This window comes from Cheilinus undulatus, linkage group 4 (genome assembly GCF_018320785.1).
Source record: "Cheilinus undulatus linkage group 4, ASM1832078v1, whole genome shotgun sequence".
NCBI classification, from domain to species: Eukaryota; Metazoa; Chordata; class Actinopteri; order Labriformes; family Labridae; genus Cheilinus; species Cheilinus undulatus.
The window spans coordinates 56,337,697-56,404,420 of NC_054868.1; the positions used below are offsets into that span (position 1 = coordinate 56,337,697).

At 39.8% G+C, this 66,724-nt stretch overlaps 1 protein-coding gene across 1 annotated transcript; it reads right to left on the bottom strand.

Moving 5' to 3' along the window:
- Nucleotides 1-9,365: 9,365 nt before the first annotated feature.
- LOC121508588 (aspartate aminotransferase, cytoplasmic-like) lies at nt 9,366-31,447 on the bottom strand. The gene is made up of 9 exons (XM_041785538.1): nt 31,212-31,447; nt 20,669-20,850; nt 18,789-18,912; nt 17,813-17,925; nt 15,917-16,021; nt 14,102-14,252; nt 13,799-13,964; nt 13,024-13,166; nt 9,366-10,470 (listed from the first exon to the last, which is right to left on the bottom strand). The coding sequence occupies exons 1-9, from the start codon at nt 31,318-31,320 to the stop codon at nt 10,331-10,333; spliced, it is 1,233 nt and encodes a 410-aa protein (XP_041641472.1). The 5' UTR covers nt 31,321-31,447; the 3' UTR covers nt 9,366-10,330.
- Between the last annotated feature and the right edge of the window lie 35,277 nt (nt 31,448-66,724).

Sequence of the window (66,724 nt, forward strand, 5' to 3'; positions counted from 1 at the left end):
GTTATCCTGGGTCGTTACTCAAGACTGGATCATTATAATGACTGTTGATGAGGTCAGCATTGAGTGTCCACTGTTATGAGAAAGTCAGAATGTTAACCAGTCATTAACCAGCAGTTTCTCTGATACCAGTGCAGATAAACCAGCAGTTAGTTTCTCATTCATTACCTGGAAACTAGGGGGTAGTTACTCATAAGTTCCCTGATTAACTAACAGTTAATTACTCATTAGTTCCCTGATTAACCAACAGTTAATTACTCATTATTTCCCTGATTAACTAACAGTTAATTACTCATTATTTCCCTGATTAACTAACAGTTAATTTCTCATTATTTCCCTGATTAACCAACAGTTAATTACTCATTAGTTCCCTGATTAACCAACAGTTAATTACTCATTATTTCCCTGATTAACTAACAGTTAATTACTCATTATTTCCCTGATTAACTAACAGTTAATTACTCATTAGTTCCCTGATTAACTAACAGTTAATTTCTCATTATTTCCCTGATTAACTAACAGTTAATTACTCATTATTTCCCTGATTAACTAACAGTTAATTACTCATTATTTCCCTGATTAACTAACAGTTAATTACTCATTAGTTCCCTGATTAACTAACAGTTAATTTCTCATTATTTCCCTGATTAACTAACAGTTAATTACTCATTATTTCCCTGATTAACTAACAGTTAATTACTCATTATTTCCCTGATTAACTAACAGTTAATTTCTCATTAGTTCCCTGATTAACTAACAGTTAATTACTCATTATTTCCCTGATTAACTAACAGTTAATTACTCATTATTTCCCTGATTAACTAACAGTTAATTACTCATTAGTTCCCTGATTAACTAACAGTTAATTTCTCATTATTTCCCTGATTAACTAACAGTTAATTACTCATTAGTTCCCTGATTAACTAACAGTTAATTACTCATTATTTCCCTGATTAACTAACAGTTAATTACTCATTATTTCCCTGATTAACTAACAGTTAATTACTCATTAGTTCCCTGATTAACTAACAGTTAATTTCTCATTATTTCCCTGATTAACTAACAGTTAATTACTCATTAGTTCCCTGATTAACTAACAGTTAATTTCTCATTATTTCCCTGATTAACTAACAGTTAATTACTCATTATTTCCCTGATTAACTAACAGTTAATTACTCATTATTTCCCTGATTAACTAACAGTTAATTACTCATTAGTTCCCTGATTAACTAACAGTTAATTACTCATTATTTCCCTGATTAACTAACAGTTAATTACTCATTATTTCCCTGATTAACTAACAGTTAATTACTCATACTCCACCCTGGTGTTCTAGTTGGTAACCTTCTGAGACTTATCCTTTTTGGTTCCTCCCACTAATTCTGGATCTGAGCTGATCAGACTAAAAGCTCAGACTGGTTTCTGAACAGGAAGTAGTTTTGGCCAAACATAAAGTCTAAAAATGTCCTAAAGGTTTGGTTTCTGCAGAAAATACAGCACTGGATAAAAGCTCTGACTCTCCAAAATCCACACAAAATTCACTAAAATTCCAAAGAAATTACCTGAAACTTCTGTGGAGCTTCTCATGAATATTTTTAAGTAAATCACAGAATCTATTTTAATATTGCCAAAATGTTTCAGTGACAAAAGAAAAAATCTCAAAGATTTTCATGCACACTACTGAAAAAACTGAAGCAAATTCCTCAAAAATTTAAGAGCAAGTTTGCCCTAAAATTATACAAAATTCAGGAACAAAATTACTACTTTATTCACAAAAATGTCTAGTTAATGAAAATCCACCAAACATCTTCCCCATAAATCAATAAATTTCCTTGAAAATTCCTTAAGATCAAAATGACATCCCCCAGGCATTAATTGATTACAACAGAATTTCCCCCAGAATACAAATACATTTTCTAAATTTCCATGAAAATACTTCAAATTTTCAAAGCAAACCTCCCCAGGAATGATTTGAAAAATTCTTAAATTCACATGAAAAGGCCCCAAAATGTCTCTGAACCTCTGTGGAATATACAAACAAAGAGTTCATGAAAAATCTTGAAAATTTCCAGCAAATTTCCACGTGCATGCAGGTTCTTAGGAGGTTAAAAATCATTTCTAACGGGTTAACCAGCCGTTAGTTCCTCGTTCTCTCTGAGGTCCAATAGAAACGACTGATTTGTTGTCTAATAATTCTGCCATTTCTGTGTGCCTTATTGTAAAGTATTTCCACTGAAGTTTTACTTTAAATGACATTAAGAGAAGTCCACAGTAGACCACACTGATCAGGACCTTGGTCCCACAGATCTATCAGTCTTTAAGTGTTTGGAGGTTTTGATGCTGCTGCATCTTCGTCAGCTGATTCCTTCCTGTTTCTGAACATTCAGTTCTGTTTGTGACCCTGAACCTGCAGTTTGATGTTCTGTCTGCATGCTGTGTAGAGGCGGGGATGGATGGGCGTGGCACCGTCCGGCTACGTTTGCAGGATCAGATTTGTGCCACTGCAGCAGAGGAGGAGGAGGAGGAAGGGGAGAGGGGGAGGAAGGGGAGGAGGAGGAAGGGGAGAGGGGGAGGAGGGGGAGGAGGAGGGGGAGGAAGGGGGGATGCAGGGATGGATGAGGGGGAGCTGCAGAGAGAGGTGTTAGGTTTCATGGATGCTAATGTGACGTGTTTCCTGGTTCAGTTAGGTTTCTCTCTGAAATAACCAGGAGAATCTCTACCAGGCTTTTATTTTGGCGGGTCACATTCATTATTGAAGAGCAGTGTTTGCTTCATGAGAGGTCTTAAAGGCCTCAGCGTGTGTTTGCAGATGGAAAAGTTCCTTTGCAGACACTCAGATGTGATTAAAGAAACATGACAATCACATGTAGAGCTCATAAATCCTGGTAATAAATACGCCCATTAGCAGCCTGTCCCAGCTGGATTGGCTTTTTGAACACCCACATCGACCCGCTGCAGGCTGGGCAGAGGGAGGGCTGCTGTTGGACTCAGCTCATTGGCTAATGTAAAGAGAGGAGGAAGAGGGGAAGCTTCCCTCCTGGGTGCAATATATCATTCCTGCTGAGTCACTTTGCTGCATTGGAGCGTCGACCGCAGCCAATCAGGATCATCCGTTAAGGTCAAAGACGGACAGGACCGGATCCTGCTGCAGGATGTTGTTCATGACGCTGACGGTTTGATAGACGTGTTTTCCTGCTGCTCATTTTCTTGATCTCTGGTTGTTTTTCACTGTGTAAGGAGTTTGAACTGTTTTCAGCTGAAGGACCTGTGATAAAGGGATGCTCATGGATTTAGGGGAGAGAATATAAAAACGTGATGTAAAATGTGAGTCAGAAAGAAGCTGTGTGATTGTATTTTGCATCAAAATACACAGAAATATAAAGTTCCACAATGTAATGAATACCAACAGTCTCTGTTCTTCATTTTACAGCAACTGAGTTTTATTTTTAGATCATCAAATTATTTTTAATCTCAGACAAATAGAACCTGAGAAAATAAAAAAGTCTGTTTTTAAAGGATGATTTCATTTACCTACCTGGCCCTGTGTGAAAAGTATTTGCCTCCCTTTTTAAATCACAAATTAACTGATTAACTGCATTTTTTTCTTTTTTTTTTTTTTTTGTAAAGCTGAGTTCAGTTTGATGTCCACACCCAGACCTGATCACTGACAGACCTGCTGGATCCAGAAACCCTCAAATAGAGACTGTCTGACTAAGTGAAGGAGGCTAAAACATCTCCATCACATCATGGAGCCATCTAAAGAACTTCAAGATTCACAGTGAGAGCCATCATCCACAAACGGGGAAAACTGTGAAGAATGGTGAACCTTCCCAGGAGTGGCCTGCCGACCAAAATGACTCCAAGAGAACATGGACGACTCATCCAGGAGGCTCCAGAAGAACCCAGAACAACATCTAGAGACCTGCAGACCTCACTGACTCAGTTAAGGTCAGAGGTCATGATTCAACAATCAGAAAGAGACTGGACAACAACGGCATCATGGGAGAGTTCCAAGGCCAAAACCACTGCAAAAAATACAATGGCTCGTCTCGCATTTGACTTAAAACATCCTGATGGTCCCAAAGACTTCTGGGAAATATTCTGAGGACTGACCAGACAGAAGTTCTGGAAGGTGTGCGTCCTGTTCCACTGGAGTAAATCTAATCCAGCATTTCATCAGGAGAACATCAGACCAACAGTCAGATGTGGTGGTGGTAGTGTGATGGTCTGGACCAGGACCTGGACCACTGATGATGGAACCATGAATTCTGAAGGAGAATGTGTGGCCATCAGTTCATGACTGGGGTTCTGGAGCAGGACCATGATCCCAAACACACCAGCAAGTCCACCTCTGAATGGACTAAAGACTAAATGAAGGTTCTGGAGTGGTCTAGTCAAAGTCTGGACTTAGATCTGACTGAGATGCTGACCTTAAACAGGCTGGAAAACTCTCCAACGAGGCTGAATGAAAACTATTCTGCAGAGAAGAACGGGACAACATTCCTCCACAGGGATCTTCATGAATGCTTGTTTGCAGTTGTTGCCTTGAAGGATGGAACAAGCAGGTGTTAGGTTTAGGGGGCAATGACATCTTCACATAGGCCCAGGTAGGGTTGGAGGGCTTTTGTCACCTTAGCTCACTGAGTGCCAGCCCTTTAATAAAATGGAAAGTGGCTTGTGCCAGCGTTCTTGGCCATTTGAGTCATCTTTCAAGACCCACAGAATATTTTGTACTATGACTCTGAAAACACCAAATAGCTCAGATGAAAGAAGAAACTCTCTATTTTTATCATGGAAAAAAACGCTTGTTTGCAGCTTGTTCCATTCTTGATTTATCTGAAGGTGAATAGAGGCTAGTTTCACCAAAAAGACCACGTTTTTCTAGAAAGCTGAGAAAAATGCATTTTTGTGAAAGAGAGTCTGTCAAGCAGAACAGTGATTTGAATGTTATAATTTTGCCTTTAATGACATAAAGACATCTGAAAATTGTATTACAAATGTAATTTATTGTCAAATAAATAACAATGCTTCCAGTCACTGTCATTCACACTCTGGAACTGGACGGCCTCCACAGGACCCCCCGATACGCCCACATCCTCTCCTGCTTGTGTGTCCCCTGGCACTGCCTGTAAATGATAGAAGTAATATAATAGCTATATAATATGTTTTATTTACAGTTCTTAACAAATGTATTAGACCACCCTAACCCTAACCACAGTCAGGTTTCTGCCACAGCTGCCCTAAATTAACAGCATTGGTAATTACCAAAATCATTTCTTATGTTTCTGCAATGGTTAATACACCAATATGTAGAAGCTCTTTAACCCTAATGATATTTTTAATGCTAAAATAGAATTATTATTGTTATCCATGAATTTACTGATTTACAAAAAAAAACTGAAAAAAATAGTAAAGCACATTAATATTTATGATTAATGTGTCAGATTATAGTTATTTACTGTCATTCCTGAACAGAAAAATGAGTTTTAGTGGTTGAATGTTATGCTTGATTCATTTCTGACTTCTCAGAGAAGCCCAGTGAGCCGGCTCACATTTGGGTGAATTCAGTTTGAAATCCCTCATTCCTGTTCAAAATGGTTAAACATGGAGAGCTGACTGAAAATGAAAGAGTCCGCATTAAAGCCCTTCATGATGCTGGATGGTCTCTGAGACAGATATGACAGGTGGTCTAATACATTTGTTTAGCACCGTGTGTGTATATATAATCTATAATATAGAATTTTTTTGTTCTTCCCTCTTTTTCTGCCAACAGACGGTGTTGTAGAGCTGCATGGGGCTAGCTCTTCTCTCCAGTCTGCTTCTGAAATCACAGGATCATGAGTGATGGTTTCGATAAATGTGTCTGAATAATCAGTGGGTTCCTAACGTTGACTTACCTCCATCGCTCTGGGACAGAGAACAAGATCTGCTCCTCAGCCACTCCTCAGAGTCTGGGTCGGAAAAGTCCGTCTCTGAAGTGTCGTCGCTGTGTGCATCAAGCGGCTGCCTTATTTCTCAGACGCACGGGGGGAGACCTCGCGGCATTCTTTAGCCTCTTGGCCGGCTGAGGTAGATGAGTGAAAGTGCTGATCCCTGGATTCGCTGTTGTTTAGTGTTGGTTTCAGTGAGTGAGCGATTTCTCAGGCAAAAGTTTAAAGTTTCCTTCAGCGTCTATTTTAGAACTTCTAGCTTAGATTACCTCCATCCTGGCGTCTCCAATTCATGCTTTGATCTACCTTCTCTCCCATGTTTCAACTACGTGTCCCAGAAGCCCCAAAATTAATCACAGGTAGTGTGAGAGCGCCCCCTTGTGCCAGCCGCCGAAAAAACACTTTGACGTATATATACGTCAATGGTACTCAATGAGTTAATAAATGAAATCATCATTTCAAAACAGCCACTTTTATTTTTCCAGGTAATCTGTGTTTAATATTGAAGTTTGTTTGAGGATTTGAAACACGGAAGTGTGACAAATATGTCAAATACACACGAGGACAAAATAGTTGGTACCCCTCTGTTAATGAAAGAAAAATCCACAACGGTCACAGAAATAACTTGAATCTGACAAAATGATAATAAATAAAAAATCAATGAAAATTAACCAATGAAAATCAGACATTGCTTCTGAACTGTGGTTCAACAGAATTATTTTAAAAAACAAACTCATGAAACAGGTCTGGACAAAAAAGATGGTACCCCTAGAAAAGATGTAAAATAATGTGACCACAGGGACATGTTCAACCAAGGTGTGTCCTCTAATTAGCATCACAGGTGTCTACTAACTTGTAATCAGTCAGTCGGCCTATTTAAAGGGTGACAAGTAGTCACTGAGCTGTTTGGTGACATGGTGTGTACCACACTAAACATGGACCAGAGGAAGCCAAGGAGAGAGTTGTCTCAGAAGATTAGAAAGAAAATGATAGACAAGCATGTTAAAGGTAAAGGCTATAAGACCATCTCCAAGCAGCTTGATGTTCCCAGAAAAGAAGACTGTCCCTACTGTGAAACATGGAGGAGGCTCTGTTATGTTCTGGGGCTGCTTTGCTGCATCTGGCACAGGGTGTCTTGAATCTGTGCAGGGTACAATGAAATCTCAAGACTATCAAGGTATTCTAGAGAGAAATGTGCAGCCCAGTGTCAGAAAGCTTGGTCTCAGTCACAGGTCATGGGTCTTGTAACAGGATAATGACCCAAAACACACAGCTAAAAACAGCCAAGAATGGCTAAGAGCAAAACACTGGACTATTCTGAAGTGGCCTTCTATGAGCCCTGATCTAAATCCTACTGAACATCTGTGGAAGGAGCTGAAACATGGCGTCTGGAGAAGGCACCCTTCAAACCTGAGACAACTGGAGCAGTTTGCTCATGAGGAGTGGGCCAAAATACCTGCTGAGAGGAGCAGAAGTCTCACTGAGAGTTACAGAAACCGTTTGATTGCAGTGATTGCCTCAAAAGGTTGTGCAACAAGATATTAAGTTAAGGGTACCATCATTTTTGTCCAGGCCTGTTTCATGAGTTTGCTTTTTAAAATAATTCTGTTGAACCACAGTTCAAAAGCAATGTCTGATTTTCATTGGTTAATTTTCATTAAATTTTTATTTATTATCACTTTTGTCAGATTCAAGTTATTTCTGTGACCATTGTGGGTTTTTCTTTCATTAACAGAGGGGTACCAACAATTTTGTCCACGTGTGTATGAGAAATCAGGAAGAGGAAAGCACTTTTTCACAGTGGCGTATGGTGCTGTCTGTTATCGCAGAGCTCAAAAGTTCCCGCCACTATCTCTATGACCATAAACTAAAGAAGTGATGAGGCATGAGTGAGACTGTCCATCGAGTTGGGCCTCCTGCCTGTGACTGTAGGTGCTCCTGAGGTCGTATGGAGCATTTTCTGATCAGTATGAATGGCCTGCCATCAGGTGACTCTGCTTTGTTCCCTCCACCTTCCCACCCATTCTCAAGTGTGACTGCAGCCGTCATGTCAAATAACGGATACTTTTGGTAACACTTTATTTTTGTGGCCCTACCAAGTCGTTCTATAGTAGAAGGGTAATTATCTAGTAATTTCTCAACAATAAGCTGGTAATTACCTAGTAGAAAGCTGGCATTTTAGCAAGAAATAGCTCAGAAATACAGTAATATTAAACAAGTATTCACGTACTAGCACGTATTACGCATCAAGTAAATTTTTGTAATATTGTGGCAAATTTCTAGTTATTAGGTGGTATTTTACCCTAAAAACTAATTGAAAATTATTCAGGAAGGACTCACTTTAAAGGACAAAAATAAAGAAATTACCTGGGAATTATCAAAATAGAAAATAATCATCTTATTTTTAAGAAATGACTTAGTAAAACTTCACCTAATTACCAAAGAATTTCCACAATTTTATGAAGAATTGTTCAGTAATTAATACATTACTACTAGGTAGGTAGTTGCTTCATGTAACTGTTAGAACTAGGTAATTAGACCCGTTTATTGAGAAATTACTAGATTATTACACTATAATTTGACAGGGTAAGGCTCACTACAATAAAGTGCCACCAAACTTTTTTAAAGATACATTTATGGGCTTTTTATGCCTTTACTGATGGGGGGGGCACTTTTCCACTTTCTGCCTTTTCAGCCCATTTTTCCACTCTTGTCCTATTTTTGGCCCTTTTTTTAAACTGTTTTTGCCTCTTTTATCCTGCTTTTGCTATTTGCCCATTTTCCCCCTTTGTTGCCACTTCTTGCCCATTTAATCTGCCTTTTGCCATTGAATGCCACATCTTTTCCCCATTTTTCCACTCTTGCTGCTTTTTTCCCATTTTAGTCACTTTTCACTTATTTTATACGTTGTCACCGCTTTTTTTTTTTTAACCATTTTTTCCACTTCTTACTCATTTCTGTCCACATTTTATTTTTTTACCAGTTTTTCCATTTGTGTGCCTAGTTTGTCCCTTTTCATCCATGTTTTGCCACTTTGCTGCTTTTTGAACATTTTTCCCACTTTAACTTATTTTCACTGCCACTTCTACCCATTTTTGCCACTTTTCACTACTTCAGTCGTGGCTCTTTCAAAGGTAATTTTCAATAATCTGGCTCTTTGGTTAAGCACGGTTGAGTATCGCTGATTTAGACCCTCCCTCTTTCTCAGCTAAACTTACAGACTCCTTCTCTACCCGCACCAATCTCTGCCTCATAGTTCATCACCGTCTGATCTTCCAAGTTCAGAAACAGAGCTGCTGTTCAAGCTAAAAAAAACATCATACCCCATGTATAAATGTTTATGAATTTTTTGAGCCTGACCTTCATGAATGACGATTCTCTGATAACTCTCTGTCATGAACGAGGGTTTAGGTTGAAGAAACACTCAGACAGCGAGGATTTGTTACCTGGTGTTTATAATTTATTTCAGTATATGAACACACATACTGCTGTGTGCACTTACACAAACACCACAGAATGGTCACGTGACAAAGGGGCGTCAGAGCCCTGAGGTCTGATCGCAGCGGCTCGATACGACACACAGAGGCGTTCTGTAACACAATAAGGGCACTGCAGGGTGGAGACAAAATAAAAGCGGAGATAAAGGAAAGAAAAGGAGGTGATTTTGTTCTCAATGGCACAGTCAATCGCTACGATCGTCAACGTTTAGCTGTACGGGTCTGACAAGGCAAGACCTACAACATCAGGCACACGCATGACTTTCAAATGTTTGCCTGGTCACATGACGTTAACCGTTGATCTCAGAATGCCCTTCTTTAACTTTAACTATACACATCTGTGCCAATTCTTGATTATATTTATACAGTCTTACTGTGAATAAAAAGAAATCTAGACTAGGCTGGGGTGGTTTGCTGTGGGCTGAGAGTTTAAGGAGTTGTGTGCTTCTGAAGGAAATTAAAGGACCTTTTACAGTGATTACATCTATTTACATCACCAGCATTTGTTCAATAATACAGATAACTGCATCTTTAAATGGATAAGGAAGCACTATAATTTGGTTTTACCAGCCAGAGCTGACCTTTAGTGACCACAGATGATTGGTGCAGCACATGAACAGTCAACCTTTGAAAGCATGGAGTTGAATCAAAGACGCTTTGAGCTCTGCTGACGGTGAGATCTGGCTGTGTGTGCGTTCAAGTGTCTCCCTAAAATCATTGCACCTCCCAGAAAGTTTTAACCTTCATGTGAGAAACAGAAAAACCCTCCTATTGGTTAAACTGCTGCAGTTTAACCAATCAGAGGGCAGGATAAGCAGAAGAGGAAGGGTGTACGAGGGCACACACACATGACGGTGCTTCCTGTGGCGTGCAGGAGGCAGCAAGTGGGCGGAGAGTAGGAGCCCCCTACTGGACTGTGGTGACGGCCTCGTGGATGGACTGAGCGACGTAGTCGATGTTCTTGGAGGTCAGGCCGCACATGTTGATGCGACCGCTGGCCATCAGGTAGACGTGCTTCTCTTTGATCATGAACTCCACCTGCTTGGCTGGATGAGACAAAATAAAAGAGACGGTCAGGCCGAGGGAGGAGAGTCGCTGCTTTATGCATCATCTAAAGCAGAGGTTTCAACCTTTTCAGCCCGCAACCCCCAAATAGAGGTGCCGGGGACCCCCACTGAACCCGAAGGTGGCTGAACACTCTTATCAAAGCAACAGATAGCTGTTTTAATATTCATATGTGTAGCAGTATGTAGCTATTTGAAAAATGTAAATACTTTTTCTCAAAAACAGAATTAAAATGGGTTGAAATGGCAAAAAAAGGGTGAGGAAAAAAGGGTGATATGGGATTTTAAAAGTAGCAGAAACGGGTTAGAAATGGCAAGAAACAAATACAAGAGGCAAAATCTAAACAAATAATGGCAAATGGGTTAAAAGTTGAGAACCAGTGATCTAAAGCTGAAGAACTGGCAGTAAATAAAGATTCTAGTTATTGTTTGAGCATCTACAGTTTGGAGTTTGCATGTTACTCTGGCTGCAGTGTTGATAAAGGTCCACAGGATAATGATGATGATGATGATGAAGACATGAACTACAACACATCAGTGGACAGAGTCAGACTTTCTTTATGGGATATTTAAGAGAGCACACTGCCACCTGCTGTAGCACAGACTACAGGGTAGTGAACTGTATGAAACCTGCTGTAGCACAGACTACAGGGTAGTGAACTGTATGAAACCTGCTGTAGCACAGACTACAGGGTAGTGAACTGTATGAAACCTGCTGTAGCACAGACTACAGGGTAGTGAACTGTATTGAACCTGCTGTAGCACAGACTACAGGGTAGTGAACTGTATGAAACCTGCTGTAGCACAGACTACAGGGTAGTGAACTGTATGAAACCTGCTGTAGCACAGACTACAGGGTAGTGAACTGTATTGAACCTGCTGTAGCACAGACTACAGGGTAGTGAACTGTATGAAACCTGCTGTAGCACAGACTACAGGGTAGTGAACTGTATGAAACCTGCTGTAGCACAGACTACAGGGTAGTGAACTGTATGAAACCTGCTGTAGCACAGACTACAGGGTAGTGAACTGTATGAAACCTGCTGTAGCACAGACTACAGGGTAGTGAACTGTATGAAACCTGCTGTAGCACAGACTACAGGGTAGTGAACTGTATATGAAACCTGCTGTAGCACAGACTACAGGGTAGTGAACTGTATGAAACCTGCTGTAGCACAGACTACAGGGTAGTGAACTGTATGAAACCTGCTGTAGCACAGACTACAGGGTAGTGAACTGTATGAAACCTGCTGTAGCACAGACTACAGGGTAGTGAACTGTATGAGACCTGCTGTAGCACAGACTACAGGGTAGTGAACTGTATGAAACCATCAGAATACTCTCTGCCTCCTGTTAACCCTTTGGTCTACCTGGGCACATTCTGTTTTGGATTCTTCGACCATTTTTAATTTTTCAATCCACATCATTACATTGACCTGTTTGGTACTGTGCATAGGAAAAATACTCTCATATATCCCTTGGGGACAAAACTGGCCCATTTAAACCCATTATTAATGATTATTTTGATTGCAAATTTTCAATATGTATCACTGTTACCACCATTATCTGTGAAGCTATTTTGAATGGGAACCTTGGACATAATTTTTACTACTAACCACTTGATGGTGCCATTATCCTTTTTGGGCCAAGCGCTTTTCTGTAGGGCACTTTAAAGACACTCTTACAGTGGGATTTTTTATAGCTCCGTGGAATAAAGGCATCAAGAAATGAATTCAAAAATGTCTGTGGGTGTTGATATGAACATAAACTTTCCATGTTAGATACTGAGAAATTACATCTCTGAAGCACCGCTCCAACACGCTTCGTTGGGGATATGCTGCAGGTCTGTGTTCACTGCCGCCGCTGCCAAACCGCATTAAAACCCAATGATCAGAAATCTCCAAATATGAGGTCAAAAGTTTAGAGTATCAGGTATTTCAAACCATGTCACGGTTAGAACTGGACAAACAAAAACAAACTATGAATATAACCATATAAGGTCGGGGTCAAAATGTTTCCTAGGGGTCCATCTGTTGCATAATTTCCACCAGTTTCTGGACACTGCACAAAAAAGGAAATAGATAAATCTTGATGGTGGAGGTAATTGATGACTTGTGACCAGCTTCGATAATAATAAATAAATCCACTTAGCATTTTTATATGGAAAGTATCTCATTCTGCTGAACTGAAAATTGAATAAACTGGCATTTAAAGGGTTAAAAACAAATAAAAATCACGTCAGAGTCCAAAGATTTGCCATGTCATGATCAGAGCTGGAAATGATAACAAAAAAAAAAAACAAAAAAATTTGTTTTAAAAATAATCTAAATCATGAATTTTAGCATTTAAAGTATGTGTAGAAAATGTCCCCTAGGGATGTATGTGTGTAGTCGTTTAAAGGGATGCTGACATCAGCCAGACAAATGGGTTTAACCGTTTCCTTCAGCCTGATGCCTCCATGGAGCCACCTTTGCCTGCTTCAATCCTGAATTTTTAAACCTCTCATTGTGCTCTCTGTGAGTGTTTTTCACTCACGGTTCAGGCCGGTGAAGCTGAACATGCCGATTTGCTGGGTGATGTGGTCCCAGGTCCCCGGGGTGCCCAGAGCCTGCAGCTTGGACTTCAGCTGATCCCTCATCAAAAGGACACGGTCCGCCATGGTCTTCACATTCCCCTTCCTGCAGAGAGGTGACAGCGTTTCAGAATATGTGCAGGTAATAACTACTAACACATAAATCTAACAGATCCGTAGCTTTAATATCAAAGAGGCTGTCAGATCTGGTTTATTATCACAGCATCAACTATACTCTGTCAAATCAAACCAGTTTATCCTGGCTAATGCTGACACATCTGTGACTCATCATGAGTGCCCTAACCCCTGTTGTTGCAGTTATTTAAATTTGAAGTTATTGACTGTCTGGATTGTGTCAAAGGTTAAAACTGCTGTTCTCCAGCTTACATGTACATGTTGTATGCATGCGGACTGAGCAGCTTCATGGAGGTTTAATTGTTTTATTCATGTTGGCGGCTGCTGTGAGAGCAGAGGTCAGAAAGAGACCGTTTACAAGTCCTGACGGTCCTTTTCCTGACTTACTCTGAGACAGTTTGATACCAAACTGTGGCTAACTTTGATCGCTAAAATTAACTTTTAATTGACTAATATGGCACGACTGATTCATGCTGACATTTTCAACAGGATCATGCAAAAATATTGTCTCTTTCTGTTGATTAGCAAACACATTTTGAAGTTCGGTAGTGGTCCAAAGGGAGGTGACGGTCTTTGTGTCTGTACCAACTGTTCGGACCGTACCATTCAGCGAAGAGCTCGGGGCTGTTGAGCGTCTTGCTGACGATGCGAGCTCCCTGAGACGGCGGGTTGGACCAAGTCGTCCTGACGATCTTCTCCATCTGGGACAGGATGCGGGTCAGGTTGTCATTATCCTGAGCGACTACGGTGAGGTTACCAACTCTCTCATCTGAGAACAGAGAGGATCTACATCAGATCAGGCCATGAAAACAAGCGAGAGTTTCCTTATTACTCAGTCCTTTGGGTTATGTTTGCACTAATCCAAGTGAGGCTGCTTTAAAGGGAATGTGAATCATGTGTACTCACTGTAAAGGCCAAAGTTTTTGGAGAAGGACTGAGCCACAAACAGCTCAAAGCCCTCAGAGACAAAGTAGCGGATGGCCCAGGCGTCTTTATCCAGACTGCCAGAGGCGAAACCCTGATAGGCCGAGTCGAAGAACACGAACAAATTCCTCCTCTGGAAAAAGACAAGGAAAACAGTCATTAATGTTGAATCAATGTTCACTGCAGATTATTTACTGCTCACAAGATTTAAAACCTAAATTTAAGGAGTGTTAGATAATTTATGTTGTTTTAGAAGTTAATTTCTTATGTTTAGTGTGAAACTTTACAGTATAATCTTAAATCAAGCATGATTATAGCTGTTTAGTCTCAATTAGTCAGGAAGTCCTTGAATTAAGTAAATAAGTGTTAAAATAAGCTGCCTTAGTTCTCTCAGCCACAGACTCATCAAAACAGATCTGGTTTAAGACTCAGTAACAAACTCAAGCTGTTTGATTTAAGAATCACACAAAAGCATCAATAAAAATGCAGTTTATAGAACAGAATACTTCAGACTTTAAACACGTTCAAACAACGCTGGAAAGAAATCACACAGCCTAATTTCAGATTTTCATTTTAACAGGATTTAGAGTAATGTCTTCTTTTATATTGAGAATATTTTTCACTAAATTTGATAATATTTTATTTTATATTAATTTCTCAGCTTAATTTGCAAAAAGCAAAAATTAAAGACATTTATTTGCTTCTATTTAGTATATTTCACTTATTTCTAGGCTGTAGGAAATTCAGTTTTAAGTAATCTCAGCTTTAAACCAGCATCTTTAGCTTATTTTAACCCTTCTGAAGGGTTCTGCCAACTTCTTTATTTCTAGATTTAACAATCTTATTTCAAGATACCTTGTTAAGTCAAATCATCTTGCTGCATGGACAGATATTTCTCTAGTTTTGAGTACATTTCTTCTCAGATTTAGAGTTTTTTTGCAGTGTTGAAAAAAGTGAAAGTCCCATGATTTGAAAGTGAAAACATTCACAGCAGATGTTACATGTAAGTCTTGAAAATGTTTTTATTTTCTTATTTGCAGACCAATGGGTTTGTTTGGCCCATTTAGACCTAAGGCCACCTTAAAAAAAAAAAAAAAAAAAAAAAAAAAAGAAAATAGGCTAACCTCCAAAAACCAGATGATTTTCTGAAAAACTGCTCAATATTATAGCTTTTACAAAAAAAAAAAAAAAAAAAAAAAATCGCATTTCTCAGCCTCAGTAGCAAATAGAGACATAAAATAAATATAAACATTTAAAAGCTCAAACCCTTAGCTTAAACTGTCTATAATTATGTTTATTTGATAAAATCAGACATTTTTTTAAATGTTCTCCTCTTAAAAATGGCCTTTATCCATGTAGCCTTGGCTAGTGGATCTGCAGAGACATCCTAATCCAGGCCAGCGTTTCTCAACCATTTTTCCCTGGAGGCCCCCCTACATGGAGCCGCCCCAGGACCCAAGAGAGAAGAGAGAGGGACACACTGCTGTCAAGAATAAACATAGAATTTAATTGTTTCACTGATAAAACCCTTAAAATAAAACCCTGCTTAACAACAAAAAAACATTTCATCCATCTGTTTTTGCTCATGCAGGCTAAGGCGGCTAAAGGCAAAGTACTTTTCACAGTTTATCTGAGCCAATCACGTGGCAGTTTGTCAGCCATGTGTCTTGAAACAATAATACCATCTAATATGCACCTGATATGACATCTCACCTAGTTTTAAAGGTGTATGCATGCAAATGTAGCATACAGTTATAATAGATCACAAAAGCACCTTAAAAAAGAACACCACTTCACCTTCATGATCTCTGCGATCTTCTTCCACTCGTCCTGGGTCGGGTCGGTGCCGGTGGGGTTGTGTGCGCAGGCGTGGAGAACAAAGATGGAGCATTCTGGAGCTTTCTGTTTAGGAAGGAAACGTCACATTATTAAAAATGTATCACGTTTCAGATCCTGATCTGAAAAGCATGATATTCAGGGGAGAAACCACGTCATAGTAGAGCAGGGGGGTCAAACTCAAGACCTGGGGGCCAAATCCGGCCCGTGGTACAGTGACACCAGGCCCACCAGATCATAAACCTTCATTATAACTGGCCCACCGGTTTGAGGTCTGCAGATTTCCTCCAGTTAAAAATGTAAACTTAACCCTGATGATTTAAATATCCTTGTTAAGTCATAAAAAAAAAGTACGTAAAAAGTTCAAACAGAAAAAAAGTCAGAATTATGGGAAATAAATATCTGTTTCCATTTCATTTTCTTAATTTTACATCTCACAGTTACGATGCAAAGTTACAGTTGTGACTTTTTATTTCATATTTTGACCATTACAACTCACAATTTTGACTTTTGATCTTATTGTTTGACCTTTTAGATCCTCAATTTACATTTTTAAGTAATACTTTAACCTTTTAAACTCATGATTATGAATATTTTCTAACGTTTTAACCTTTTCAGCTCACTACTTTGATTATTATCTCGTAATTTAGTATCTTTAATTCAAAATTTTAAGTAATATTTTGCTCTTTAAAACTCAAATTTTCAAATCTTTCTCATACTTTGATGTTTTAAACGGATGATTTTTATCTCATATTCTGACCTTAGAAACTCATTATTTAAAACTTTTAATCTCATGTTTTGACCTTTAGAGCTAATAGTTTCTATCTCAGATTTTGAGCCTTAAAACGTATCATTTTGACTTTCTTCAATCCCAAAATCATTTATCATCAGTGCTAAGGTTTTCTTTCCCCATATTTCATTGCTGGTGAAAATGAGGTCGACAGTTTATGGTTAAATGTTGATGTTGACCCTATTCGGCCCTCAGGTTTGACCCAAATCCAGAATTCGGCCCCTGCCGTGATTGAGTTTGACACCCCTGTTGTGGAGGATTTGGTCTGCCAGTGATTGTGTTTTGGTGTTTAATAAAGAGATCCTTGTCCCTCTTATCAAGCATCATTTCCAGGACTGTGCTTAAAAGAGAACTTTACAGCGTTTTGAGAGAGTTAAGCTTCTTTGTTGAAACCATGAATTGTCTCTGAGGCAGTCCAGTCCAACAACTCAGATTCCTTCTAGACTGTTAAGGCGTCTAAAGAATTACGCTCCCTCATTGGTCAGAATTTCTTGTGGTAAATTTCCCAGCAGTAAACAAAGACTAGCAGACTCTTCCCTAGCTCTGGCTGCTCCAAAGCATCTCCTCAGTCTCTAAATGGTCAGGCAGTTTCACGGTTTAGTTTTGGCTCTGCTCATCACTGCAGGAAAACAATGCAGCTTTAAAAGTGGTGCAGCTGCAGCTGGAAGATTATATGTTGATGAACTGGAGTCACTGAAGGTGCTTATAAAGACAGATGAGGACAATGTGCATGGTAATCCTCCTGAACTCTGACCTGCTCATCCACCCAAACTGTCTCTGAGGCTCCATCATATCTGCCTGTGCTCTTTAACACATGCTCAGCAGTGATGAAGAGAGATGGCTGAGGCACATGTTGGTTTGGCTAAAAAGATCAGCTTGTGGAGTCTGTGGTAGCTGGTTTAATCTGAGAGAGCCTGACGCTTCCTGATGTTTGGTGTGATCAAGGTTGGTCAGTGTTTTTACAACAAACCAGCCACCTACGACTGCAAAAACACTTTCTCCATCAGACTTCAGAAAACCACCACCAAATGAGGGAACCCTGCTCCATCGATAATAGAAACCCTCACCTCCAGGTCGTCTAAGAGCCCGTCCAGGTCCAGACCTCTCTTCGCAGCGTCCCAGTAGTGGTAAGGCCGGACGTCTTTGAAACCAGCATCAGCAAACACAGCGTTGTGGTTCTCTGGGAAGGAAGAAGACAAGAAGCAGCTTTTTAAAACCTACAGTGTACAGGGACAGAGATCTTGTAGCCCCTATTCTAAATTCAAACAAGCTTTAAAAAGCCAGGTTCTCACACCGGGGTTCCCAAACTTTTCAGTCCCCAAAATGACGATGACAGAGACCTGGGACCCCCATGGTCACTAAGGGTGCTAGAGGCATAGCTGAACATAGCTGTGCCATTCAAGAACAGTCATGTGAAGACCTAAACTTTAAGAATTTCATAAACATTCCTTTGATTTCAGCATAAATCTCACCAGATGACCATTTTTTAAATTTCAAACTGAACTGATTTTATGCATATATTTCTACAAAACTGGACAAATAAAACAATTAAAACCATTATAAGAAATAATATACTTCTTTGCTTTTTTAAGGCATCTCGCAACCCCCTCTCAGAGTCTAGCGACCCCCAGGGGGTCCTGACCCCCACTTTGGGAACCACTGTTCTAACATACTGTGTTAAAAAAGTTATACCTCACAAAAAGTGTAAGAGGCAGCAAAAGTTAAAGGATATTTATGGGAATACTTAAAACTCTGGACATCATCTGACGTTGGCCTCTCTTTATTTGAGCCCTGAGTCAAAGCTGGAGCCATGTCTGTAATGTGGTGATATTTTAATGACAAAGGCAGAGCCGATTACAAATAATCTTCTGCTAAAACCTCTGATGAAAACAGAAACTTTTACCGTAACTTTAATAACTTTCAGGGGATTATCAAGTATTCATATTTGTACTATCAGTGAAAACTCAAGTTTATGTACGTATACTCCGAAAAAGGAGAAAAACAATCACTGCATCCCACTCCATAGACTTTATTACTACTCACCCCATGTGGGTGCTGAGACGTAGACCGGTGTGGCTGTGTTGTTGACGCCGTTGTACCAACGCCGCAGGAACTCAGCTCCGATCCTCAACGCACCTGTCCCACCCAGAGCCTGGACCCCTCCCACCTAGGGGAGAAAACAGCAGGAAGAAAAGGACAGCCATGAGAAATGAATGGGAATGTCGAAAAGTTAGAACTTGACAGCGCTAAATGGACCTGCACACTGCAGTTATCATCAGATAATTCCTACACACACTAGGTATGATCCCTACACTTTACGAGAAACTGATTTTACCACAGTTTAACGGATTTACCTGGCATGGATGCAATCAATATCAAAATTTCATTTCTAGCCAGATGAAGGGAGGCAAGAGTCTAGAGGTGCTGATCTAACAGGCTAGCTGAGCCCCTTTAACATAAAAAAAATCATCATTTTGTCACAAACGTGCTTTTGCTTGTAAAGGTCATATTCTACCAACCAAACAGAACAAGCCTGTGCTATGAGACAGCTCTTAATGTTAGCTGCTAGGAGCCAGTTTCCTTTCCTCCCTCCTTTATCCTTATTTAATCCACATTTAAAAGACAAACTGTTAAACAGCAGAGAGCCGTTGGGGAGACAAACAACCAGCTGAGCCAAATGATGTGGATCTCTTTAAAGAGACGGATCCCCGTCACAATGAGTGAGACTGGATGGACATCAGCTGAAGAGCCATGGTATGATCAGAGTTTAAAGAGCTAAATGTGGTAAAACTGTACTTGACTAAACCAGATCACATGTGGGAACGGATCATACATGAGTCCTGTGTGACACTGCCTGCCCAGGCTTTAGACGGAGGCTTTTTAAATTCCTACCTGCTGCCATTTCACCCTGAGTTTATTTTAACCTGAGTATTTCAGTACGTTGAGTAGGGCTGAACAATTTGGGAAAATAATCCAACAGCGATTTTTCTACCCAATATTGCAAATGCGATTTGAAATGTGATTATTCTGTAAGTTATCTTATGTATTTTCCTGCACACACAGGCGATAAACCATTCCATATCACAATCAACACAATATTAGACTAAACAAGGGCTGAGCAATTTTTAAAAAATACCTTATTGTGATGATTTTGACTTATAATGCAAACTGGATACGAAGTTTTGTTTTGAGGGGAGAGATCATTTTTATGTAATTCTCATATTTAATAAGAAAATAGTACAAAAATGAAGAAAATATGATATTTTGTTGACTATTCTAAAAAAATGGTGCTTGAATGATTATATGATTATGTACTGCATGATATCTCTGCTGCAAAAAGAGTTTTAAACTGGTATTTTGACATAAATCAGGTTCATATCCTGGAGACATCAGGTTAAAGAAATATTGCACCTTCTGCGATCTGAAAACTGCAGCAGGCCATAAAGCAAGTTAATCTCATTTTCAATTAACTGCCCAGCCCTAACGTTGAGGACACAAAAGAAGCACAAAATTAAGAATGTTTTTATTTTTTAACTTCGAATCATAGTTGTAAACAGCTCCAAACATGGCCTTTTTGGTAATGCTTCTCTATGCAGAAATCCCTATGGGAGTTCTCCACCGCTGCATGATGCCATCTGCAAAGAGCCTCAAATACATGAAATTGTAAATGACCTGCTAACATCACATTCTTGTTAGGACTTATGCTACCCTATATTCACCTCTCATTTCCCTGCAGCAGATTTCTTCTATCAGTGCCCATATTTGCATTTTTCCTGATGTGAGAAAGATTCTAGCGTCTTTGTGAGTCCTTCCTATCCTTCTCTGATCTGTAAACTTGTTTTAAACTGCTGACAGTGTGATTACTCTTTAAACTAACAGACACCTGACTGAGTGTATTCAGCGAGTTTAATGTGCCGTCTCACCCTGTTCTCTTTGATGGCGGTGCTGTCGTCTCCCAGGGCGACCTTGGAGGAGGCGGAGCGAAATTCAGGCAGTCCGAGGATGGGCAGGTACTCGTGGTTCAGGCTGTCGTCCTCCACGATCAGCCGCTCCACCTTCTTCACCACAGGCAGCACCCAGGGCTGGCAGTCATCAGTACGGTAAGCTGGAAGGGACAAAAAGCAAAGCAAAACATTCCTATCAACACACTGAACAGCCTTAAATCTCAACACTGACAGCAGTGATCAAAGAAGTGGCAGTTTAGGACAGATGGAACTTTCAGAATATCAGGTTTGTGAATCATTCTGGTGAAAATCCAAATCATGACTACACACTTTTGGTAAAATGGTATTCTCTAGAAATGCACCAGGAAAGTTTTCCCAATAACCATGATGTTTAAACATTAATTATTAAATCCACACTAAAAGAGACAATGAGAGACAGGGGGGCAGGACAATGGAGTGAAAAAGTACTACCTGATTAAATTTAATGGTAAAAACAGTTTGAAGGTCAAACTGAACAGCCAGACTACACTGTATGAGCTGCACATATTTGACTCCTCAAGAACTCGTGCCGCCTCATGCTGTATGCAGGCCTGTGCAGCGCTGCAGAGCTGGATCAGATATCAGACCTTCACTCCAGCCGGACACGCTCGCTGACGATCAGTTAAAAGGTCAAACAAGGAGCCTGTCGGCTTTGGATCAGGAGATCACCTTGAAAGATCTTTGCTGGCCATCAAGATATTTAAGTAGGAGGCCAAAATAATTGAGATCAAGGAAATATGAAGAAAAACAGAAAACAGAGAGCAAACACAGCTCAGGGCCCAAACTACAGAGGGGTTTGTTACGGTGGTGAGTGTAAGATTTAAAACAGGTGGCAAGAAGGCCATGGTTGACAACTTTATAACTCAGAAAAATCTCTGACGCTCCAAAAACATGCTGGACATTATTCCTCAGACAATTCTCTGTGAAGTTTAAGTCTTATCTTTCCTTATTGAAACAAATCTACTGACTGATCCAATGATTTTCTTGTCAGTTCCTCAATAAACATGAATTCAGATAAATTATTTCCTGTCATCTCTACAGTCAGTTAAACAGAAACAACAGCTTTGTGGCAGCATGTTCTTATTTGTTGACATTTATGAATGTTTTGGCAATAAGAAGGTCGAAAACTGCAGTGATGTTAGACTACAGCCTCACTGTTACAGCGGTTTTTATTAGTCTTCTGGCATAGATAGAGATGACTGTGTCTGTTCAGAATGCTTTGAAAGCTAGCCATTTAAAATTTATGGTATTATACTTGAAACCTAGAGACTGTGGAGAATGACAGCTTTATAGATAATACTGAAATAGACTGGCTTGGCAGCGTTCCTAAGGTAAAGGAAGGTAGGGTTAAGGCGATATAAGGGGATTAGGTCTACACTAACTGAGTCTGCATCCATTTCCACACAATCTTGGCACTAAACATTTATTTTCCTACATCCTGATTAATTTTTATGGACTAATTTGTGCCACAAGTGAAAAGCACTTAATGATTTGGGAAAATAATCTTTTTTTTTTTTTTTTCATATTTTATCACTGGTGAAAATGAGGTTGACAGCAATGGTTAAATGTTGACCCTGTTAGGCCCTCAGGTTAGACATGAATCCAGAATCTGGCCCCTGCTGTGACTGATTTTGACAGTCCTGTTTTAATGGCTTGTTAGTGAACTGAGATTCAGGTTGTCTTAAAAAAAGAGGATTTATACCACTAGTTATGGCTCATCTTTCAAAACCTAATCTTAATTATGACATTGTTTTAAAAACCTTACACACTGCAACACCATAATTAACCACTACCAGCAGAACCAGAAGGATCACATTCAACAGTTAGATACTTTAGTGACCAAACTAGTCAGTCCAAATCTAAATGTACCTGTGTGTAGTTTAGTTACTAAACTAGTCAGTCCAAATCTAAATGTACCTGTGAGTAGTTTAGTTACTAAACTAGTCAGTCCAAATCTAAATGTACCTGTGAGTAGTTTAGTTACTAAACTAGTCAGTCCAAATCTAAATGTTCCTGAGTAGTTTAGTTACTAAACAAGTCAGTCCAAATCTAAATGTTCCTGAGTAGTTTAGTTACTAAACTAGTCAGTCCAAATCTAAATGTTCCTGTGAGTAGTTTAGTTACTAAACTAGTCAGTCCAAATCTAAATGTACCTGTGAGTAGTTTAGTTACTAAACTAGTCGGTCCAAATCTAAATGTTCCTGTGAGTAGTTTAATTACTAAACTAGTCGGTCCAAATCTAAATGTTACTGTGAGTATTTTAGTTACTAAACTAGTCAGTCCAAATCTAAATGTTCCTGTGTGTAGTTTAGTTACTAAACTAGTCAGTCCAAATCTAAATGTTCCTGTGAGTAGTTTAGTTACTAAACTAGTCAGTCCAAATCTAAATGTTCCTGTGAGTATTTTAGTTACTAAACTAGTCAGTCCAAATCTAAATGTTCCTGTGTGTAGTTTAGTTACTAAACTAGTCAGTCCAAATCTAAATGTTCCTGTGAGTAGTTTAGTTACTAAACTAGTCAGTGCAAATCTAAATGTACCTGTGAGTAGTTTAGTTACTAAACTAGTCAGTCCAAATCTAAATGTACCTGTCTTTAGTTTAGTTACTAAACTAGTCAGTCCAAATCTAAATGTACCTGTCTTTAGTTTAGTTACTAAACTAGTCAGTCCAAATATAAATGTTCCTGTGTGTAGTTTAGTTACTAAACTAGTCAGTCCAAATCTAAATGTTCCTGTGAGTAGTTTAGTTACTAAACTAGTCAGTCCAAATCTAAATGTTCCTGAGTAGTTTAGTTACTAAACTAGTCAGTCCAAATCTAAATGTACCTGTGAGTAGTTTAGTTACTAAACTAGTCAGTCCAAATCTAAATGTTCCTGAGTAGTTTAGTTACTAAACTAGTCAGTCCAAATCTAAATGTACCTGTCTTTAGTTTAGTTACTAAACTAGTCAGTCCAAATCTAAATGTTCCTGTGAGTAGTTTAGTTACTAAACTAGTCAGTCCAAATCTAAATGTACCTGTGAGTAGTTTAGTTACTAAACTAGTCAGTCCAAATCTAAACTTACCTGTGAGTATATTAGTTACTAAACTAGTCAGTCCAAATCTAAACTTACCTGTGAGTAGTTTAGTTACTAAACTAGTCAGTCCAAATCTAAATGTTCCTGAGTAGTTTAGTTACTAAACAAGTCAGTCCAAATCTAAATGTTCCTGAGTAGTTTAGTTACTAAACTAGTCAGTCCAAATCTAAATGTTCCTGTGAGTAGTTTAGTTACTAAACTAGTCAGTCCAAATCTAAATGTACCTGTGAGTAGTTTAGTTACTAAACTAGTCGGTCCAAATCTAAATGTTCCTGTGAGTAGTTTAGTTACTAAACTAGTCAGTCCAAATCTAAATGTTCCTGTGAGTATTTTAGTTACTAAACTAGTCAGTCCAAATCTAAATGTTCCTGTGTGTAGTTTAGTTACTAAACTAGTCAGTCCAAATCTAAATGTTCCTGTGAGTAGTTTAGTTACTAAACTAGTCAGTCCAAATCTAAATGTTCCTGTGAGTATTTTAGTTACTAAACTAGTCAGTCCAAATCTAAATGTTCCTGTGTGTAGTTTAGTTACTAAACTAGTCAGTCCAAATCTAAATGTTCCTGTGAGTAGTTTAGTTACTAAACTAGTCAGTGCAAATCTAAATGTACCTATGAGTAGTTTAGTTACTAAACTAGTCAGTCCAAATCTAAATGTTCCTGTGAGTAGTTTAGTTACTAAACTAGTCAGTCCAAATCTAAATGTACCTGTCTTTAGTTTAGTTACTAAACTAGTCAGTCCAAATCTAAATGTACCTGTCTTTAGTTTAGTTACTAAACTAGTCAGTCCAAATATAAATGTTCCTGTGTGTAGTTTAGTTACTAAACTAGTCAGTCCAAATCTAAATGTTCCTGTGAGTAGTTTAGTTACTAAACTAGTCAGTCCAAATCTAAATGTTCCTGAGTAGTTTAGTTACTAAACAAGTCAGTCCAAATCTAAATGTACCTGTGAGTAGTTTAGTTACTAAACTAGTCAGTCCAAATCTAAATGTTCCTGAGTAGTTTAGTTACTAAACTAGTCAGTCCAAATCTAAATGTACCTGTCTTTAGTTTAGTTACTAAACTAGTCAGTCCAAATCTAAATGTTCCTGTGAGTAGTTTAGTTACTAAACTAGTCAGTCCAAATCTAAATGTACCTGTGAGTAGTTTAGTTACTAAACTAGTCAGTCCAAATCTAAACTTACCTGTGAGTATTTTAGTTACTAAACTAGTCAGTCCAAATCTAAACTTACCTGTGAGTAGTTTAGTTACTAAACTAGTCAGTCCAAATCTAAATGTACCTGTCTTTAGTTTAGTTACTAAACTAGTCAGTCCAAATCTAAATGTTCCTGTGAGTAGTTTAGTTACTAAACTAGTCAGTCCAAATCTAAATGTTCCTGAGTAGTTTAGTTACTAAACTAGTCAGTCCAAATCTAAATGTTCCTGAGTAGTTTAGTTACTAAACTAGTCAGTCCAAATCTAAATGTTCCTGAGTAGTTTAGTTACTAAACTAGTCAGTCCAAATCTAAATGTATCTGTCTTTAGTTTAGTTACTAAACTAGTCAGTCCAAATCTAAATGTATCTGTCTTTAGTTTAGTTACTAAACTAGTCAGTCCAAATCTAAATGTTCCTGTCTTTAGTTTAGTTACTAAACTAGTCAGTCCAAATCTAAATGTTCCTGTCTTTAGTTTAGTTACTAAACTAGTCAGTCCAAATCTAAATGTTCCTGTGAGTAGTTTAGTTACTAAACTAGTCAGTCCAAATCTAAATGTTCCTGAGTAGTTTAGTTACTAAACTAGTCAGTCCAAATCTAAATGTTCCTGAGTAGTTTAGTTACTAAACTAGTCAGTCCAAATCTAAATGTATCTGTCTTTAGTTTAGTTACTAAACTAGTCAGTCCAAATCTAAATGTTCCTGTCTTTAGTTTAGTTACTAAACTAGTCAGTCCAAATCTAAATGTTCCTGTCTTTAGTTTAGTTACTAAACAAGTCAGTCCAAATCTAAATGTTCCTGTCTTTAGTTTAGTTACTAAACTAGTCAGTCCAAATCTAAATGTTCCTGAGTAGTTTAGTTACTAAACTAGTCAGTCCAAATCTAAATGTTCCTGAGTAGTTTAGTTACTAAACTAGTCAGTCCAAATCTAAATGTATCTGTCTTTAGTTTAGTTACTAAACTAGTCAGTCCAAATCTAAATGTTCCTGTCTTTAGTTTAGTTACTAAACTAGTCAGTCCAAATCTAAATGTTCCTGTCTTTAGTTTAGTTACTAAACTAGTCAGTCCAAATCTAAATGTTCCTGTCTTTAGTTTAGTTACTAAACTAGTCAGTCCAAATCTAAATGTTCCTGAGTAGTTTAGTTACTAAACTAGTCAGTCCAAATCTAAATGTTCCTGAGTAGTTTAGTTACTAAACTAGTCAGTCCAAATCTAAATGTACCTGTCTTTAGTTTAGTTACTAAACTAGTCAGTCCAAATCTAAATGTTCCTGTCTTTAGTTTAGTTACTAAACTAGTCAGTCCAAATCTAAATGTTCCTGTCTTTAGTTTAGTTACTAAACTAGTCAGTCCAAATCTAAATGTATCTGTCTTTAGTTTAGTTACTAAACTAGTCAGTCCAAATCTAAATGTACCTGTCTTTAGTTTAGTTACTAAACTAGTCAGTCCAAATCTAAATGTACCTGTCTTTAGTTTAGTTACTAAACTAGTCGGTCCAAATCTAAATGTTCCTGAGTAGTTTAGTTACTAAACTAGTCAGTCCAAATCTAAATGTTCCTGAGTAGTTTAGTTACTAAACTAGTCAGTCCAAATCTAAATGTACCTGTCTTTAGTTTAGTTACTAAACTAGTCAGTCCAAATCTAAATGTACCTGTCTTTAGTTTAGTTACTAAACTAGTCAGTCCAAATCTAAATGTTCCTGTCTTTAGTTTAGTTACTAAACTAGTCAGTCCAAATCTAAATGTTCCTGTCTTTAGTTTAGTTACTAAACTAGTCAGTCCAAATCTAAATGTTCCTGTCTTTAGTTTAGTTACTAAACTAGTCAGTCCAAATCTAAATGTTCCTGAGTAGTTTAGTTACTAAACTAGTCAGTCCAAATCTAAATGTTCCTGAGTAGTTTAGTTACTAAACTAGTCAGTCCAAATCTAAATGTTCCTGAGTAGTTTAGTTACTAAACTAGTCAGTCCAAATCTAAATGTATCTGTCTTTAGTTTAGTTACTAAACTAGACAGTCCAAATCTAAATGTTCCTGTCTTTAGTTTAGTTACTAAACTAGTCAGTCCAAATCTAAATGTTCCTGTCTTTAGTTTAGTTACTAAACTAGTCAGTCCAAATCTAAATGTATCTGTCTTTAGTTTAGTTACTAAACTAGTCAGTCCAAATCTAAATGTTCCTGAGTAGTTTAGTTACTAAACTAGTCAGTCCAAATCTAAATGTTCCTGAGTAGTTTAGTTACTAAACTAGTCAGTCCAAATCTAAATGTATCTGTCTTTAGTTTAGTTACTAAACTAGTCAGTCCAAATCTAAATGTTCCTGTCTTTAGTTTAGTTACTAAACTAGTCAGTCCAAATCTAAATGTTCCTGTCTTTAGTTTAGTTACTAAACTAGTCAGTCCAAATCTAAATGTTCCTGTCTTTAGTTTAGTTACTAAACTAGTCAGTCCAAATCTAAATGTATCTGTCTTTAGTTTAGTTACTAAACTAGTCAGTCCAAATCTAAATGTTCCTGAGTAGTTTAGTTACTAAACTAGTCAGTCCAAATCTAAATGTTCCTGAGTAGTTTAGTTACTAAACTAGTCAGTCCAAATCTAAATGTATCTGTCTTTAGTTTAGTTACTAAACTAGTCAGTCCAAATCTAAATGTTCCTGTCTTTAGTTTAGTTACTAAACTAGTCAGTCCAAATCTAAATGTTCCTGTCTTTAGTTTAGTTACTAAACTAGTCAGTCCAAATCTAAATGTTCCTGTCTTTAGTTTAGTTACTAAACTAGTCAGTCCAAATCTAAATGTTCCTGAGTAGTTTAGTTACTAAACTAGTCAGTCCAAATCTAAATGTTCCTGAGTAGTTTAGTTACTAAACTAGTCAGTCCAAATCTAAATGTTCCTGTCTTTAGTTTAGTTACTAAACTAGTCAGTCCAAATCTAAATGTTCCTGTCTTTAGTTTAGTTACTAAACTAGTCAGTCCAAATCTAAATGTTCCTGTCTTTAGTTTAGTTACTAAACTAGTCAGTCCAAATCTAAATGTATCTGTCTTTAGTTTAGTTACTAAACTAGTCAGTCCAAATCTAAATGTTCCTGTCTTTAGTTTAGTTACTAAACTAGTCAGTCCAAATCTAAATGTTCCTGTCTTTAGTTTAGTTACTAAACTAGTCAGTCCAAATCTAAATGTTCCTGAGTAGTTTAGTTACTAAACTAGTCAGTCCAAATCTAAATGTTCCTGAGTAGTTTAGTTACTAAACTAGTCAGTCCAAATCTAAATGTACCTGTCTTTAGTTTAGTTACTAAACTAGTCAGTCCAAATCTAAATGTACCTGTCTTTAGTTTAGTTACTAAACTAGTCAGTCCAAATCTAAATGTTCCTGTCTTTAGTTTAGTTACTAAACTAGTCAGTCCAAATCTAAATGTATCTGTCTTTAGTTTAGTTACTAAACTAGTCGGTCCAAATCTAAATGTTCCTGAGTAGTTTAGTTACTAAACTAGTCAGTCCAAATCTAAATGTTCCTGAGTAGTTTAGTTACTAAACTAGTCAGTCCAAATCTAAATGTACCTGTCTTTAGTTTAGTTACTAAACTAGTCAGTCCAAATCTAAATGTTCCTGAGTAGTTTAGTTACTAAACTAGTCAGTCCAAATCTAAATGTACCTGTCTTTAGTTTAGTTACTAAACTAGTCAGTCCAAATCTAAATGTACCTGTCTTTAGTTTAGTTACTAAACTAGTCAGTCCAAATCTAAATGTTCCTGAGTAGTTTAGTTACTAAACAAGTCAGTCCAAATCTAAATGTACCTGTGAGTAGTTTAGTTACTAAACTAGTCAGTCCAAATCTAAATGTTCCTGAGTAGTTTAGTTACTAAACTAGTCAGTCCAAATCTAAATGTACCTGTCTTTAGTTTAGTTACTAAACTAGTCAGTCCAAATCTAAATGTTCCTGTGAGTAGTTTAGTTACTAAACTAGTCAGTCCAAATCTAAATGTACCTGTGAGTAGTTTAGTTACTAAACTAGTCAGTCCAAATCTAAACTTACCTGTGAGTATTTTAGTTACTAAACTAGTCAGTCCAAATCTAAACTTACCTGTGAGTAGTTTAGTTACTAAACTAGTCAGTCCAAATCTAAATGTACCTGTCTTTAGTTTAGTTACTAAACTAGTCAGTCCAAATCTAAATGTTCCTGTGAGTAGTTTAGTTACTAAACTAGTCAGTCCAAATCTAAATGTTCCTGAGTAGTTTAGTTACTAAACTAGTCAGTCCAAATCTAAATGTTCCTGAGTAGTTTAGTTACTAAACTAGTCAGTCCAAATCTAAATGTTCCTGAGTAGTTTAGTTACTAAACTAGTCAGTCCAAATCTAAATGTATCTGTCTTTAGTTTAGTTACTAAACTAGTCAGTCCAAATCTAAATGTATCTGTCTTTAGTTTAGTTACTAAACTAGTCAGTCCAAATCTAAATGTTCCTGTCTTTAGTTTAGTTACTAAACTAGTCAGTCCAAATCTAAATGTTCCTGTCTTTAGTTTAGTTACTAAACTAGTCAGTCCAAATCTAAATGTTCCTGTGAGTAGTTTAGTTACTAAACTAGTCAGTCCAAATCTAAATGTTCCTGAGTAGTTTAGTTACTAAACTAGTCAGTCCAAATCTTAATGTTCTGAGTAGTTTAGTTACTAAACTAGTCAGTCCAAATCTAAATGTATCTGTCTTTAGTTTAGTTACTAAACTAGTCAGTCCAAATCTAAATGTTCCTGTCTTTAGTTTAGTTACTAAACTAGTCAGTCCAAATCTAAATGTTCCTGTCTTTAGTTTAGTTACTAAACAAGTCAGTCCAAATCTAAATGTTCCTGTCTTTAGTTTAGTTACTAAACTAGTCAGTCCAAATCTAAATGTTCCTGAGTAGTTTAGTTACTAAACTAGTCAGTCCAAATCTAAATGTTCCTGAGTAGTTTAGTTACTAAACTAGTCAGTCCAAATCTAAATGTATCTGTCTTTAGTTTAGTTACTAAACTAGTCAGTCCAAATCTAAATGTTCCTGTCTTTAGTTTAGTTACTAAACTAGTCAGTCCAAATCTAAATGTTCCTGTCTTTAGTTTAGTTACTAAACTAGTCAGTCCAAATCTAAATGTTCCTGTCTTTAGTTTAGTTACTAAACTAGTCAGTCCAAATCTAAATGTTCCTGAGTAGTTTAGTTACTAAACTAGTCAGTCCAAATCTAAATGTTCCTGAGTAGTTTAGTTACTAAACTAGTCAGTCCAAATCTAAATGTACCTGTCTTTAGTTTAGTTACTAAACTAGTCAGTCCAAATCTAAATGTTCCTGTCTTTAGTTTAGTTACTAAACTAGTCAGTCCAAATCTAAATGTTCCTGTCTTTAGTTTAGTTACTAAACTAGTCAGTCCAAATCTAAATGTATCTGTCTTTAGTTTAGTTACTAAACTAGTCAGTCCAAATCTAAATGTACCTGTCTTTAGTTTAGTTACTAAACTAGTCAGTCCAAATCTAAATGTACCTGTCTTTAGTTTAGTTACTAAACTAGTCGGTCCAAATCTAAATGTTCCTGAGTAGTTTAGTTACTAAACTAGTCAGTCCAAATCTAAATGTTCCTGAGTAGTTTAGTTACTAAACTAGTCAGTCCAAATCTAAATGTACCTGTCTTTAGTTTAGTTACTAAACTAGTCAGTCCAAATCTAAATGTACCTGTCTTTAGTTTAGTTACTAAACTAGTCAGTCCAAATCTAAATGTTCCTGTCTTTAGTTTAGTTACTAAACTAGTCAGTCCAAATCTAAATGTTCCTGTTATCATTTTAATGACATCTATTTGTGTTTAAATGTTGGCTCAATGACGTGGGTGAGAGAATGGAAAACTCCAGAAGGACCTGCTGTGTGTTTGACATCCTGTAAATCAACCCCTCGTTAAAGATGAGTTACTAAAGAGTCATTCCTTCCAGTGTCACAGATGTTAGCATATTTGGCATTTACTGATGACTGACAGGAATAGCGTTAGCTAGCTGTCAACATGAATGAGTTAGCTTCACTGCTAGCTTCCAGCGAAGGTCATATCAAAGAGATGCTAATGTTTAATAACGTGATAGCACCAGCACCAAGCCTGGGTGTCACACAGAGCTAATATGCTAACTCTGGCTAACAACAGAGCCGGGGACAGCAGCGTTCACCGGGCTGACTCTCTATCACTGAGCTAACTTAGCATGTAGCATTAGCATTAGCATTAGCGAACATCTCCTACCTCCGACTCCCAGGTTCACCTTCTGCGGGTGGCTGTCCTCCCTGAAATCAGCGGTCAGTTTGAAGACAGCTACCGGAGGAGCCTGCGGGACATCGCTGAACACGGACATGGCTCCGGACGAGGCAGGCGTTCCCGGTGCAGGAGGAGGAGGAGACGGGGAGAGAGAGCTTCCAGCGGCGGACAGGGAGCGAGAGACCGCAGGGTTCACCTTCACCCGCTGCTACAGGACGGACACAAATAGGTGTCGAGCGGCAGCCAATGGGAGAGCACGTAACGCTGACGTAGCAGAGAACTGGCCAATCACAACATAGTAAAGGGGAACAGCCGTAACTGTACTGTACTGTGCATCAGAATGGTGTTTTTGTTTAACATAGAAAATCACACAAGTTTTATTTCATCATCATGTATCTTTAGAAATGTATTTAATGTTTACCATAATTATATAATTCTAAATTATATATATATATATATATATATATATGTATAAATTATGTATAAGAAAAAATATAATGTGTATCTGACTTTTACTTTAGTCTGAACAGAAAATGTGATAAAGGAAGCAGATTAGAACTACAGACATATGTAAGTGTTTTTACTCCTATTAGACCATATTGTAATTGTTTTTATTATTTGGATTGCTTTGATCTGTAAATTGAAGAAATATAGTACACATTTGCTGCATTTTAGAGAAATTAAGGCTATAATCACGGACATGAATTTTGGTTTTAGAGTAAAGTAATTACTGAACAGCTCATAGTAAAGATGGTGATAACGCTGACGCTAAAACTAAATTTCCTACATGCTAAGGTACCTCAGGATAAAACAATTTTAATGGTTATTCTATTTATTATTATATTATCATTATTATGTCATTTATTTTATTTCATTGATCTTTCATATCCAATTCTGTATTTCCCTTTAAAAAGTAGCATACCTAAATTTTTTTTCATGACTTTATACCAAATGTTACATGTAAAATTGGGCAAATTAATTTTATAAAAAAATTCAGATTAAATCTCAGATTTTGATAGTTAATTATGATTGATCTCTGTTTGAACTACATATTGAAACTTTTAATACTGTGGATCTCACATAGAAATTAAATCCATGCTGAAAATGTGAATCAAATTTCCTTTTTTGTGACTCAGATGAAGTGGGATATAAATCTCATCTGATGTTGGCTTCTTGGTTGAATGTTCAGATGAGTGATGTAGGTCTGAAACCATGACTTACTAGAGCTCAGAGACAGCTTAGGGTATTAATTTCATCATAATCAATGTTTAACACCGTTAGGCATTAAGAAATATGCAGGAGTGCATGTACAAAATGACTCGCTGACATCCAGTGAGCACCAGTGAATGCAACAGCATTTACACATTTCAGGACTTCATGTTTAGTGACTTTCACTGTGAGAGAAACAGTTCAGGTAACACTAAAGCTCAGGGATAACCATGTAGCCATGAAAGTTGGTGTACTGTATGAACAATGTGTTGTTTACAGCTCCATTATCCTCTTATAAAACTGTTCACACGGCAACAATATACAAATATGAATGCTTCTAGCAATGACAGGAGTAACAACCAGAGCTGGTGGACAGCACAAGAGTTACTCTTGCATGAAATAATGTTATAATCCTGTTACTCCATCTGTCTCCTCAGCGCTGGGATCTATATAAACAGTGTGTGATCAGCAGTGAGTGTCTCAGATTAGATCAAACCATCAGAGTCAGCTCTGATAAATATCTGAGGTCTTTGACTGGCCACAAGATGGCGGTGTTAGCACGGAGACTGAATGAGAATGAGTTTAACCCAAATCTGCTTCATCATCATGACTGTCATCAAGGCTGTGTCTGTCCTACTATTCCCAAGCCAAGGCCTCAGTGTGAAATGGTATTCAATAACAAAAGACGGTCATTCTAGGGACTAGATTTTCAGTAAATTAAATATTATTAACCTGCTGCCAACCATCTAAAAATACAAGATGCTTACCATAAGCACAGTTTAACAGCACTGTTTTCTCTATTATAAATGGTGGTTCTCAATCTGTGGGTCAGGACCAAAAGTGGGTCATGAAGCTGTTTTCAGTGGGTTTAAAATGCCTGCCTTTAAAAAAGAAGCTTTGGAAAAGTCTAGCCCTATGTGGATACACAGTTAAATATTTTAAATTTACTGTTTTCCCATGATGAGTTCATTTTTGTTGTTTTCTAGAGATCTTGACTTATTTCTCTTATAATCTTGGGATTATTAAAATGGTGCTATTTTCTCTCTATCACTTAAAAAGTCACATATCACCATGGGATGCAGAGCAAACACAAATGTAAGGATGCATGTCTGCCTGAGGCTGTCGCAACCGTGCACACGTTGGAAATGTTTGTTTCTTTGTTTTACTGCATGTGTGTTTCATTCAACATTTCTTACAACATAGTTTGATGGTGGAAGATTTAAAAAGTTGGGTGGTGGTGTCTCATCACGGAGAATATGGAGTTTAAAACATGCAGTTAATCCAACAAACAGAAGTGTCTTCTAAAAAGGCGCTTTTAGAGTGCATTAATTAAGATGACCAGCAGGGGACAGCCTCTACATTTAAAACAGAGAAGTCCCATTTCATTGGTCTATATGAGGATTTCTTATCCTATCAGATCCAGTTATCCTGTTTTCTACTGACACAGAGAGAGGGTGGACAGAGGCCTTCCAACAAGAAAAGAATGAATGAGTATAAATATGTTAATATATCAATTTAAATAACCTAGTAATTCAAAAATGTATTTTTGTACTTATATTTTTTTCATTAAAGACCTGTTGGAATGAGGTTGCAGCAGTATTAGTAATTTAAATGCAATTTTTTCAGCCTATTTATTTTAATATAATGTAATTTTTAAAACGTCTGTTGTATGTCCGCTTTAATTACCGTACTGAAAATGTACTGAACCCTGACTTCGAAACCGAGGAATGTACCAAACCAAAGTTTTTCTGTACCGTTACACTCCTAAAAACTAGTTAAATGTTAAATAGAAACAGGGCCATTTAATGAGGTTTATGCCGAAATCAAAGTCACACGACTATTCCTGAATACACAGCTGTGTTTAACTACCAGGTACAGGGGGTCCTGGTCTCTGGCTCCTTCAGGTACAGGGGGGTCCTGGTCTCTGGCTCCTTCAGGTACAGGGGGGTCCTGGTCTCTGGCTCCTTCAGGTACAGGGGGGTCCTGGTCTCTGGCTCCTTCAGGTACAGGATGCAGCAGTCATTCCAGGTGTAGAGGACTGTAGTGCCAGTTTGACTGGGGCGTTCTGTGTTCCAGCTGCTTGGATGTGTATAATCATGGTCATGTCCTGGGTTTGAACAGAGCCGTGCCTGCAGCACTGGTTCGTCTGCACAGATGTGAATGCTGCTGAGGTTCTCTCCATGCTGTTAAAGTTGGTCTGTTTTAGCTCATATAGCCAGACTAGTATAAAAATGAAGCTATTTGGACTCACTGGGAGGTTTGTGGCTCTCTGCTGCTCCAGTCATCCAGGTGTGTTTCCCTCTTCCCTCTCTCTCTCATGTATTGATCTGAAGTGTTTGATGAATAGACTCGGCTTCACTCCTTCGCTGCCTCCTCTTCCAGCCCTTTGCAGCTAAAGTAGCACGTTTGTGTGTCGGTGAAGTGTGACTCTGACACACTGACACACAAGACTGTCCTGGGCATCAGAAACCAAACAGACTGCACTTTTGTAAGCGTGTCCTCACAGAGCATTATAACACATCTGGAGGCAAATAAAGAGGTTTGAGTTGCCACTTTCCCCCCATTTTTCTTCATACAGATCCTTTAAAGAGCAGAGATATTCTATTTAGCATGTAAATCTTGTGCAGTACAGGTCAGACTGAAATGACATCTCAATGACTAGTGACGAGTTGTTGCACCAGTTCCAGGGGACTATATTCTACAATCAGGAGGGTCCCGTTTGACAGACATTTTTTTCTTTTTTCCTTTTTTCATTGTTATTTCACAGATGTGAAAAAAGGTCAAATGATGATGGTCTGAATCTCTATAAAGGTCCAGAGTTCCCATTACTATGAGTGAGGTTGGATGGGCCTAAAGAGGCCACACTCTGCTGACTGGTGGACCAGCCTTCTGCAGATTAAATCAGTTTAATGGGAGTATGTGTGTGTCTCTGAAACAAGTCCAAAAAAAGGCGTCCTAGACGTCCTCTGCATGCAGTCGGAGCTATCAGACATCAAACCGTTTTCAGTATGCATTAGTGTGCATCCATATCCAGCAGTAAGGATCACCTCTTGCTATCTGAATGCCAAAAACAGATCCCCAAAGACACTAACCCTCATTTCCTTTAAAAACTGTCTAATACACACAGATTTATATCCTAAATGACTCCTAAAACTCACTCTATCTTTCAGGAAATCTTCAAAAAGTGGGATAGAAAACACATCAATTCTCTCCCTCTCAGTCTGTCAGAGACGATGAGGCCTCCTCCTCTCCTCCTTTCCCTCTCCAGAAACACTCCGCTGAACCGTCAACAGTGTTGGATTTCAAAGGGGCGCGGGGCTAATGCTCCAGGATGAGGCTGATTGAGTCAATTTGTCGACATGATGGACGTTTTGTGGCTTCGGCTGCTGACTGCAGGCTACAGAGCTGACTCTGGCCTTTCAGGTATTTTTGAAAGAGTGAGAGACGTTTGACTGCTCAGAGTGATGGAGAGGAATGACGTTTAACATCAGAGTTTGAATAAGGGTTGTAGATTTTGTTTTAGATAAGTCTGTGCTGCTACATGTCAGACAAGACGTAAACTTCAGCTTTGAGACAAAGTTTTTTTCCCTGGGCTGTTTGCACACAATAACACTGACATTCAGGATCAATCATTCCCGCTGCACCTGAAATAACTCTCAGAAACTATACTGGTTACTTAAACCAGGACATCACTGATGTTTATTCCAGTTGGTCCCAGGACTCCTCACTGGCTGGACCCTCATCCTGGCTGGATCTCTCTGTGCATTGTGCCTACATAAAGATTTTCTTTACAGTTACTTTACTGCTATATGGAGTTTACAGCCTAAACAGCACTGCTACATTCTTCAAACATGCAAGCTGCAGACGGCAACAGCACCTTCTCCTGCCCTATCACATGGAGCTGGACCCTACTGAAGAAGACACGGTTCTCCATGGAGCTGGACCCTACCGAAGAAGACACGGTTCTCCATGGACCTAGACCCTACTGAAGAAGACACAGTTCTCCATGGACCTAGACCCTACCGAAGAAGACACGGTTCTCCATGGACCTAGACCCTACCGAAGAAGACACGGTTCTCCATGGAGCTGGACCCTACTGAAGAAGACACAGTTCTCCATGGACCTAGACCCTACTGAAGAAGACACGGTTCTCCATGGAGCTGGACCCTACTGAAGAAGACACGGTTCTCCATGGAGCTGGACCCTACTGAAGAAGACACGGTTCTCCATGGAGCTGGACCCTACTGAAGAAGACACGGTTCTCCATGGACCTAGACCCTACTGAAGAAGACACAGTTCTCCATGGACCTAGACCCTACCGAAGAAGACACAGTTCTCCATGGACCTAGACCCTACCGAAGAAGACACGGTTCTCCATGGACCTAGACCCTACTGAAGAAGACACAGTTCTCCATGGACCTAGACCCTACCGAAGAAGACACGGTTCTCCATGGAGCTGGACCCTACTGAAGAAGACACAGTTCTCCATGGACCTAGACCCTACCGAAGAAGACACGGTTCTCCATGGACCTAGACCCTACCGAAGAAGACACGGTTCTCCATGGAGCTGGACCCTACTGAAGAAGACACAGTTCTCCATGGACCTAGACCCTACTGAAGAAGACACGGTTCTCCATGGAGCTGGACCCTACTGAAGAAGACACGGTTCTCCATGGAGCTGGACCCTACTGAAGAAGACACGGTTCTCCATGGAGCTGGACCCTACTGAAGAAGACACGGTTCTCCATGGAGACCATGTTGCTCATGTAAAAGAACAGCCAAAAAGCACAGCAGTAACGTAACATAGCGTGGCGTAGTGTAGCGTAGCGTAGCATAGGGAAGCATAGCATAGCGTAGTGTAGCGTAGTGTAGCATAGCATAGTGTAGCATAGCATAGCATGGAACGCAGTGTATCTTAACGTTACGTAAGGTGACGTTGTGTGTTGATGTGTAACGTACAGTGACTACATGTAACGTAGTGTAGCATAGCGTAACCTAAGGTGACATAATGTGATGAAATTTTACATAATGAAACATAATGTAATGTGAAGACATGTAACGTACATAACGTACATTCGTATGCTATCATATCATTTGCATCGTATCATAACACAATGCAACATATCATATTGTATGCATCGTATCATTATGCAACATCAAACTGTATCAGATCATATCATTTGTATCATTTCAAACTGTATTTGATTGATTTGCATCATATCATAATGTATCACATTTGTATTGTATTGTAACATAACGTATCACAGCATACCCTATCATAACATAACGTATCATAATGTAATGTAGCATAACATTACTTAGCATAAGGTAACGTTGCATATCAGAGTGTCCATCCATCCATCTTCTTCCGTTTGTCCGAGGTCGGGTCACAGGGGCAGCAGCCTAAGCAGGGAAGCCCAGACTTCCCTCTCTCCGGCCACTTCGTCCAGCTCTTCCCAGGGGATCCCGAGGCATTCCCAGGCCAGCCGTGCGACATAGTCTCTCCAGCGTGTCCTGGGTCTTCCCCGGGGCCTCCTCCCAGTGGGACTTGCCCGGAACACTTCACCAGGGAGGCGTCCAGGAGGCATCCGGACCAGATGCCCGAGCCGCCTCATCTGACTCCTCTCAACACGGAGGAGCAGTGGCTCTACTCCAAGTCTCTCCCGAATGGCCGAGCTTCTCACCCTATCTCTAAGGGAGAGCCCAGACACCCTGCGGAGGAAACTCATTTCAGCCGCCTGTATCCGCGATCTCGTTCTTTCAGTCACTACCCACAGCTCATGACCATAGGTGAGGGTGGGAACGTAGATCAACTGGTAAATCAAGAGCTTCGCCTTTTGACTCAGCTCTTTCTTCACCATGACAGACCGGTGCAGAGACCGCATCACTGCTGACACTGCACCGATCCGCCTGTCGATCTCCCGCTCCATTCTTCCCTCACTCATGAACAAGACCCCAAGATACTTGAACTCCTCCACTTGGGGCAGGATCTCATTCCCAACCTGGAGAGGGCATTCCACCCTTTTCCGACAGAGGACCATGGTCTCAGATTTGGAGGTGCTGATTCTCATCCCAGCCGCTTCACACTCGGTCACAAACCGTTCCAGAGAGAGCTGGAGGTCCCGGTCTGATGAAGCCAACAGAACCACATCATCTGCGAAAAGCAGAGACCTAATCCTGTGGCCACCAAACCGGACGCCCTCAACACCCTGGCTGCGCCTAGAAATTCTGTCCATGAAAGTTATGAACAGAACCGGTGATAAAGGGCAGCCCTGGCGGAGTCCAACCTGCACCGGGAACGAGTCCGACTTACTTCCGGCAATGCGGGCCAAGCTCTGGCACCAGTTGTACAGGGACTGAACCGCCCTTATCAGGGGGTCTGGCACCCCATACTCCCAGAGCACCCTCCACAGGATTCCCCGCGGGACACGGTCGAATGCCTTCTCCAGATCCACAAAACACATGTAGACTGGTTGGGCAAATGCCCATGAACCCTCCAGGACCCTACCGAGAGTGTAGAGCTGGTCCACTGTTCCACAGCCAGGATGAAAACCACATTGCTCCTCCTGAATCTGGGGATCGACTATCCGACGGACCCTCCTCTCCAGGACCCCCGAATAGACCTTACCGGGGAGGCTGAGAAGTGTGATCCCCTATAATTGGAACACACCCTCGGATCCCCCTAGCATTTCAGATTGTATCATATAATATCCAATATATCATATTGTACTGTACTGTACCACACACTTTCAAACTGTGTTTGATTGATTTGCATCGCATTGTAATGTATCATATGTATTATACTGAGCCTAACGTAGCCTAACGTAGCCTAACGTAGCCTAATGTAGCGTAGTGTGACATAATATAACGTAATGCAACAAAATGTAGAAAGTGTAACATAACAACATAACGTAACATAACATTCATCATAATGTATTGTATCATGTTGTATCAGATGGTACTGAAATGTATCATATTGTATATTAACATAATGTATCATATAGTATTGTATCCAGTGTGTGAAATACCCGGACATAATCGGGCGGTCCGCCCTAACTAGTGCTCCAGCATCAGGCTGAAGTCTTACACAGCATGCAGTATACAGGACCACAGGTAATGCACACACACACACATTAAACACACATCACCCAGTCTAGCATCATCATCAACAAAGCTGCACACAGCTGCAGGACCACAGAGCAACTCTGCTCTGTGGCCACATAGGACACTCACGCGTCCCTCTCGTGCGGTCGCGCTCACACATACACACGCATATGTGCACGTACGAACCCAGCCAACCGACGTATGGCGAAAAACACATTTCAATATGAAGCACAGCAGGTCTATCACAGTCAGGTAATTGAGTCTGGGTTTGATAGATTTTTTTGGAGACCCCAACTCACCGGTAGATGTGCTAGCAGCTGCCTCGCCAGAATTAGCTCGGGATGTCTCTGCTCCATCTTCATCACTGTTTCGGTTTAGTCTTTTAGATGTGAATCCGAAGTTTTCAGGCAAAGAGCTTTGCTTTCTCTTTGACATATTTCACTGAATTTAAGCTCACTGAGTCCACAGTTTCAGGAGAGTAACCAAAGCGGTAAGAAATACACGAGCTGTATGGCAGGGTTACGCGAGGTCATTGTTGCGGAGCATTTGAAACAGCGCCCCCTTTGGAAGCTTTATCAGAGACATTATTCTTCCGTATTCTTATATGAGAATAAATTCTTTACAATGAACTTCATTAAAACAAACATGACATTCTTTCAAATGGCATTAGCAGTGACAATAGCAAGTGAAAAAATGACGTTATAAATACTTATCAAGAGACCCCCCAAAGTTTTGCAGTTGAGGGTTTCAAGGGGTCTCTTGTGCCAATTAAGGGGTCTCAGACCCCCCTAGACCCCCCGTATTTCGCACAGTGATTGTATCAGACTGTATCGTAGTGTATCATATCATTTTCTTTGTACTGTATTGTACAGTATCATATCCTATTATATCCTGTCATATCCTGTCATATTCCATTATATTGTATAGCATTGGCCTTGGTTCATTGGTCCTAATATGGAGGTTGTTTTTACTGGTCATGGTCCAAGGACACTTACACCAGTAGGAAATGGTATCTGTAATCAGGGAAAAGTGACAGATAATCTGATTTCCTCCAGCTGTAAAAACAGAAGTTAGAGCGTCTGCTTGTTCTCAGTCAACACCCGTTATCCTGCACCAAGGCCTCTGAACAGCAGCAGTCTGTGTTTATGTGTGAGAGACAAGGGCACATGGGGGCCAAAGCACCTGCACTGGGACTCTCTGTGGACAAACACGTCTCCTCCTGGTCTGAGTTCTCTGTGGACAAACACGTCTCCTCCTGGTCTGAGTTCTCTGTGGACAAACACGTCTCCTCCTGGTCTAAGTTCTCTGTGGACAAACACGTCTCCTCCTGGTCTAAGTTCTCTGTGGACAAACACGTCTCCTCCTGCTGTAAGTCTCAGATGTTTTCATTCCTCTTAGATGTTCCTAGCATCTAAAGAGCAAGAACTTCATGTTTGTTAAAGTAAAGCACGGATCTAATGTGTCTCTTCACGTGTCAGCCTCTGTACATCTGTACAAGTCTGTGGAGGCCGTTTACCGCCTATAGGGGAGGTCTGTACACGGGGGAGTGGTTGTTAGGGTGGGGGGTCAGAGGGATTCATTGTCAGGTCAGTAATTATCAGATTTGCCTTTAGCAGCCCCCAGGCTGGAAGAGGCGAGGCTGAGGGAGCAGAGCCGTCAGTGGGACGAGCTGACAGGTCGACCCCCCGGGGGAGACGATAACCAGCGCTGCTCTGACAGCTGCTTAGTGGGAGATTCTGCCACTAAAATTACACCGATGCAGACTTTACCAAGCTCCCACACATGAAAAACACACAGGAATGCATTAGCACATGGATGTGGAAGTAAACTATACATGTGCTGTGCAGCATGCAACAGATGGACATTAGACCTGTAAAATCAAGGCAAGTCAGATTTATTTATAAAACACCTGTGAAACAGCAGGGTTGGAAAGCTTTAAGCCTACCCTTAAAGGTAACAAAAGACTTAAAAACTATGGGAAGTTAAAACGGGAGAAAGCGTGGATACCCTGACTGATCATGTCTGCATGAACAGGCTGAAGGATGCTGGACTCCTGACATGTTTGGTGGAGATAAACCGTTAAATTACCTACTGAAGAAACATCTCAAACAGGACTGGTCCAGCACTCTTGAAATGCCTTTGACCAGACTCTCAGTCATTATCCACTGGTCACCACTGCAGACCAGGACGTTCATGCTGACTTCTCTTGTGCAACTGCTAAGCCTTCACAGGGAGACATGCAGACATAAGAGGATAGTGAGACCAGCAGGACCAAAGACCCAAAGACTCTGACCCAGTAAATCCATCTCTTCCTGTGTAAGGCCAAGTCTGTGGATAGCAGTCTCACAGTTAGTGGATTGATATGTAATCCTGCCAAGACAGGTGAACTGCTCCTCTACGTCCACCATTTACAGACACAGATTCAGGTCTACACACGTAGCCGGGTATCTGGGAAACCACATATACTTTTAAACGTTTAGGCCTGTCATCCACACAAAACCGTCACTAAAAACGATCTTTTCTGAAAACTCCAGCCAAAGTTGGGATTTTGGAAAACTCCAGTTTTGTGGTTTCATGTGTTCGCTGGGAAACGGAGTTTTTGGTGCTTGTGCCATGTTTGAATCTCTGGCTGAAGAGACAGAATGAAAGGAAGTTCATTCTGATTGGCTGGTACAGTTTTCACATCTGAAAAACACTGCCACCTATGGGTTTGGCATGCTTAGAGCAGCATTTAACGGCAGATTTGTCGGTTATGTGTGGACGAGTTTCTTTTGTAAATAATCAGGTGTGAACAAAAGTATTTTTAAAAACGAATGAAGGGGGATATTCGTTTTAGAAAATACCCAGCTACGTGTGTATAAGGCCTCAGTGGCAGCAACCAGGGAATCCCTGAAAGCCTGAATCTCTGTTTGGTCATAGACAGTGGTTCAGCCGCCTCACTCAGCAGGCCTGGACGTGGATAATGACCAGAGATGCCGGTTGGACTCATTTGTGGCGACTCTTCTGGCAAATGTTTGGGTATTGTTGGCAAGACCATAGACCTAGTGCACCGGCTGGGCGTAGAGAAGATTGGTGAACTTAGCTATGACCAACTTCTAGTCTCAACTTTACACTGATGGCATCAAGTTTCACACAGAATGGTTGTTGCTACACCTGGTGGGTGTAGAGGTGGGTGAGCATGACACTGCATCAGGTCGCTGCTTGGACAGATTGAGTGGGGGTAGAAGTTAGAAGGTGCAGCTGTAACTCTGACAGAGCTGAAGCTTGGATGGTGCACAGAGTAGAACTTTATGTCCGTCGTAACTTCTAGCTCATTAAACCCAGGTGTACAGTCAGCCGCTGCACTCAGCCCCATGGTGTCTAACACTGGCATGCTCAGGACAGCAGGATGGGAAGGGTCAGCTGATGAGTGGCAGCTGGGTGCTGAGGGCTAGGTTGGTTGGACCACATAAGGAGGGGAGGGTGGGGGGGTGGTCGTGTGCATCATGGAGGGCTCAGCAGGGATACCTGGAGGGGTAAGGCATGGGCCTGGACAACAGCCGGAGCAGTACAGGACTAAGGTTCCCTCAGCCAAGCGCTGAACCGGCATACTCCAATACCTGACTGGAAAACTAGGCTGGATATCTAGCAACAGTCAGCATGAAACTCAACTATATTTGACTAACAAAGACTACGCTAAATAGAAATAGTTTGGATAGTTTAATACTGAAATAACAGAGAAATGGAAGGATGAAGGGATGAATTCATGTGGATGGATGTAGAGATGATGCTTGGCTCTCCAGCTGGTCCAGTTCAAGGAACGCTGAAGGTCTGGGACTTGAGTTGGGGGTGTAGGTTGATCTAAGGTGGGTGATCGAGAAGTTGGAGAACTTGGGACCTGGACGGAGGGGTTCGATGACTGGCTGGTGGCTGCTGCTGTTGGTACAACGTCCAGGAACCACAGTGGCAGACACTCAGGGTGGGGGGGGCATCTGCTTGTTGCTCTCAGTGAGTACCCCTCTCTGGTTCCGGTAGTAGGAAAAAGAGAAAATAGAAAAAAGGGGGTTCTGGGTGCAGATGCACAGGGATGAGTGAGGCGTGCTCATACACTCTGGGCAGTGGAAATGGATTAGGTAAAACTTTGTGTTGTGATAAATAGAAACAGGTGCCTGACATTTAGCTGATATTAGTTAAATGTTTTTTGTCGTCTTCTTCCATCCTTTGTCTCCTGTCTCTGTCTGCATGTCTCTGTGGACATCCCTAGAGTAGACGCGGTGTTCAGCATAGTTTGTCAGAGTGATCCAGCTCTTATTTCCTCCTCTGTCAAACGTTTGCACACAACAACCTGTCATCAGGGTAATTTACACCGCTGCAGATCAAGACCCTACAGAGCATGGAGGTTTCTCGTGTGAGTCTCTGCACTCTCATCCGTGTTGAGTCTGGGCGATCTCTGACAGGAAGTGATCCGTGTCGATGCGTACACATCAACAAACAGATCCTGAGTCTGTGAGGAGGACGAGGTGTAGGCAGAGAGGGGTTAGAGGTCAAAGTGGGCGGAGACTGTTGACTGATGGCCTTTAGCAGCAGCGTGTCTGCTGTTTGTTTGACCAGAGGCCTGTTCTGTCATCACGCCTCAGCACGGCAGAGGAGACGGGACTGGAAGAGGAGCGCCGGGGGAGACAATGCTGAGAGTGGTCGTTACAGTGGGGGAGGGGGGCTTAAAGGTAATTAGAAGCTTTAATTAAGGCATAATCTGATCCTCCATTTGGTCCCTGACTTCCACTTTTCTCTATAATACTCAAGAAGTCGTCTGAAAACCCAGACCAGATATGAGTCTTTAATTTCCTCGATCTGCAGGCATGTATCTCTGAACCGTCCAATCAGCTGCCTCCATCCTGGTCTGACTGATTGCCCTGTTGTAGCCATGACGGCCGGCTGCTGTCAAGGTTACAGAGCCACAAGATGAGCCGACTCAGGGAGCAGTCGGCTCCTATTTTTGGGTCCTCGGGGTCACTTTCTGAGGGGAAGTGACACGGCCTCGCCAGCAGCTAATGGGAACTGGATCCAGCGTGTGCATGTGACCATGTAGGCGTGTTTTCTGAACTTAGCACAAAACACGGAGGCACAACATGGCAGCAAACATCTTTATCTTTTCAGAGTCAGCAGGAGTCTGCAGGTTCTCTCCACTAGAGGGGGCTCTAGGTAAAAGGCACAGACGGAACAGCATGAAGAAGTTTCAGAGACAGTAACTGATGATTTCTGCAGAAAAAGATTCCTGCAACAGGTTAGAAATGTACTAAACAGCCCTGTCATTTCCTACAGAAAAAGATGAAGGAGGCATTATTGGGGCCAGCTGTTAAAAATGAACCTAAAAACCAGGAAGTTTGAGAGCTGCAGGGTTAGTTAGCAGACTGTTTTCATCAGGCCTGGCACTGAGGGTCAGTAAAGATGCGCTGGTAGCATCTAGTCTTTGTTATGAAAAAAGCGTTTGCAGAGGCTGCAGACACATTTCTTAGTGACTTCAAGAATAAAGCTGAGATCATGGCTGCAGTTTAGGATGTTCACTCCAGAGAAACCGCTTTGCAGTGGTGTGAGGGAATAGCTATGGTTCTACATACTGGCCTACACTCGATTGGCCTAAAACTTAGCGGCCTGCACCACAGAGAGTGTGGAGCCAATGAGCACTAGTTTCTTTAAACAGGAACCAGTCTGTGTCTGATGGTGCACCTAGAAGCGTTGGATGATGGTCACTTTCATGGATAAACTGCTGTTAGGACATAAGGAAGCAATAAATAAATGGTGTTTGAATTTAGTCTTGTATCCTCTCATCAGACACAGTAAAGTTTGTCGTGAGCACTACATATTTGTGCCGGTGTGTCCTCAGACTCTGGAATACTCTGGAAGAACATCAACAGAGTCGTGCCTTTGCACGTCACACTGCCCGGCTCTGCTATGATATGTTTTCTGCTGAATCAGCTGAGGCATCAGGTGGGGGAGTGTTTGCACTTTTTGGACATGGATGTGGGAATGTCTTTAAATATGTTCAGGTTTTAGATTTAAGGATTTGGTTTGTCATCTGCAGCCCTAATCTTAGAGTGCATGCAGTATGACTGCAGACATTATTCAAGGACTGACAGTCACCTAGCAGACACATCACTGGGCCTGCAGTCTGAACCTTTCCAACTCCTGTTTTTGTCCTTTTTACATTTTTGTGGAGACATGCGTCAGTGTAGGTTCAGGACTACCCAAACCCAGCTAGGGCTGCATGCACGCTAACCTCTTCACCAGCCTCCACCGGTTACAGCCTCTTTCTCCTGTAATGATGCAGACTCTTGCATTCATTTTCTGCAGGGAACAACTGCATTGCTTGAAGTTTTGAAAGATGGATCCACTTGGTCACAAACATGGAATGTAGACAATCCATGGACTTTGTGTTGCACACTTGGACACAAACAGGGACTTCCAGGTATGCATGGGTTTGTTTAATAATCTTTGCTTATAAATACAAGAACACAAGCACATCAGCTTAGTGCTATCCATGAATGCGGACGGCCCGGGTTCGAATCCAGCCTGGCCCTTTACTGGTTCTGAGTCTATCCTCTGTCCTTCCTCTATCTAATAAAGGCCCAAAAATAAATCTTTTTAAAAAAAGACTTTAAATCCACAAACTAAGGATAAGCATGGAGCAGTAGTAGCAGGCTGTGCAGACTGACCGTGTCCCCATGATTGTGTGAACGTTGTGTTTTGTCTCTGAGACCTTGAAGCCTGCTGTGCTGCAGCTGCAGACTGGTGTGCCATCATGTGTGTGTTTATGTGAGAAACTAAAATTACCCGTGCATTTTTATGTGGAGTTTACTGTCCCCAAATATTTTGTCGAAAAGCATTTTCTGCAGCATCCATTTCCAAATGTCTTTATTTACAGCGTTGGCGTGTGATGGAGGAGCCACGTCGTCTCTCCCAATAACAGACCGTCATTCTGATGGAGACGCCACACGGGGAGAGAGCAACAGCCTGAGTCCATCCCTCTGAAACACTGTTTACTCCCTACGAGGTCACAGGGACCAAACTTTAATGCACACGCGGTCGATGTGCACACACTCACATAGAAACTCTATATTTTCTAAAATGCAGAAAAATGAGGACCAGAGCCTCTAATCTTATAAATCAATCAGGATGAATCTCCCAAAGAAGGATATATAAAGAGATAAATCATCATCTGCTCTCTCTGATGGTTATTGTGCATATTTCAGCTGAAACAGCAAGGATTCATGGGAGTTTTAAAGAGCCACTGCAGCACAATCAATCAAAGCCAGCATGCAGTCTATAGATAGATTTGTTTAAACGTGCAGTCAGAAGAACATGAAGACACGCACACACGTACACAGCAGGACCACTTCCTTTCACATGAGTTATGGCCGCTCCACAATAGCTCCAATTATAGTTTCCCATCACTGCTCAAATGATGGCCGTGACTCCTCCCTGACCTCGGCTTTCTGGTCGACGTGACGCTTCTGCTAGCATTCACAGTAACCAGGCAGTAAACAGACAGAACATTAAGATGCATCAGCAGGGTTTGACCAGAGGAGGCGCTGCAGGATGGTCCATCTGTTTGGGCACATCAAGAAGAAAAAGACGGATTTATATCCTTCAGGATCTAGCGAGAAATTAAGGCTGGCTACCAGGGCTTGATATTTACACCAGCCAACTAGCCAAACGCAGGTGGATTTGAGCTGTAGCAGGTACCAGACTGACTCCAACTAGCCACTTTGGCAGGTCAGACTGACTCCAACTAGCCACTTTGGCAGGTACCAGACTGACTCCAACTAGCCACTTTGGCAGGTCAGACTGACTCCAACTAGCCACTTTGGCAGGTCAGACTGACTCCAACTAGCCACTTTGGCAGGTACCAGACTGACTCCAACTAGCCACTTTGGCAGGTACCAGACTGACTCCAACTAGCCACTTTGGCAGGTACCAGACTGACTCCAACTAGCCACTTTGGCAGGTCAGACTGACTCCAACTAGCCACTTTGGCAGGTACCAGACTGACTCCAACTAGCCACTTTGGCAGGTCAGACTGACTCCAACTAGCCACTTTGGCAGGTCAGACTGACTCCAACTAGCCACTTTGGCAGGTACCAGACTGACTCCAACTAGCCACTTTGGCAGGTACCAGACTGACTCCAACTAGCCACTTTGGCAGGTCAGACTGACTCCAACTAGCCACTTTGGCAGGTACCAGACTGACTCCAACTAGCCACTTTGGCAGGTACCAGACTGACTCCAACTAGCCACTTTGGCAGGTCAGACTGACTCCAACTAGCCACTTTGGCAGGTACCAGACTGACTCCAACTAGCCACTTTGGCAGGTACCAGACTGACTCCAACTAGCCACTTTGGCAGTTCAGACTGGCTCCAACTAGCCACTTTGGCAGGTACCAGACTGACTCCAACTAGCCACTTTGGCAGGTACCAGACTGACTCCAACTAGCCACTTTGGCAGGTACCAGACTGACTCCAACTAGCCACTTTGGCAGTTCAGACTGACTCCAACTAGCCACTTTGGCAGGTACCAGACTGACTCCAACTAGCCACTTTGGCAGGTCAGACTGACTCCAACTAGCCACTTTGGCAGGTACCAGACTGACTCCAACTAGCCACTTTGGCAGGTCAGACTGACTCCAACTAGCCACTTTGGCAGGTCAGACTGACTCCAACTAGCCACTTTGGCAGGTACCAGACTGACTCCAACTAGCCACTTTGGCAGGTCAGACTGACTCCAACTAGCCACTTTGGCAGGTCAGACTGACTCCAACTAGCCACTTTGGCAGGTACCAGACTGACTCCAACTAGCCACTTTGGCAGGTACCAGACTGACTCCAACTAGCCACTTTGGCAGGTCAGACTGACTCCAACTAGCCACTTTGGCAGGTACCAGACTGACTCCAACTAGCCACTTTGGCAGGTACCAGACTGACTCCAACTAGCCACTTTGGCAGGTCAGACTGACTCCAACTAGCCACTTTGGCAGGTACCAGACTGACTCCAACTAGCCACTTTGGCAGGTCAGACTGACTCCAACTAGCCACTTTGGCAGGTACCAGACTGACTCCAACTAGCCACTTTGGCAGGTACCAGACTGACTCCAACTAGCCACTTTGGCAGGTCAGACTGACTCCAACTAGCCACTTTGGCAGGTACCAGACTGACTCCAACTAGCCACTTTGGCAGGTACCAGACTGACTCCAACTAGCCACTTTGGCAGTTCAGACTGGCTCCAACTAGCCACTTTGGCAGGTACCAGACTGACTCCAACTAGCCACTTTGGCAGGTACCAGACTGACTCCAACTAGCCACTTTGGCAGGTACCAGACTGACTCCAACTAGCCACTTTGGCAGGTACCAGACTGACTCCAACTAGCCACTTTGGCAGTTCAGACTGACTCCAACTAGCCACTTTGGCAGGTACCAGACTGACTCCAACTAGCCACTTTGGCAGGTCAGACTGACTCCAACTAGTCACTTTGGCAGGTCAGACTGACTCCAACTAGCCACTTTGGCAGGTCAGACTGACTCCAACTAGCCACTTTGGCAGGTCAGACTGACTCCAACTAGCCACTTTGGCAGGTACCAGACTGACTACAACTAGCCACTTTGGCAGGTACCAGACTGACTACAACTAGCCACTTTGGCAGGTCAGACTGACTCCAACTAGTCACTTTGGCAGGTCAGACTGACTCCAACTAGCCACTTTGGCCAGTGGAATTAACCTCAGCATTCTCTGGTGTAGAGTTGTCTGACTGAGCCTTAGATATGTTTATGAAAGCAGCTATATTAACAGTCAGTGCTTTATTATTGGTATGAACTAAATATCCATTAAAGAGGGAAGTGGAGCATGTGTGTTGTCTCATACCAGACGTTCCCAATGTGGCATACAGCACAACAAACAAACTGTGGCTAGTGGAAATGCTTTGTGGCTAATAAGTGTTCAAAAACAAGTAGCCACGGTGACTGGTGCCCAAAAAAAAGTTAATGTCAAGCCCCGGTGGTTACACACCGTAGACCAGGGGTGTCCAAACTATGGCCCTGGGGCCAAATGCAGCCCAAGGCTCTAGGTTTAGGCTTTGGGCCCTTTTGGCTGACAATATTTAGGTTAGTTTGGAGGTTAATCTCCACTAGATAAGATCAACCTTACGTCTCTGTGGTGCAGCTGAGCAATGACAGAAGTTAGAACTCAAGTTTCAATGTAGAGTTTAGTGTGAACTACACCATTAATGAAGGCAGAACTCACCAAAGCTGGTGCAACAGGCTGCAGATCTTTTGGCTCGGCTCAGTGATAAGAGCCGGTCTTTTAGCTCCTAAACGACTCTTCATTTGGTACCGGTCCGGCCCTTTAAATGTGGATTAAATAACAAACTAAAATGGAAGAAAGGAAGCTGGTAGTCACATGGATGCCAGCTCCTGTGGCTAATGAAAGAGTCTGCTGTAGAACCGGCTCACTTGTTAACAGCTCATCAGTACTCTGTCACCTACACCACAGGGTTTATGTTCCTAATAGTATATCAGTGTTTCTATTAACAGCATGCTGAGCAAAATGAGGGAGAAAAGCTGTTAAAGGTGCTCAGCTAGCCTTTAGCTCAGTGCAAGATTCCTCAAGACTCTTGTCAAAACCAGAATTGAGTTTCAGTGCCTGCCAAGTACATTTTCACATACAAGGAATCTGACGTCCTGTTTGCTACTGAACAAATAACACAGAGGAAGAAAAAAATATTAGGAGGCTATTAATGTAAATATTTATCAATTAAAAAGACAGTAGCAAAATGAAAATATAAAATAGGATATGAGCATCACAAAATGATGTACAAGGGTGCAGTATGGAGAAACTTTACAGATGTGCAGGCTTACTGCTGATTAGGTTATTGTGCAATCATTAAAGGATTAGTCGTAAATCAGTCATAAACAGAGTTAAGTTCAGTGTGTGTTGGTAAAATGAATTAAGTCTGTCTAAGCATGCATTATTTGTGTACTGGTTCAGCGAGGGTCCCTTTATTTCCCTTCATCATGTGGTAGGAGGTCTGAGTGATCATGGATCGCCTCCACGCCCGCTAAACCTGTGGAGAAAAGAAAACACTTTTTCATGAAGTGTGGGGATCACAGAAATTATTTTATGATAACTGCAGTGTTCAGGTCCACCTAGAGCTTTAAAGTACTAACTTTCCTCCTTTCCCATTTGTTCCTGATGGGAATTCTTCACTTCCTGCCCACCATCTGACAACTGTGCATCATCAGGATCACATGACGGCAAACAACCTTTAGCAGCTCCTTCATTGGGTTAAAGTCTTTTATGTAACAGCCAATATTTCTACAGCCACAATGAACTAGTCATTTCCTGCTACAGTTACAAAAATGAAGACTTTATCTGGCTCTTAAAACTTTTGGAAAAGTTTGAGGTCATCTAAAAACTCTGCTCTAAAATAAAAGTACCACGGGAGTGGTCATTTATAAACTTAAGGCCAGTTCAGACCAAATGTTTGTGATGCACTGAGACCTTTTTAGAGCGCCGCAGCTTGATTCATGGCAGCTGATGATTTTTACTGTGATTCAGTCCAGCTGGTTTCAGTAGAAGGTAAATATAAAGCTCTAATTCAGTAGTATGTCTGCCTGTGATCGTCATTTGCTGTCTTTGTTTCATTCTGATACGCAGACGCTGTCTTTAAATGTGCTTTACTGATAAATCTGAATCAGCCTGACGATTCAGTGAAATCCATCCACATGCAGAGAGCGGACTCAGAGAGACCGTGTGTGGGTAGAAACTAAGGAGCAGCACCACGGCCCTGCTGAAGTCTCCACACCTGCTGGCTGTGTTTGTCTGGGACGTCCTGGGGGATTCCTGCGGTTTCCCACATCCTGCGACAGCTGAGCGCCCAGGTGCCCGAGCTCGGTCCAGGGGAGCAGGAAGTGTGGTGACAGTTTTCTCCTCAGTGCAGAGTGAGCGAGGAAATGATTCCTCAAAGAGCAGAGAGGCTGAGGGAGGAGAGGAGAGGATTTATCTCCCTGTGAGACAAAGATCTAGATGAGTGCAGGCTTCAGCCGGCCACCAGACAACGACATCTTTACTCATTTCAAAAGCATGGAAGACAGCAGTCTTAAAGCAGTTTTAGACATTTTAACCTCATAATCCTCTGAATGAACACACAAGAGAGCACAGACACCAGATCTACAGAATCACAAAGCTTGATCAAATATGGACGGTGACACACATGGTTGTCTAGTTTAGTTCTTAGCTTAGGTCAGCGTGCCTGTGATGAATGTCCTTTTATTTAAGATCAGAAGCATTCTGAGCTAGGGATGCACGATAATTATCTGTACCGATAAATTATCAGCCAATATTGCATATATTTTACATATTTTAATTTTCCAGATAATAAAATATTAACCGATAAAATCTACTGATAATAAAGGCGTTTGTTTTCTTTCTCATGAGACTACACATCCCGAAACAGTAGGTTTCACTGCAGTACGAGACCCGCTGTTAACCACCAGAGAAGAAGAGGAAACACCCTCAATGCTAAGAGGCTAATACCAGTTAACAGCACCGCAGTACTGACGGTGTTATGTAGTATTTACAGGGAGCATAACACGACAGTGTTTGTGAAATTTGCCCCAAAAAGATCCCAAAAGGAAAAACAGTTCTTGAGTTTTAACACAACAGATCTTAAAAGTCACTTTAAAGTCTTCATCCTAACGACGTTAAAACTAGCGTTAGTCGTGGGCATTAGGACCTCCTGGGCAGAGCGCTGATTCAGCAGGCACTGGAAACTGCAGAAAGTTTTCCAGAGCCAAAAGGCGCAACATTATAATAACAAAACCAGTCTGACAGTCTCCGGATCCACCGCTGCTCCCTCAGACGTTTCCCTGCCTGCTCTGGTTGACGTGCTTTCATTCAGTCTGATCCACGTTAGGAACAGAAGTTAGCCACAGACCACGGTGGACTTTACATTTTAACCTATCTCTGATAGGACTGATGTCAGTGCATGTTTTTAATCTTTCTGTAAAACATCAGCTCGCTTTATTTCTGGCTTATGCAGCAAAACAAAAAAAAACAGACCACAAAAAATCGCGTGACAGCCTGTTATCATTTGGTTTTATCTCTGATTTGACATGATTAAGCTAAATCCTTGTTTAGTTGATTAAAATGTCAGATTTGACCACTTATCAAGATACTTACATTTATTTCAAGGGAAAAGGGGAAAAACCTGCCAGTTTGTGTATGTTGCACTTTGAAAAACAGCTGTAAAGTCAGAATTGTTTTTGATGTAAACACAAGTGATATTAGTTAGAATTAGTTATAGATAACTTTTCTCACCACATATTAACCCCTTCTTACCCCAGATGTGCATAAACATGTCCAATAAACTTATTTTTAAAAATCAACAATTGAAAAAAAATGGTCGGTTCTTATTGGTTATCGGCCGTCAGGGGTAGGAAATGATCAGTTATCAGTTTAAAAAAAGACTTATCGTGCATCACTATTCTGAGCATGTGCATGCAGGCAGGTGTTTGTGGAGATATCTGCAGGCTGGCAGGCAGCAGATAAAACAGTAAAATGTAATAATATAGGAATTCAAGAGTCTGTACCCACAGAAGATTCTTATTTAGCCTGTACTTTAACCTTACAGATGGATACACACATTTCCGTGTTTCTCGCTGGTGAACCCATCTCTCAAAGCTCCCGTCTGAACCTTCTGGACCCGGTTAGAAAGTGACAGGACCAATCAGTGACGAGGGGCGGTGCTTTCAGGTGTGGCAGAGTCGGGACGTAAATAAGCAGCAACAAGAGACCAGTGTTACCATGGCGGAGAGATTAGCGTGGATGCTGCTAAAGCGCCAGTTTTATCAGAACTTGGCGGCATTTCCTGGTTAAGAAAAGAAGAACAGCAGTGAGTTGTTTTCTTAGTCGTGTACTGACATGTCTACAGTCGCCATGGTTACCATTATGTAGTTTTCTATGGAGTTTACTCGTCAGTAGCAGGTACTTCATGTGTTTTGTTGCTCTGATTGGCCGGTAAAGATGTGACAGACAGAATGTTCATCCAATCACACTCTGAGTTTTTTCCAAAGGCTCCGCCCATTCCCAAACGCCGTCCAATAAAACACATCTCTGTTTACAGCTAGCATATCTGCAGATAAAGACAAAGGATGAGAGGAGACTTCCACAACATCCTCCTGTCAGGTTTCTGCTCCAGCTGTGACCTTTAAGCCTGGGATGTTTGCTGTTGGCGGACTCTGAGTCCTGAGCTAACCGGCTCCTGTCTGTGATATCAACAGACTGTTTACACCACACTCTCCCCAACGCTGAGGTTCAGGGTTACAGCCTCTGTGAAGGACAGGCGTCCTCATCGCTCAGAGAAAAATGAAACGTTTTATACGTTTGTCTGATGATTGGCAGACCTTCAGATCAGGACGAAGCTCTGACAGGACGAAACGCGACTCCAGGCGCTGCATACCGTCACATCAGAGCGCCACAACATGGCCGACGCTTCCTGGCATTCCTGTCGCCGTTGTCATGTTTCCAGCTCTGTAATCTGAGGGCAAACGGAGCGGCGAGGACAGGCCTCTACATGACGTGAGCATGGCTGAGGAGAGCGTGTCATTCCTTCTCTGTTAGACCAAAGACTATTTCAGGGTGGGGACGAAGAAACCAGAGCAGAGAATGTATTAGCCCCGCCCACCGCACGCTAACAAACATGTCAGTCAAACGATCAGCCCTGCCTTGTTACTGGCTGCTGTCAGGGCTTCAACATAATGTCTGTATGAGAGATACTGTACCTGTGCTGGGACTGGACCTGCAGGATCACTCAGAAATATTAGCCAAGGTCAAAGAGGTCACACGTCCTGATCTGGAGTCAAACACTCATGCTCATGTGTGTAAATATAACATCATCTGTGTTTTACCTGTACCTGTACACATTTTAAACATTCAAACTCCTTGGTTACTGTTGCTAGGGTAGATCTAATCTGTCATCCAGGCTCCTTTGTCAGAAACATCCAGAAGTTTCACATTTTCTACTCATATTTCAGTGATTTGACTTTTTTACAAATGTAAAGAAGTTTCAGAGTTTATGAGGATAACTCCAAATCTATTACAATGTTAAAGTCATTTAAAATGCAACCCTAATGCCAAAAAAGCTGGTTAAAATGTCAATAAAATAGAAATCATTGACTATAAATCTCAAAAACCAAATTTAATTCACAATAGAACATTTTTCAGATGTTGAAGATGAGACATTTCAACATTTCATGAAATTATTAGCTCATTTTAAATTTGATGGACACAAAACACATCTCAAAAAAGTAGGGACAGGGCCACAAGAGGCTGGAAAAGTAAGTGGTAGCAACAAAATACATCTGGAGGAACATGTTGCCACTAATTACCTAACAAGGCTAATTATCAGCAGGTCAGTAACATGACTGGGTATAAAAGGAGCATTTTAGAGAGGCAGAGTCTCTGCAGTGCTGTGAAAAAGTATTAGCGTCCTTTCTGACTCCTGATGTCTTTGCTGATTTATCACATTTAAATGTTTCAGATCATCAAACCAGTTTTAAAATCTCACAAAGAAAACCCAGACAAACAGAAAAGTCAGTTTCTAAATGATGATTTTATTTATTAAGGGAATAAAAATCCCAACCTCTCCGTCCCTGATGTGTGTTGGATGGTGTCTCACCGTGTGTGTGTGTGTGTGTGTGTGGGTGTGCGTGTGTGTGTGTGTTCAGTGTAGGCTGGGTATTTGTCAGCATGTTGCCAGAGGAAGTAAGAGGCTGTGAGTCATGTATTAATGATGGTAAGCTCTGCTTGTCTCTGAGATCTCTAACAGTAGACCTTGGTCCTCAGTGTCAGGTGGAGAGCTGCAGCATCATTACACGTCTCTGAGGATAATTACACGTCTGACAGGATCGTTAGCTCCTTCTCTGGACTCGGTTACAGCGTCGGGTTCAGCTCAGAGGAAACTGAAGTCATTAATCCGTGCTGAGGTTACATGTACGGTCTTTGTACAGTATTACTGCAGCAGCACAGGTGGAGCCAGGCATGCAGGTAAACATCCAGGAAAGAGTCAGGTAGCCTGAGGAGCAGAGGTGCAAGGAGAAGTAGCACCTCTGTAAAACCACAGACAACCCAACAATGATAAAAGTGACACGGCTCACCATGAGACACTCTCCTGATTATAATATTACTTTAAACACAGACAGTCCCTACAATCTAAATCCAGTCAGATTTTTAGTCCAAAACCAGGATTACATCCAGACAGCATGGACTGTTTGTTTTCCAGGCCGTTATTATCAACACCAGAGGACTGTGGTTCTAGCAGACGGGTTTCATTCAGGTATAGAGGTAGCAAATGATGGAACAGCTTTTCTCATCTGCTAAAGACATGTTCCTCTACAAATCGTAATAAAAGATGTTTAAGGGATCATTTAATAACTGCTTTGAAATAGTTTCTCTTTTTCATGTCAGTTATGTGTACTTTTTTTTTTTTTGTCTTTATCTCAGGAGTCATTGGCAATAAAATCCCTCATAGAACTCACACACACTCATACACACCACTCACAGTTTCTATGTAATCTTTTTATTATTTTATTTTCTTTCTTTTTGTAATTGTTGTTGCTAGTTTGTCATAACTTCTGAGTAACTTGTTTTTTTTTGTTTTGTTTATTTTTATTTATTTTTTCTTTCTTTTTGTATATGTGCATATAATATTGTGTAACTTTAATATCCTTTAGGTGAAGGCTTCAAATAAGCCCTTTGGGCTTTTCGCCTCTCCCTGCACCCCATATAATTTGTCATCTTTGTCTTTTGTGTATTTCGTAATTGTGCAAAATAAATAAAATTAAAATAAAAATTAAAAAAATGAATCTGAGTTTATTAGTCTGGGCTCATCTGGGTAGAGAGTCTTCACACACATTTACAGTTCATTCAGGAGCACAGAAACATTCTGAAAATGTAAAAACCTCACATTTCTTTAAGTGAAAATATTTTTATGAATCCCCGAGTGTTTCAGCAGTCCTGAAATGTTTCCTTCAATGTTTGAGAGTTTGAAGGAATTTTCTTTATTTCAGTGGAATGTTTTTGGCCCTCATGACTACTGAAAAACCGGACTAAAAACCAGACTAGTTCTGGATCATGAGGACCTGTAAAACCAGACTAACCTCAGTGTCCCCCCTGTGGTTCTGGATCATGAGGACCTGTAAAACCAGACTAACCTCAGTGTCCCCCCTGTGGTTCTGGATCATGAGGACCTGTAAAACCAGACTAACCTCAGTGTCCCCCCTGTGGTTCTGGATCATGAGGACCTGTAAAACCAGACTAACCTCAGTGTCCCCCCTGTGGTTCTGGATCATGAGGACCTGTAAAACCAGACTAACCTCAGTGTCCCCCTGTGGTTCTGGATCATGAGGACCTGTAAAACCAGACTAACCTCAGTGCCCCCCCTGTGGTTCTGGATCATGAGGACCTGTAAAACCAGACTAACCTCAGTGTCCCCCTGTGGTTCTGGATCATGAGGACCTGTAAAACCAGACTAACCTCAGTGTCCCCCTGTGGTTCTGGATCATGAGGACCTGTAAAACCAGACTAACCTCAGTGTCCCCCCTGTGGTTCTGGATCATGAGGACCTGTAAAACCAGACTAACCTCAGTGTCCCCCCTGTGGTTCTGGATCATGAGGACCTGTAAAACCAGACAAACCTCAGTGTCCCCTGTGGTTCTGGATCTTGAGGACCTCTAAAACCAGACTAACCTCAGTGTCCCCCCTGTGGTTCTGGATCATGAGGACCTGTAAAACCAGACTAACCTCAGTGTCCCCCCTGTGGTTCTGGATCATGAGGACCTGTAAAACCAGACTAACCTCAGTGTCCCCCTGTGGTTCTGGATCATGAGGACCTGTAAAACCAGACTAACCTCAGTGTCCCCCCTGTGGTTCTGGATCATGAGGACCTGTAAAACCAGACTAACCTCAGTGTCCCCCCTGTGGTTCTGGATCATGAGGACCTGTAAAACCAGACTAACCTCAGTGTCCCCCTGTGGTTCTGGATCATGAGGACCTGTAAAACCAGACTAACCTCAGTGTCCCCCTGTGGTTCTGGATCATGAGGACCTGTAAAACCAGACTAACCTCAGTGTCCCCCCTGTGGTTCTGGATCATGAGGACCTGTAAAACCAGACTAACCTCAGTGTCCCCCTGTGGTTCTGGATCATGAGGACCTGTAAAACCAGACTAACCTCAGTGTCCCCCTGTGGTTCTGGATCATGAGGACCTGTAAAACCAGACTAACCTCAGTGTCCCCCTGTGGTTCTGGATCATGAGGACCTGTAAAACCAGACTAACCTCAGTGTCCCCCTGTGGTTCTGGATCATGAGGACCGGTAAAACCAGACTAACCTCAGTGTCCCCCTGTGGTTCTGGATCCTGAGGACCTGTAAAACCAGACGAACCTCAGTGTCCCCTGTGGTTCTGGATCATGAGGACCTGTAAACCAGACTAACCTCAGTGCCCCTGTGGTTCTGGATCATGAGGACCTGTAAAACCAGACTAACCTCAGTGTCCCCCTGTGGTTCTGGATCATGAGGACCTGTAAAACCAGACTAACCTCAGTGTCCCCCTGTGGTTCTGGATCATGAGGACCTGTAAAACCAGACTAACCTCAGTGTCCCCCTGTGGTTCTGGATCATGAGGACCTGTAAAACCAGACTAACCTCAGTGTCCCCCTGTGGTTCTGGATCATGAGGACCTGTAAAACCAGACTAACCTCAGTGTCCCCCTGTGGTTCTGGATCATGAGGCCCTCCAGGTTCCTGGCTGCAGAGGTGAAAGTGAAAGCTGAGGTCTGGAAGCTTCTCTGAGCAGCAGCAGTAAACATCCTCCAGCCCTCCGCCCTGCTGTCATCCCGGGGGTGAAAGGATGACAAACTCCCGAGCAGCGGCGGTGGAGGGGGCCCTTGACCCCCCCTCCTCTAGGGTCCGGAGCCTTCCCAGCTGTGCGCCTCTGGCCCCCAGGGGCCCTCGTTGGTCGAAGTGATCTATTGCCGGTGTCCGTCCGGCCAGAAGCGGGCCTGTCCCGCCTGAACGTGGTGCTCCGGAGGCTGGAGTGTAAACTGATCCAGGAAACAGGCCCTTCCTCCGGCTAAACATGGAGAGATGCCCGGGGACGGAGCGGCACGCTGCGGGAGCGAAGGTCTCAGTCTTCCATCTGTTGGGGGGGGGGGGGGGTCAGGTCATGAGGACGTGCACAGAGAGGGATTCATCCTCGTGTCCATAAAACTGTCTGTAAAAACGATCAGAGCGTGAAACACAGAACCTTGTTTAACTGGTGACATCATTTTATTATCGTTATTATTATATACTATACTATTGTTATTATTATGATTATTTATTATTATAATTATTGTTTTATTATTATTATTATTTATACTATTATTATTATTATTATTATTATTATTATTGTTATTATTAATATCATTATTATTATTATTATTATTATTATTATTATTAATAATAATAATAATAACCTTTTTATCATTATTATTTTATTGTTAATATTTTGTTATTGTTATTGATATCATTATTATTATTTTATTATTATTATTGTAACTATTATTGTTATTGATATTATTTTTATTATTATTATTATAAATGTTATTATATTATTATTATTATTACAATTATTATTATTATTTTGCTATTGTTATTATTGTTATCATTATTATTATTATCATCGTTATTATTATTATTATTCTTTTATTATCGTTATTATTTTTATTTTTATTATTATTATTTTATTATTATTATTCTTATTAATAACCTTTTTATCATTATTATTTTATTGTTAATATTTTTGTTATTATTGTTATTGAGATTATTATTATTATTATTATTATCGTTACTATTATTGTTTTTGTTATTATTATTTTATTATTTTAATTATTATGTTATCATTATTCTTATTTTACTATTATAATTATTATTACTATTTTATAATGTCATTATTATCATTATTATTATTATTATTATTATTATTATTATTATTATTAATATTATAGGAAACCAACTGAAAAAAAATACATTTATTTTATTATTTTAGAAGGATGCAGTTACAAAAGTTTGCAGACTTTATGTCTTACTTTTTTCACTCATATAAGATCAGGATGATAATAATAATAATATATAATATAGTTGTAAAAGCTTTATTTTTTTCCACTCTGGTGATTTTTCTCTAGGTGGAAATGATCCTGGTTCTGGATCCTCGTTTTGTGCTCAGCTGTTCCAGCGGTGATCCTCGCTGCAGATTTCTGCTGAGTCTTCCTTCATTCAGCAGTGACAGAGATCTTCCTTCATTCAGCAGTGACAGAGATCTTCCTTCATTCAGCAGTGACAGAGATCTTCCTTCATTCAGCAGTGACAGAGATCTTCCTTCATTCAGCAGTGACAGAGGTCGTGTGAGTGGAAACTTTCTCTGCATCATCTGAACCGAGCAGCTCTAGGGGGGCCGTGAAGTCTCTGCAGGCCTTCAGCAACCAGAGACCAGCCTGGCCAGACTGCTGGATCTAGAAAACATGGATGATTCTAGACTAGAGGAGCTCTTTATCAGGATTACTGTTCGTTTATTTCTTCTGATTATTTTAAGCTTTTGGTTCATTGCAGATTTTTGATACAGTCTCTTTAAACTGATTATGTCCTTAGTGTGTATTTTTGCTTTGCTGGTGTTTTAGTTTAATGTGGTTTTGCTGTAGGCCTCGGCAGAAAGGCAGCAGGCAGGGAAATAAATGTTTTCTAAACCATACTTCACCGATGCATGAGCTGTATATTCACTGTGGTTAAATTACACTGACCTGCATTAGTCCACATTTCATTTTTAGGCCTCATTCCAGTCCAGATGGTGTTTAATTTGTTGGAATTTTACATCTAAATTTGTATTAAAAGTTCCTTCTATCAGAGCGTTTCTGTGGCAGCTGGATGGAGATTTAACTCCTCTGGCTCTGGAACAACCACCCTGGTCTGTCAGCTGTTAGATAACACCTCCTTAAGAGGCTCATTTACCATTTAGTTTCTATAGGACGTTATTATTATTATCATTATGATTATTATTATGATTATGAAGATTATTATTATTATTGTTGTTGTGGTGGTTATTATTATTATTATTATTATCATCATAATTATTATTATTTTATTGTTATGATTATTCTAATTAATATAATAATTATTGTAATTGTTATTATTATCATTATTATTATAATTATTATCATTATTATTATCGTTATTATTGTTATTTTATTATATTATTATTATTATTATTATTATTATTTTCATTATTATCATTATTATCATTATTATTATTATCATTATTATTATTATTATTATTATATTATTATTATTATTATTATATTATTATTATTATATTATTATTATTATTATTATTATTATTATTATTATTATTATTGTTATTATTATTATTATTATTATTATTATTATTATTATTATTATTATCATTATTATTAACATTATTATTATTATTATTATTATAATTATTATTATTATTATATTATTATTATTATTATTATTATTATTATTAATATTATTGTCATTATTAATGTCATTATAATTATTACTATTCTTCTTATTATTATTATAATTATTATTATTATAATTATTATATTATTATTATTATTATTATTATTATTATTGTCATTATTAATGTCATTATTATCATTATATTATCATTATTATATTATTATTATTATTATTATTATTACTATATTATTATTATTATTATTATATTATTACTTTATTACTATTCTTATTATTTTATTATTATTACTATTCTTATTATCATTATTACTTTATTATTACTATTATACTATTATTATTATTATTATTATTATTTTACTATTATTTTTATTATTATTATTATTATTATTATTGTTATTATTATTTTTATTATTATTATTATTATTATTATTGTTATTATTATTTTACTATTATTTTTATTATTATAATTATTATTATTATTATTATTTTATATTATTATTATTATTTTATATTATTATTATTTTATATTATTATTATTATATTATTATTTTATTATTATTATTATTATTATTATTATTATTATTATTATTATTATCATTATTATTTTAATTATTTTCATTATTATCACTATTATTATTATCATTATTATAATTATTATTATTATTATTATTATTATTATTATTATTATTATTATTATCATTATTATTACTTCATTATAATTTTATTATTATTATTATTATCATTATTGTTTCTAATATTATTTCATTATTATTATTATTATTATCAGTACTATTATTATTATTATTATTATCATTATTATTGTAATTATTATATTATTATTATTATTATTATTATTATTGTCATTATTATTATTATTATCATTATTATTATTATCATTATTATAATTATATTATTATTATTATTATTATTATTATTATTATTATTATTATATTATTATTATTATTATTGTTATTATTATTATATTATTATTATTATTATTATTATAATTATTATTATATTATTATTATCATTATTATTTTCATTATTTTCATTATTATCACTATTATTATTATCATTATTATAATTATATTATTATTATTATTATATTATTATTATTATTATTATTATTTTCATTATTATTATTATTATCATTATTATTATTATCATTATTATAATTATATTATTATTATTATTATTATTATTATTATTATTATTATTATTATATTATTATTATTATTATTGTTATTATTATTATATTATTATTATTATTATCATTATTATTTTCATTATTTTCATTATTATCACTATTATTATTATCATCATCCTTTCTATTATTAATATTATGTACAATGTTCGGTCCTTGGACCCAAACTGACCCCCTTTAGAGACTTTCAGTTCCAGTCATCTGTTCAGTCATCGTTGTCTTTTCTTTTCTGTTTCCTGTCAGATTTTTCTTTAAAACTGTGGATGTCAGATTTTTGATGAATAATCATCAAACGTTGTTTTCTAAAGAGAACAGAATATAAAGAAACAGAAATACTCCTTGGTTTCATCCCTTTGAGATGTGAAAACATTCTTTCAGTTTTTCGTTCTGTGGCCTTTAAGGCGTAAAGTTTCCGTCCTTGGATGAGCCTTTATTTCCACCTTTGATTGGCGGGATTTTTACGCACGTGTGCCACTGTCTATCCAGAGTTTATAACTTCAAATATATAAATGAAAAATCAAACACCAATAAACTGTTCATCAAAACTGTTCATGGGCCAGAAAGTATCTTTACTGCGTCATTTTTGGTTTTCCTTTATCATGTTTAGAAAAGGGAGGAGTCCGCGCATGTTGCATGCTAAAAATGTTGATTTTACGCATGCGTAAGATGCTGCTTTGGCGCATGTATGACTACCGTTTAAACCCTTTAAAGGAGGTTCTATACAACCTTAATCTGTTTGGAAACACGTGCGCATTTTGGCGCATCTGTCGGGCCTCGGTCTCTGCTGTGAGACGCTCCAGAAGAGGCATCCTGAGACGCAGAGCCTCGGCCTCGGGCCCGGCAGAGTTCTAGCGCGCAGTGATTGATGGGTAAAAGCCCTGTGCAGGTTGTAAAGCAGCCAGCCTGGACGCTGTTAGGGAGATAGAGAGCTGATAAAGAGACGCTCGGTGAGAAGGGGCTCTAATGGTGCAGCAGGAGGAGGAGGGGGGACCGGACTGTCTGCGCCGTGATGGAGTGGTCTGTCTCCGTCCCGGAGGCACTAATGCCCTCCAGTTTATACACAGACTCACAGACTTCAGCGGGAGGACTCATCACGTGGATCCGAGCTTATCTGGGGGAAATTATTCATCATAAAAACGCTCCACAGCTCCTCGAAAGCTCTGAGACATGAATCCCTGTTAGGAGATAAGATCACAGAGGCTGAAGGCTGCTTTTTATTCCGGGAGACACATCTCTGCCTCTGCTGCTTTTCTCATCAAATCACAGCGACAACCTGAGTGGAAATTTCTCCTTAAGCTCAGAAACAACACGCTCATAAATCAGAGCTGTGCGGCTCTAACGACTTGTTTCCTCTGCAGTAATAACAATGGAAGTGGAGGCTTTAGGAGGCGATATACAGGGCGGAGGCTCCCACTCCCTCCTCTGCATCCAGCTCCACTTCATCCTCCTCCTTCTTCACCGCAACAAAACAAGAAAACACACATCCATCCTCCCCTGCAAACACAATCCTCCGGGTGGACATCATTTATTTTATTTGCATGGATAAGAAGGAAAAAAACGTTTGGCTCTCCTTCATTTCCCACATAAATCAGGAATTCCTCTGCCGGTAAAAGTCGCTCGTTTGTCAGCGGAGTCTGGCCTGCAGCGTGACAGAAAACGAGAAACAGAAGTCCCATTAGGTAAACCATTCAACGCCACAATTTACACAGCAGGCCAGGGGGCTTCATAAACACAGCCGGTTGCGTCATGCGCTGGATCTGGGCTCGTGTGTGAGATTTAGAGGCCTGTTCCGGTTTTTAACGATTCAAGGCTCCGAATGAGCGCCAGACTCATCAGGACGAGGACGCAGCACGTTTAGAACCAAAGCATGGCGTAGAAGTCAGAGAAACCGGCACTTCTCTCATGTTTTACGCACACATACTTGGCCATAAATCCTATGTTTCTTGAATTTTCAGACTCACCTATCAGGTTTCTGTCACAGGAACATTTCTGCCCTGGTTTTGGAGACTGCCTGGGCTCTGGTGGAGAGCTGTGTGCGGCCGCTGCTCGCGTCCTGCCGGGCGGACAAACACGTTCCGGATCACTGAGATAGGGTCTTCTCACTCCGCTTAATGGAGCTATTAGTGGCTGTAGGTCTCTGCTATCTAAACACGCTTACGTGCACGCGCGTTTCCAGCAGTGCACGCGGACATTTCAAATCAGATTCTGCGAGACGCGCAAATTTTTACGCACGATCCTGGAGAGGTGATAAACACTGAAGAGAGAAAACATCCCCGAGAACTTCAGAGAAAATCCTATTTGTGCGTAATTCTTTACAAACAAATGGACTGCATTTAATTTTTAAAAATGTATTTATTATCTTTGGAAAAAGATTTAAGGCCGAGCTGTGACTGAGATTAATTTCACTCCATTTCACTGAAACACTCTTTCTTTGTCTCATTTTATGAGAGTTATAAATAAATAAATAAACAAACATGAATTTATCTACAAATAAACAAAATAAATGTTTTTGGAAAATCCAATTTAAGTCGAATTTTTGGCACCACAGATCCTTGATGTGGCGTTTTGTCTTTCTTTATGTAACTGAGCTTTTACTGCCTGCAGCTCTCTGCCACCGAAACAAGCACGTGCACGCGCAACCGAGTCCGTGCACGCAGAGATTTTAAGCCAAATATAGCCGGACGCGCGAACTTTTACGCCCGACTCTGGAGAGTTGATGAACACTGGAGAATAAAAACAGGTGGATATTTTATCCATGCCCTTTTTTTGCGCTTTGGCTGTTAACAGATCGATCAGATTTTATTTTATTTTATTTTATTTTATTTTATTTTATTTTATTTTATTTTATTTTATTGGCGTTTCTGTAAAAGGATCAAGAGTTTAGAGGGAAACGTGAGCTGTGAAATGACATCAGATTAGCTTCATTAGTCACTAAAACATCTACTCACTGGCAAAATTACAGAGACACAAAATAAATAAATAAATAAATAAAACTATGCATTTATGTAAAAATAAACAAACTAAACTTTTTCAGAAACTTTGACTTAAGTCTATTTTTTTACCCTACATTTCATTGATATTGTTGTTTCTCTCTCTGTTTAATGGAGCTGTGACTCGCTGTTTTACAGCCTGCAGCTCTCTGAAACTAAGCAAACGCACGCACGCGCAAGTGAGCCTCTGCACGCAGAGACTGAAGACAAATACGGCCAGACGCGCGAGCTTTTACGCGCGGATCTGGAGATGTCTGGACTCGTTCCAAGTGGCACAAAATAAAACTGCTGTGATTTTTTTAAATTCTAAACAAAAAGAAAGTGAATAAAACTTGTTAAGAGATTTTAATTTCAGTCAAACATTTTTATCATTCAAGCTGCAGATAAACTTATCTGATGAAAAAACTCATCTGAAATAAATGTGGAAATGTATGCGCGTGCTGGTAGAAAAAGAAAGTTCATAGTTCAGAGTTTATATTGTGTAGAAAATCATGCTGACAGTTTATGTGAGAAAAAATAGTCATCGTTTGGTTATTTCGGTAAAACAGTTTTTAAAAAAGTCCTGTGATCCAAAATGAAAGAAAAAAATAAAAATAAAAATAAAACAGGAGAGGATTTTAGATCCATGAACAGATCCTGACTTCTCTTTCTATTTAAATGTGGGATTTTTTTTATTATCTTTTATTTCCTCCTTTCAGTCAAACTGTCTCCAGATAATTAACCTTACTACTGTTATAATTATCATTATTATCATTATTACTGTTGATATCATCAGGAGTGTTTATGATAATTATCATTATTAGTATAGTTATCATCAGGAGTGTTTATGATAATTATCATTATTAGTATAGTTATCATCAGGAGCGTTTATGATAATTATCATTATTAGTATAGTTATCATCAGGAGTGTTTATGATAATTATCATTATTAGTATAGTTATCATCAGGAGTGTTTATGATAATTATCATTATTAGTATAGTTATCATCAGGAGCATTTATGATAATTATCATTATTAGTATAGTTATCATCAGGAGTGTTTATGATAATTATCATTATTAGTATAGTTATCATCAGGAGTGTTTATGATAATTATCATTATTAGTATAGTTATCATCAGGAGCATTTATGATAATTATCATTATTAGTATAGTTATCATCAGGAGCATTTATGATAATTATCATTATTAGTATAGTTATCATCAGGAGCATTTATGATAATTATCATTATTAGTATAGTTATCATCAGGAGCATTTATGATAATTATCATTATTAGTATAGTTATCATCAGGAGTGTTTATGATAATTATCATTATTAGTATAGTTATCATCAGGAGCGTTTATGATAATTATCATTATTAGTATAGTTATCATCAGGAGCGTTTATGATAATTATCATTATTAGTATAGTTATCATCAGGAGTGTTTATGATAA

Excerpts from the sequence above, each read along its gene's own strand:
- LOC121508588 (XM_041785538.1), bottom strand. The coding sequence starts at position 31,320 with ATGTCCGTGTTCAGCGATGTCCCGCAGGCTCCTCCGGTAGCTGTCTTC. Across the intron at positions 18,913-20,668 it reads CCGCCATCAAAGAGAACAGG|GTGGGAGGGGTCCAGGCTCT; the intron begins GTGAGACGGCAC and ends TTTCTCCCCTAG. Across the intron at positions 16,022-17,812 it reads GGCTCTTAGACGACCTGGAG|AAAGCTCCAGAATGCTCCAT; the intron begins GTGAGGGTTTCT and ends CTTCCTAAACAG.